Source organism: Rhinatrema bivittatum, chromosome 8 (genome assembly GCF_901001135.1).
Source record: "Rhinatrema bivittatum chromosome 8, aRhiBiv1.1, whole genome shotgun sequence".
Classification (NCBI taxonomy): Eukaryota; Metazoa; Chordata; class Amphibia; order Gymnophiona; family Rhinatrematidae; genus Rhinatrema; species Rhinatrema bivittatum.
The window spans coordinates 27132614-27193561 of NC_042622.1; the positions used below are offsets into that span (position 1 = coordinate 27132614).

A 60948-nucleotide genomic window follows, 5' to 3' on the forward strand; every position below is an offset into this window, starting at 1 on the left:
TGATGTCATCAGGGAGCGTCCTGTGCTTTTCCCGCGCTGGCCCCTTTAAATTCTGGCCTAAGACGCGCGCGCGCGTCTAGGGGGCGGGGCTAAGTGCCGAACGACGCCGGCTGCTCTGGCGAGGCGAAGAGGAGGCAGCAGAGGGCCCTGCAGGCCCGGGAGAGAGCGCCCGACGTCGGGGCCGTGGCAGCGGGGGTCCGCGGAGGCCTGGGGGGCATGAGGCAGCGCCAGAGCCGCGGTCAGGTAGGCGGCGATCCCGGGGCTGACCCGGGATCGCAACAGTACCCCCCCTCCTACGCCCCTGTCCGGGGGGCCGGGGCTTGTCCGGATGTCGGAGGTGGAACTGCCGAAGAAGGTCCTTATCCAGGATGTGGGACGAAGGCTCCCAAGAATTCTCCTCCGGGCCGTATCCCTCCAAAGACAGTAGGTACTCCCAGCGGTGGCGACGGCAGCGGACATCCAAAACCTCTTTAACCGTGTAGATGACGTCCGGATCCGAGGAAACAGTGGAAGGTACTGGCGGGGAAGCCCGAAATCGAGAGAGCACCAACGGTTTGAGGAGGGACACGTGGAAGACATCATGGATCCTAAGCGAGGAGGGCAGCCTCAGTCTGTAGGACACGGCCCCTACGCGTTCGGCCACCGGAAAGGGTCCAATGTAACGAGGCGCTAGTCTCATGGAGGGAGTCCGCAATTGAATGTGCTTAGTACTTAGCCATACCCTCGTCCCGGGTAAAAAGACCGGAGCGGGCCGTCGATACCGATCGGCATATGCCTTGAAGCGAGCTGCAGTGCTGCGGAGCTTCTCCTGAGTGGTAGTTCAGAGGTGGTGAAGCTGGCTTGCTGTTAGCTGTGCTGCCGGAGAGGGTGACGGTCACCGGTAATGGTAGTGGAGGTCTTGGGATCCTCCCATAAACGAGCTGGAAGGGGGACTGTAGCGTAGCGGAGTGCTTGTGGCGGTTGTAAGAAAATTCCGCCCAGGGAAGGAGAGAGACCCAGTTGTCTTGGAGCTCATCCACAAAAGCTCGGAGAAAGGTCTTAAGAGACCGGTTGGTCCGCTCCACTTGGCCGTTACCCTGGGGATGAAATGCCGTGGTGAAATCCAACTGTATCCCAAACTTCTTGCATAATGCCCTCCAGTATTTAGCCGTAAATTGGGGGCCACGATCTGAAGCGATATGCGAGGGCAGTCCATGTAATCGAAAAATATGCTGGACAAATAGGTCCGCCAGCTCAGGAGCCGTAGGCAGCTTGGGTAGAGGGATGAAATGTGCCATCTTTGAAAAGCGGTCAACCGTGACCCAAATTACAGTTTTCCCCTCAGAGGGAGGCAACTCCACCACAAAGTCGGTGGATAGGTGAGACCATGGTTCCGTGGGGATAGGAAGCGGCTGGAGTAAGCCCCACGGGCGCCCCGGTGGAGGTTTTTGCTGAGCGCATGTGGGACATGACTGAACATAGAGCCGGACATCCTCCTTCACTCGTGGCTACCAATAAAACTCGGTGAGCAACTCAAGGGTTCGAGCAATCCCAGGATGGCCAGCCGTCAAGGAGTCGTGTGCCCATGCCAGAACCTTCTTCCGAGAACGGATTGGAACCACCGTTCTCCCCTCGGGTCCTAAGTCAGAGGCTGCCAGTAGGACTTTAGCTGGGTCCAATATGTACTGAGGGGTCTCGGTAGCGTCATCAACTTCTGTGGTGCGGGAGAGAGCATCCGCCCGGACATTCTTGGCTGCGGGTCGGTAGTGAAGCGAGAAGTCGAACCGACTAAAAAAGAGGGACCAGCGGGCTTGTCGGGGATTGAGTCTCTGAGCATGAGACAAGTACTGCAGATTCTTATGGTCGGTATATACTATGATCGGGTGTTGGGCGCCCTCCAACCACTGCCGCCATTCCTCGAACGCTAATTTTATGGCCAGCAGTTCTTTGTCGCCAATCCCGTAATTCTTCTCTGCCGGTGAAAACTTGCGGGAGAAGAATGAGCAAGGCCGGGTTTTGCCGGTCGGGGAGATTTGGAGCAGCACCGCCCCTACCGCGACATCAGAAGCATCCACCTCTACTATAAACTGACGTAGAGGGTCAGGGTGCCGGAGACAGGTATCCTGTAGGAAAGCCTCCTTGAGATCCGGGAAGGCCTGCGTAGCAGCGGGAGACCAGTTCCGTGCATCCGCGCCCTTCCGCGTGAGGGCCGTCAGGGGGGCCACCAGACTGGAGTAATGTGGGATAAATTGACGATAGAAGTTAGCGAATCCTAGGAACCGCTGAAGCGCTTTCACTCCCGATGGTTGCGGCCAACCTTTGATGGCGCTCACCTTGTCCGGGTCCATGCGGAAGCCTGTGGAGGAGATGATGTATCCTAGGAAGGGCAGCGATTCTTGGTCGAACTGGCACTTTTCGAGTTTAGCGTACAGGCGGTTCTCCCTCAGTTTCTGCAGAACTTGCCGCACGTGCTGTCGATGTGTCTCGAGATCCTGGGAATAAATCAAGACATCATCCAGGTATACGATGACGAAGGTGTACAGGAAGTCGCGGAGAACCTCGTTCATCAGATTCTGGAATACCGCTGGGGCGTTACAGAGACCGAACGGCATGACCAGATATTCGTAATGGCCGTCCCTGGTGTTAAAGGCGGTCTTCCACTCGTCCCCTGGGCGAATGCGGACAAGATTATAAGCCCCTCTGAGGTCCAATTTGGTGAACACACGAGCCCCCTGGAGGCGGTCCAGCAGTTCCGGGATCAGAGGCAAGGGGTAACGGTCCCGGCGGGTGATTTGATTCAAGCCCCGATAATCAATACAGGGGCAGAGAGAGCCGTCTTTCTTCCCTACGAAGAAAAACCCGGCCCCGGCCGGGGATTTGGACGGTCTGATGAAACCCCGATCCAGGTTTTCCTTAATATAGGCTGACATAGCTTGGGTTTCCGGCAGAGACAGGGGATAGACCCTCCCACGGGGCGGTGTGGTTCCTGGTAGCAAATTAATTGCGCAATCAAAGGGTCGGTGCTCCGGGAGTAATTCTGCCTTTTCCTTAGAGAAGACATCCTGAAAGGCATGGTAAGGAGGAGGTACCGTTAATGGAGCTGTGCAGAGTGATATGGGTTGCAGCGGACGTGCGGGAAGGCAATGACGATGGCATGCGGAACTCCAGGAGGTAATCTGAAGGGACCTCCAATCGATCACCGGAGAGTGTTCCCTAAGCCAGGGTAGGCCCAGGATGACTGGGTGAATAGATTTTTCAAGGATAAGAAACGAGATTTCCTCCTGGTGGAGGGCTCCCACCTGAAGCTTCAGAGGACTGGTGCGAGTGGATATTAAGCCAGGAAGTGGATTCCCTTGAATAGAAGAAACCCGCACAGGCGGTTCTTGCGGGCGAACCCCGAGCTGTAGCTGTTGTACTAACTCCTGGAGGACGAAATTTCCCCCGGCCCCAGAGTCGAGTAAGGCTAGGGTATCAAAGCCTCCCTCCGGAATACACAGGCGTACCGGAACGGTACATGGGGAGCTGGGTGAAATGTTGCCTAGAGTCAACTCCCCGCTGAACTCTAGGTTCGGGCGTTTCCCGGACGCTCGGTACAACGGGCCAGAAAATGCCCCTGACCCCCGCAATAAAGACACAGTCCTTGGGTACGACGGCGTCTGCGTTCCTCCGTAGATAGGGGGCCACGGCCTAACTGCATGGGTTCCTCGGTGGATGGAGTGGTGGCTGTAGGAGGTGACGCCCGGACTCGAGGCGGAGTGATCCTGCGGGTAGTTTGCCCCTGGGTAGGCCGTCGTTCTCGGAACCGACGCTGGATTCGTCGGTCTATGCGCCCAGCTAGTTCAATGAGCTCTTGAAGGTCGTCGGGCAGGTCACGACCGGCGAGCTCGTCCTGTAGACGAGGAGAGATGCCCTCCATGAAGATGCCATGCAGGCTGTCGGTCCCCCAGGCCAGCTCAGTGGCCAGGGTCTGGAACTCTATGGCGTAGTCCTCTAGGGGCCGATTGCCCTGCCGCAGCTGAAGCAGTTCGGAAGCAGCCGTGGAGGCCCGAGAAGGCTCATCGAAGACTCTGCGGAAGGCTTTGACAAACTGAACCAAGTTGTTCAGTTGGGAATCCTGACGTTCCCAGAGAGCCGAAGCCCAAGACAAAGGTCTCCCATCCAGGAGGGAGATTATAAAGGTCGTCTTGACTCGATCCGTCGGGAATTGTGCGGGTAGTAGATCAAAACGGATGTAGCATTGATTAAGGAACCCCCGGCACGCCTTCGGATCCCCTGAGTACCGGGATGGGGCAGGCATCTGAACCGGAGCGGCGAAGTCAGGGGTGGCCCGAGAAGTAGACGCCCGGGGACTTGCTGCGGAGGCTCCATCAACGCGATCCGCCAGACGTTGTACCGTCGACATCAGCGTGTCGAGGCAACTCTGCTGCTGCTGCAACTTCTGGGCTAAGCCTGGAATAGCCTTGAGGCCGGCAAGGTCCGCCGGGTCCATGGCCTTGCAATCTGTAAGCTTCGTGGACCTTGGGCCGATCGGAACCAGAAGATGGACTGCCTTTGGAGAGGCTGTGATACCGGTTCCAACCGGGAGGCGGCGAAGGCGGGCTTGTGGACTGCTGAGAGGAAGGCACGAAGGGCCCTATGCGACCAAGGGCCAGGAGAAGAGGCTGACCTGGTGGAAGGTGATGTTCGCCCTGGAAGCCGGTACTCCCCCGAGAGGAGCTCGTAAGAGTCCGGCCGCTGGGACTTAGGAGATTCGCCCTGGAAGCCGGTGTCCCCCCCGGGAGGAGCCCGTAGGAACCCGGCCGCTGGGACTTAGGAGATCTCTACCGACGAAGTCGTTGCTCACCAGGCCAGGGTCAGGTGTGGGAGGATCGCCGTCAGCCAGTCCGGGTCCGGAGCCAGGGGGTCGTCGTCAGCCAGTCCGAGTCAAGAGCCAGAGGGATACCGTAAGCCAAACCGAGTCGAAAGCCAGAAACCACCGAAGCCAAGCTGAAGTCAGGAACCGGGAAGAACCACGAGCCAATCCGAAGTCGAAAACCAGAAGATCAAGCGACGAGCAGGAACACAGCAACTGGGAGCAGGACGAACCTGGGAACCTCGTTGCAAGGCAAAATCCAAGTCCAGCTGCAGGGTTTAAATACCCTGCAGCGTCTGATGTCATCAGGGAGCGTCCTGTGCTTTTCCCGCGCTGGCCCCTTTAAATTCTGGCCTAAGACGCGCGCAGCGCGTCTAGGGGGGCGGGGCTAAGTGCCGCATGACGCCGGCTGCTCCGGCGAGGTGAAGAGGAGGCAGCAGAGGGCCCTGCAGGCCCGGGAGAGAGCGCCCGACGTCGGGGCCGCGGCAGCGGGGGTCCGCGGAGGCCTGGGGGGCATGAGGCAGCGCCAGAGCCGCGGTCAGGTAGGCGGCGATCCCGGGGCTGACCCGGGATCGCAACACTTGGTCTGACCCAGTATGGCATTTTCTTATGTTCTTATGTTCTTATTTTATAGTTTACATTTATATTCTGCTCTTGCCATAAAGACTCAAAGTTAGTCCACAGAATGTGTCACACGGCTGGCCTGATGGCTCAGGTTGTGCCACGCATTGCCATGTGGAAAGTTCCTGCTTTGATCCCCAGGTTTGGTCTTCTGCTCCCTGGCTGGGTTGAGGATGCTGCATGGTGGCATTTGAGGCCCTCAGGGATGGAGTTGTGGCCACTGCTTAAGGGTCACACCTGGTGCCTAGATTCAGGGCCCAGGATTTCGGGGTTGCAGAATTAGCTGGGATTTCAAGGACCACAGCTTAGAACTTTCACTGCAATGACTAAACTCGGCATGTTAGCGGACCGAGAAGATATAATACAGAGGGGGGAAAATCCCCAGGCAGTTGCTAAGGAAGGCTCACAGCACCAGATCCCAGCTCTGGGTCGGAATAAGCTGCAAGTCCAAAGCAACAGGAAGAAACCAGTGCATCAAAAAAAGAATGCATCGCAGCCAACGTATTTCTTTTGGATTCAGCCCTTTGTCATCTCGTCTTGCAATTGTCTTGGATGAACTATTCGCATCGTTACGCTAGAAAACAAACTCTCCTGCACCTGGCGGCCTCCCACCTAAAATGTTTACCTGATGAGTTCTGCTTAGGTCCTTATGAAACGTGTGGACATTCTAGAAAGCCAGACAAGCACTTGTCCATTTATCTACCCGGCCCACAAACTCGGCATTTTTCTGGTGACGTCCTTCTACATCTAACGTCTCCAAGAGGATTTGTGGGGAGGGGGTTTCCGTACACCTTTGGAAAGCAGGCTATAAAACGCAATCATATTTGTCACCAATGGGTAGACCCAGCAGCGCTTGATTAATTAGGCAACGGCAGTGCTTTCTATCATACTGTGTACGATTTACATTGGCGGACAGAGAGGTTAAGGGACCTGCTTAAGGGCAGACTGTGACCATCCAGATGCTGGAATTGGGACGGTCACATTCTTTTCACAGATGTTGAAGAGCTATCACAGCCTACTTGAGGCTTAGTGTGCTAAGCTACAGCAGGCCTGGATTTGTCAGTAGGCACGCCTGGCCCGTGTCTATGGCAGAAGATATCTTGGGGGGGGGGGGGGGGCAGGAGGTTGGTTGAAGGTTTGCTGCCTTTTCTGAATCTCACTCAGCAGAGAACAGCCCCCTGTTTCCGGATCCAGCCCCCCGCCTCTCCAGGCAGCGTGCAGGGAACTGAGTAGGCCGGGCTAATCTTCACAAACAGGCCAATGCAATATCAGCGCATAAAAAAAACGTGCGTCCAAACTGGGCGCACATCCACCTGTCCCGGGTGCTCGATGCCCTAGGCAAATGAGTTTCCCTGCTAAAAGGGATGCGCAATGGGTAATTTGGGCATGCTTAGTGCTCTGCCTCGGGCAGCCAAGAGAAGTGACTGTGCGTCTAGTACAGCCTGGCCAGAGCTCCCGCCCCGCCACCAGCAGAGCTGTTCCTGATTGGTCTTTTTCACTGACATGTGACAGAGAATGGACCAATTGGCAGGAAGTGAAGGAGTGAATAAATTAATATCAAGTGCCCAACACTTAATATTAATGTATTCACTCCTTCACTCGCTGCCGGCAGGGGTTCCGATTGGGCCAGACCTTGGGGATGCTGCTTTCTGTGGTTCCCCCATGAGGAACCATAGAAAATACGAATTTTATATTTTGTCAGGCCCTTGAGCGGGACATAATTCTGCTTTCCTTGGTTCCTCCTATTTAGTGTCACTAACATAATAATAGGAAGAATCACAGAAAGCAGGATTTTTTGTTTTTATTCGTCAGCCCTTGAGCACTGCATGCTTTAACCCTTGCTCCCGAGTAGGCATTAAATTTGCAGCGATAAAATAGGCGCCGTGGACACATGGCAATTTTTTGCATCGGGTGGTAATAGCTAATAGCCTCATCAATATGAATTTACGTGTGATGAGCGCCATTAGCTGCGCGCTGGATTGGACGCGCGTTTTGGACGTGCTAATCCCCTTATTGCATGAGTGGTTTTGGACCCGCGTGTAAAACCGTGCGCTCAGCCGTGCGCATTATATTGCATCAGCCTGAAAATGAGTAGAGAGGTCTTTGGAGAGTGGGAAGAGAGGCTGGAGATGAGAGGGGTATTGGGTGAGGGAGTATTTCGGTCTGTGAAAGAGAGGGGAACAAGGGTAGGGGGGCATTGTTCATGTGTGGGAGAGAGGAGGGGTGTGTGTGTGTGAGATAGTGGGTGGGATGTTAGAGAGGGGCTACAAGGAGGGGTAGGACTGGAGCATGGGACGCACCCCTCCCTCCTCTCCTCCCCACCCACTGCAATTCAGATCCTCCCTTCATCTTGGATTCTATCCCCCAATCCTGGAACCTTCCTCCCTTCCTACTTTTCCCTGCTCCCTAGATCCTGTGACCCACTCCCCAACCTTCCTGCTCCCTCCTCTCCTCCCTCAATTCAAGAACCTCCCTCTCTCTTTCCCTCCTCTTCCTCTTCCCCATTCCCTTTCCTTCTCCCCTTTTCTTCTCACCTCATTCCTGATCCTCCTCTCTTCCTCTCCCCATCCCTGAGGTCCTCTCCTTGTACTGATGCTTGAGATCACTTTTCTTCACCCAATAAAAATACAATAAATTAGATCAATAGCTAGCTATAGTGTAAAACTACTAAATTTTTATAATAAAATGTAAAAGATGGAAATGTTTGCCAATTTGCTTCAAAATTGTAAACATTTTGTCACAGGCTTTACCCCTGAGCTGCCACAGGAAACTAGGGGGGTCTGTGCCTTAGACCTTCTGCTCCCTGTTATTCAATCTCGGGGGTGGGGTGGGGGGGGGGGGGGAGGTGGCAGCACCAACAGTGCCTACGGGCACCAAAATCCTAACTCCGTCACTGAGCTACAGTGCTAGAGTCCTTCCAAAGATGAAAACCGTTTTTAAGTCATTGCACATTTTCTTCTCCACAAATGTGGATCTTGCTTCTCCCAGAGTCCACCTAGGAGCTGTGGAGCATTCCCCTCATCGGCGCTGCAGAGTTCGGTGTGCCACAGAGAAGGGAACAGATATTATCTTGGTGCACGCCAAGCTTTCTAACCTGGGGAAAACGAAATGTTGATGTAGCTATTATTTTCTCCTTTGGTGCATGCATGGTGGTATATTTTAGTGGTCTGCACTCCCAGCTAGAATTTCAGGTTGATTATTTCAAAAGGGGGTTTGGAGGAGAAACGGGGCAGAGGTAATACTGTATTATTGAGATGCACTGGAAGAAGGGGTGAGATAGTGGAATAATGACTCCTATTTACCAAAATCAGAGAGACTCTCTCATTCACAGAGAGTTGCCAGTATATTAATCAAATCAAAACTGTATAGGTAGCCCACCTTCCCTAGATTAGCGCAAGGCGAAGAAAAATAACGTACAGTACAAATACCTCACAGAACAATCTCAATGAATCGTCAAAATCCTTAACACATCAACAAAGTATGTATGTATGAATTACAAGAAAAAGACCCACTGGCCCATCCATTCTGCCCAGTTGCTCCTGCCCACACTGTCCTAGCTGCCAGTCACAGAGCTTGACCACCTGTAGGCCAGAGGTGTGCATTCATTTTGAAACCACATGAAAAACGCAACAAAACAACCCATTTCAACATGAAATGAGCCCTCCCATCAAACAACAACAGCAAAATTCATTGGCTTTTCCCTTTCCTTTAAAAAAAACAGCAAGCACCCTGGCTTGGCCCAGTGTCCTGCTGCTGCCATCACAAAAAACGCAGCACCTCCAAAACTTGCAAACTGAAAATCCCTTCCCCTGGGCCTAACCCCTATGCCTCTCACCCTCCCCGGTGGCTCCTGCCCTGCTGGGTCCTGATTTGAAAATGGTGCCGGTCAGCTGGCGGAGCAGGCGTGACTGGGGATTGCTGCTTCCTATTTGGATCTGCAAGGTACATGAGGCATCCAGGGGCAGGGAAACGCCATGGGGAAAGGCTAAGGTGGGGAGCAGGGGGCTTACATTTCTTACTTTGACAGCGCTGAACTTTGTTTCACCGGGTCCCTTATTTTCCTTTTGGGTTTGGTTTTTTTCCCCCTGTTCCTTTCAATGTTTATTTTGTTTCAAATAAATGAAACAAACAGAAATAAAGAAACAAAACTCAAAAACCTGACAAAAAAAAATGCAAAAAAAAAGTGGGTTTTTTGTTTTACAACCCACCCACCCCTATTTTAGGATATCACTGCTTGGCCAAAGCAGTTATTGCCTTCCTTCATTGTACGCCACTCTCCTGAATAGCTGAGCATGCAAGACCCCCTTTTTACCAGCACCTCCTCCCCTCCCATGTTCACCCACAAGGTCCCCGCAATAACCCATCCGGCCCCCAATACCAGCACGACTGCTGTCCAAACATCTTGCCGCCCCTCCCCGGGTGCCCTCTCAGTTGCCTTTATCTTCAGGAGTTCAGCTGGCCTGTTCTCCTGTTCCACTCAAGAAACAAGAGACATTTATACTAGGAAGTCATGTGTGAAACTATTCCGCCGTGTTTCATAAATCTTAAATGACACGCTTTGCATGGCCATGGTTTTACCTGCCGCATATCTAGCGATGGTTTTTTGTTTTTTTTTAGTTTATAATAAAAACACTTTGAATAAACAGATTTCAAATGTTGTGAAGCATGGATGACAGACAGACTAGGGCAAGTTTCTGATCACTGATCCAAGTCTGTAGATTTTAAGTAGAATTTATTTCCACACATCCACGCGAACTGATACGACAACCACCCTACTTTATTCAAGATTACGGATGTGAAATGCCATATTTCTTGTATTTTTTTAAAAGAATCCTTTAGCACCTTTAATCGCATTATAACTTTTACCAAGAGGTTACAAAAAAAATAATTGAAAGTACGCAAAGCATTCAGGGAAGGAGGTGGAGGTCTTCATCAGTCCACGCTGAGAGAGGTCACATTCACAGCATGAAATGTAGCAAGCAGCAGTATTGAACTGACAAAATGTAGGAACTAGTTTGGGTTTTTATCATCCGCCAAGTCTAGCAGAAATTTACATCAGCTTATTTTAACCTTGCATAAATGGCAAAAATCAGAATTAGCATAATGCCAAAAAGTTCACCAGCATGGTAATCGCTGGCACATCCACTTGTAACTGTGGCACTGTTGGTTCAAGAGCCAACTAAAAGAAAAAAAAAATCCAGCAAGGTGGAAAAATAGAATGAAGATATGCTCTAGCCATTATTGATGGAAGGATAAGAAAATTGAACATGATTGATGATTTCTGAGTTATAAGCTATGACTGTCTTGATTTGGAACCAAGAATGTATACCTTGTCTTGGAAGTATTTTTCTGTAATGTTATTTTTACTTTTCTATATTGTTATTTTATTGTTATTATGTTGTGCTGTTTTAAGTGTTGTCATACATCGCTTTGGAAGATTTTATTGTAAAATCTGGAAAGTGATTTATACATTTTACAAATAAATAAAATAAAACTTTTATTTAGAAATAAAAAATTATTTGGGTCATGATGTTACACAGAGGGCCAGTGTTCTGCAGAGCCTAATGACCTGTATAACAGGTTGTTTCACTAAAATCCCATGACAGTCAATATACTTACAGGTGATAGAATATACATAGTGCAGACGGTCATGGCCATCATAAGGGGTAGGCAAGCAGGACAATCACCTGGGGTGCTAGGCCGGGGGAGGCGGCCACGCTGACCTGTTGAATCAGACTGTCTCAAGCACGCAAATCTGAAAAGGAAGATGAGGGTACCCAAAGCAACCTTTGCCTAAACTAGCTAGCTATGATAGATATACACTTGGTGGGCAAAATATCTAGGTCAGAAATTAAAAATCTCCAGTTCACTTATAGTGCAGGATAATTAAGAGAGATCTGAATTGGGTTTTTTTTAATGTGTTGCATTATCATTACGCACAAATAGAGAGACCTAAGACCGACTCAAATTAATATCTGAAAAAAGGAAGAAAAAAGCCAGTTCTAATAAATAAATACTTTTTGTATCAAAACCTGAAAAATCAGTATCATAATCGTCTGTATGTGGTGTGCTCATGCAGGCAGGCAGTTCTCATACTTAACGTTTCAGTGCCAGCAGGTTCAGTCGGCCACTTATAATCATTACCCATCCATAATTTTTCACCTGGTCCTTGTCTGAGGAAAGTACAATTAGTGTAAAACAGGGAATGTTCATAAAATAAAATCTCTCTGTCTGTGAGGGGAGCAGGCCACAGCAATAACGCCCCCTTTCAGGTTGAAAGCAGTGAACCCCATAACCTGTCGTTTTGGACGCTTTAGCGGTCAGCTGCACATTCTGACTGGTTTTAAGGTCCAGGTTTTCCTGGAAGATGTCAAGAGTTTGTTCTCTATCAATTCTTCCTTGTACAACTTATATATAATATTTCATATTTTGAATTCCAGATCTCCTTTTTCTTCTTATGTTTCTCACTTATATGGCATCTGGCCAGCTGGCAGCTGTCCAGTCATCCTCTGCCACGCTACTTAAGTCAAGCACGGTGCTTGTGCTTGAGAAATGGTTTTTGATTCACATCTTTCTCTGGACCCTTTCCAGTACTTTCTGGCTGATGTAGCTCTGTCCACGTGTCCATACCACACCAACCTTCTTGCCCTCTTCTCTTCTGCCATCTCAGCTGCCTTTAACCTTCTCTTAACTTCTCCCAAGCTTCCAGTGTAGCATCCTCATCTCTGTTACGCCCACTGCTTGTTTTTCTCTCCGTCTCATGCTCCGGCTTTCTGCTCCACACACCGGCGCCGATTTCATTACCATCTATCCATTTTTGCAAGCCACTCACTTCTCTGCAGTTCAGCCATTAAGTCAGGGTCTTCTCTCTGATCCTCGCAGCAGGGGATCCGCTGGTGTTTATTGTTGCTTCAAGGTCCCTAAACTCTACAGTATCTTCTCTGCAGTCCTCATGCTTTCCATGTCATCACTTTCATGGATGACGTTTGCCACAATGTACTTGGTCTTTGTTCAGCTGGATCTTCAGCTCTCCATATTTGATTTCCATATTTGGAAATTAATTATTAAGAGAAACAGAAGAAATGTATAATCTGTCTGCAGGCAAATACTGTAGGCCTCTCGTTTCTTTTCCTATTGTGATTCCACAGATCTTCTTGATCTCTGCCTTAGGGTCACTTCCTCATGAGCAAGGATCATATGATTCATGCCATCACTATATGCTATAGAAGGTAGGCAGCCTGGGAGCAATTTAATGCTTCTACTGAAATAATTGGACAAAGAACGCTGAAAAGAGTTTGAATATCTAGCAAACAAGAAAAAGTAATATGGTTGCTGTGTTAGTCCACTAGAATGTGCAAAGTATTAGCTCCTGAAAGCTAGTCAAGAAGTGTATTAAAGTTAATCTAATAGATCCTGATTACATTTGTATTTTTATAACTCTTAACAAACAAATTTAATGCATAATGTTAGTCTAATAAAAAAGGATCACTTTATACATTTTTGTTTATTATACTGGAATCAGTTGTGGGGCCTGAATAAAAGTGCAATAAAACAAGGCAGAGAGTACTTATTTTATTTATATTCTGCTTTTCAAGCACTTTCAAAGCTGATTACATTCAGGTACTTCTCTATCCCCACAGGGTTTTCAATCTAAGACGATAGCTTTCAAACCAGTGCAAGGGCACTCTTTGGTGCATGTGCGTCAGCGCGCACCCAGATAAGTGGCCATTTTATAACTTGCGCGGAGGTTATAAAATAGCCTGACCTTGCGCATATGTGCATAAATCCTGCTTCTACTAAGTAAGTCTGGGAATTTTAAAAGGGGTACATGTTCATGCCATTGCCGGTTTCACCAGTTTGTCCACCAGTTTGCCCATTTAGCAGCTAAGTCCTCCAAACCCTCCTGGTTTGGCAGTCTGCATTCCACCCATTACCCCAGACCCTTTAACCTCTAAGTGGCTCTTTCTTTTTGTTTTTTAACTTACACCTCATCCCTAGCAGAAGTAAACTTATGCAGCAGGGGATCCGGGACCGTGCCCAGGGGCATTAGTATCTATGCCCACGTCTCTTGGCCACGCCCTGAAATGCCCATGTCCTGTCCCACACCGTGCCCCTTTTTGAAAATGTGTGAGATGCAAGCACAGAGGGAGATTTGCGCACATCTGGGCAGCTTTTAAAATTTGGTGGGTGCGCATGTTCCGATTTTGGTGCATGCTGGGCTTTTAAATTTACCTCTGTGTTTGTACTTGAAGCAATGAAGGGTAAAGTAGTTTACCCAAGATCACAAGGAATGACAGTGGGATTTGAACCCTGCCGTTGTAACCACTAGACTCCTCCTCCACTGGATATCATTAAATAAATAAAGCCCAATCTGTGCCTATAATACCATTTCAGGTCATTAACTAAAACGAGTTGTAATGTAATAGACTTAATTAAGAAGTTCTGGCATTGGAAAAAAAAAAGTTTTATTTTGTGATACACTTCTGGTTAATGCGCTAATTGTTTCCCCTGAAAGCAGTCTCCAGGTCTCCATGCTAATATTTCATTTGTTTGTCTAACAATTGCATAATAGGCAGGTTAGAATCTGCCCCACAAAACGACATAACGTTCGTTGTTCACTTCCTGTTTAGAGTTTAGCATTTTTTAAATGAATCCCAGGCTAAATTAAACAACAACAACAAAAAAAAAACCCACCCTAATAATTTATGAAATACTGTAGTGTAAGATTACAGGTACATTTGGATAAAAAAAAAATCGATGGCTGAAACTATTTGGTATTTGCAGAGAAATACCATGTAAAACAGATACTAATGTAGTCGTTTGTAAAAAGCCCTAGCTCAGGGTGCGACTTTTGTTGTACGATTTTGCTCCTTTCAACGAATTAAGAAAGACATATTTTAAACGTGCGCGTGTGTGCCTATTTCTGCCCGAGATCATATGTATATCTGCATTCATAATGGCATTCGGCAATGAAAGTAATAATAAAGCGCAGCTGAAAGCAAAGTGGGATTTCTTTTCACTCCGATCGTGTCCTGTTATTAAGTTCCCCGAGGGGGAGGAGAGTTCAAACAAACAGAGCACAAAATGCTCGCTTATGAGGATGCGCCGGTTACAACAGCCAGGCAGCGCTCCCCCCCCCTCCCCCCCTTTAAGGGAGGGACAAAACTACAACCCCCAGAATCCCGGCGCGCTGCCTGATCAATGGAACCTATTTGAATAATCTGTGAGCTCTTGGACTCAGGCCAATCAGCTGTCAGGGACGCATGATAAATCGCAATGCATTATTGATAATCATAATTACCCTGACATGCGCGTTTCCAGCCAAGGGGGGGCTAATTTCCCAACTCTTGGAATTTGTTGCGAAGGAGGAAATAATTGCGGCGATTTCGCTGCCGATGCCTGCACCATGTCGAGGCGCAAGCAGGCGAACCCCCAGCACATCAACTCCGAGGAGCCGCTCCTGCATGCAAGTGGTAAGCAACCCCGGCTACTGTAGGACAGTGAAATCGCCAAACTTTCACAAGTTTTAGGGGTTTCTTTTTTTTTTGTAGTTGTTGCTGTAAAGTTTGGTTTTTTATTTATTTATTTATTTTTGCGCACACTGGACTTTGCCCGGGATCATGACCTCCGACTGACCATTCGATATTTGAAGGGGTGCGTGTTTGTGTGTGGTTCTTTTTTTTTTTAATTTGCAATCGAAAATTTAGTTTCTGAATGATGCAGGTTTAATTTACGAGAAAAAAAATGTATTGATTAAATCTGGCTAAAAAAAAAAAGTTGACCGGGAACAAGGAGATCAAGACCTTGTGCTGAGGCTGCTGACCATCAGCCATAACTCCATTACAAAAGATCCTCGGACAGTTGGGAGCGATCCGGGCGTCCGATCGTGCCGGGGGGGGGGGGGGGGGGTTACTGCCTCGGGCATCGGGAGTGTGTGTTGTGTGTGGTTTGGTTTTTTTTTTTTTGCAGGGGATGCGCTGATCTATTCCATGGGGGGGAGGGCGGGCGTCCAGCTTTCTCTGGAGCTGGTTACAGTCTTATGAAGAGGTGGACGCTAAGCTACCTCCTGCCCGAGCAATCCTGTACGTAGACCCCATTCTCAGCTTTTCTCTTCCCTGGACACCCCCTCCCTAGGTGGGAGGGGGGTTCGGGGGGGGGGGTGTTTAATTTGGATTTTTTTTTTTGTCATGTACTTTTTTTTTTTTTCCGCCTATTTCTGCCCGAGATCATAATCGCCCTGGACCTCTGCAGCCTGACCTCCAGCCATCTTTGATTTCCGACTTCCTAAAATAAACTCCGGTGAGCTAATGCGGCTAAAATATCCCAAACGGCTCCATGCAACTTTGATATAATATTTAATTAATGACGGGAGCGTAGCGTGTTGCACCTCAGGTGGACCTGGGCTTGATGGCTGCGATTTAGATTACAATAAAAAGTATTACAAACCTGCTGGATGAGCCGGTTGTGATGAGAATCTGTAATGTAAATGGATTTCATAAAACTTTAATATTATCTTTTTTTTTATATGACTGTAGTCCTAAAGTAAACTTTTCCCTGGTGGGGTCGGGGGTGGCAGAGCATTAACCCTCCCCCCTCCTCCCAATGTTGAACAGGTTCTCAGCCTCTTAAAAAGTCCAACCTCCGCCCGTGGATCTTATGTTTGATCGTGGCCAAAATGGGGGGGGGGGGGTGAACCCTCCCTCCCTTTGTCATCCCTGTGGGGTGGGGAGGTATCCCGAGCTGGAAGAGGTCCCTCATCTCTGTAGGGGTTATTACAGTAGCTAGACCTAACCCCCCTTGTTTGCTGGTTCCCTTGGGTCTCCTGTGGCACCTCTTTGCAGTGTAGGGGACCGATCCTGACAGGCCGGAGAAGCCTGTGGCCGAACTTTAATCAGAAATTAGGTTTTGACCCTGCTGCGATTTAGAAAAAGTTCGGGACTCTCCCTATAGTCTCTTAATCTCGGATAAAAGAAGGGGCATTGTCGATATTCAGGTTAGAACTGGTTTCTAGATCAAGATGATTATAATTTTTTTTTTTTTTTTTTTTTTTGTTTAAAAGGCTGCCACGTTTTTAAAGTTGGGAAGCGGGGCGTTCCCTTCCTTCTGGACACCACATACAGAATCAGAAGAGATGACACAAGTTTTTAGGTCTACATGGCTTTGATCATAGACAAACATCTACCCCCCCCCCCTCCCTTTGCATATGTGATCAGTGAAGAGGGTATTGGGGGGGGGGGAGGGAATTGGACCACTATCCCCACCCCCAGCCCTTTAAACTGAAATCTAAGTTTTCTTTTAATGGTCCGGTTAGTGGTGACTCAAGAAACAACTAACTGGCCAGAAGGCAGTAAATCCCATGTTTAATGCATGACTGTTTTCCTTTGTGCATATGGTGAAGTTGGGGGATGGAGGTGATGTTTCCACTTGTAAAATCTCTGTCCGCTGCCTGAGCTGCAGAGCTGGTGCCCTGTATGGCATTAGTCAGGGGTGGGGGCTTAATTTTTTTTTAATTATTTTTGTGACATGCTTTATCAAATTATTATTTTTATTTACATGCTCATATATTTTTTTTGTTTTGTGAACATTTTCTGAAGAAATCGCCTGAAACCCCGATACTTGCACTCACGACCTTGATTTACTAACCTTTCAAGTAAATTTCCAAAATGGAAGTAACTGGGGGCTCCCCGTAGGCTTGCCTCTTTTCTTACTGTGGGCGCATATTTTTTTTGTGTAAGTGCATGTGGCCGGTATCCCATCCTGTCCTGCTGTACTGTAGTTTTGCCTCTGGCAGATCTCGCTTGTTGGGGGAAAGACTTGGTTGCACGTGGGCGCCACCTAGGGGCACGTGGCCTGGATCCGGAGCGAAACTTCGGCCCTTTAAATGCCTTCAGGGAGTGTTTGTGAGCTGCTGGTAGTAGGTAGTGAGAGTCTTATTCATTCTTAATTTTTGGTGTGTTCTGTTAATTAAGCACAGTCCCCTGGATCGTTTGAAGTAGAATATCGTAGATGGGGCACGTTTTTGTTGAAGGGGAGCTGTTGTTGATAGTTCAAACATGTAAGTGAAGTACCGTTTTTCTGCAAAATTAATTTAAAAAAATTTTTTTTTCCTAGCATATCAACAGAAAGACAGGCACCTGGTGGCTTTAAAACTCTCGGGTTTGTCGTAAATTCACTTTTTGTTTGAACGATATATCATATTTTTTAAATTCTGCATTTGTATTCCGTCCCTGATGGGGTTTACAGAAACTGTCCAGTTTGGGCTTTGTCGTAAACTGAATAAGAGGGTCTGAATAACTGAAATAAGGGCATGTTTCTATCCAGAATAATTCAGAAGTTTCCTTTCAGCTATAACACAATTAAAATATTAACACCTTGAGTATGCAAGCTTCTCCTTTGTCTGAAACATCTGAAAATCTAATTTCCAGAGCCATGTGAGACCCACCTCTGAGAACAATGCGGTGTTTTAGTGCAGACCCGGTGACCAATTAACAGATCAAAAAACCAGCAGGTGGTCCGGGGGAGCACAATGCAACATATTGCAAATTAGCATTTCTAGAAAAGGGGTTAAAATGCCCATTACTGTGTGTAGAAGATACAACCATCAAGATCAGTATTTTTTAATCTTTTTTTTTTTTTTTTTTCTGACATCCTTGAGAGGTGGTGAAACGAATGTTTAGCTGTGAGACTGGTTATGATTTGTCTTTCTAAGCTATTTACTTTAGCTGGCAGTAAAGCATACATGATGGCAGCTAAGGGTACGACTATAGATTCCACACAGAGGAATGTCTTATAATAGCAAGCTTCTTGCATTATTTATTTATTTATTTTTTGCTTTTGTACATTTCTCTGTTTAGTGAAGCTTGTGCAATAAAGACTAGATGTAACTGAGCAACTTTTAAAAGTATTACATTTTACTATGTGAAAGTTAAATTTTTACCTTGCAACTCTAGGCTAATTTTAAAGGGTGTTCCCTGCTACAGTGGTTCTCAACAGCGCCTCCTAACACATTTCTCCTGATCTACTCCCTAGCCAATTCTTTTTCCCAGGATATCCACAATATAAACCTGCCTTTCCACCATAGTACTCAAGGGGAGGCACAACATTGAATTCAAACAATAAGCAACGCATTTGCATGCAAAGTGATCTTGTGCATATTCATTGTAGATTATTCTAAAAACCAGACTGGCAAAGCAGGACCAGCTTGAGGAACTCTACCATATGTCATCTGGTTTTAGGATGACCACAATGAATGTGCAGGCTGTTGCCTGCACTGCCTTCATTGTATTCAAATACATCTCCTGCATCCTCAGAATGGATGTGGATATCCTGAATATCAGACTACCTGGATGATGCTGGTTCTACAGTAGTACTGTTTGAACCAGTGCATCTTTACTGCTTTCCCAGCTCCATTACTGCTCCCGGTCCTATTAAAGACACATCCTTGGAATTAGTGGAAAAACAAAATATTAAAAAAAAAAAAAGCAGCTTTCTAATACAATTTGTGATCCTCCTTCCTATACATGTAATTTATTTTTAAATTTATTTTTATCCTTTGAATCTAATTTGTAAGGAATTAAGCAGCCTGAGCCTGGCCATGCTGATTGACATCTTGTTTACATTTTGTTCCATGAGTTTTTGGTAGTGCACTTCAGGATGGGCCTGACCTATTTCACTTATCCATATCCTGTTGCACCATAAAAGTTAGAAACTGCACAAAAGGGAGAGAGCTTGTTTCTGCTTAACTCTCCAAGGTTACTTTCATTTCCCCCTGTGGCACAGCCACAATGAGATGCTAATTCAATTAACAATATTCGCCTGGCCTGCTGAGCCAATTCCAGATTAGCCGAGTGTCCATCTGATTTTTACTTGGCTTCATGGAATAGTTGTAACAACAACTATTCCATGAAGTCCCATATGAATTAGCATTTATTAAAACTTTTATATTCCCTGCTTCACAAGTAGGCTTGAGGCAGATCACAAATAAAAACATTCATCATAAAAACAACCCCTAATAAACAAATATAACAAATACACAAAATGTCGTGCTATCTGCAACCAGTCCAAAGTAATCAATGGCCGTATTTCTAACCAGCTTTCTGATTAACTGGGCTATCAGTCCAAACTATAAGCCTGTTTGAATAAATGTGTTTAACAACTTTTAAAATGTATTATGGTTATCCGTGATTCTAACGGGTTCAGGTAATGTGTTCTACTGAACAGGTCCTACGACTGAGAAAGCCCTGTCCCCGGTGAATTCCAAATGGGCTATTTTGGAAATGTTATATATATTTTTTTGGGTTTATTCTTCTGTCAGAAACCATGTTTAAACTCTTGGCAAGCTCTTGATTTGTACCGTGAATGTGCTACTTCCACTTTTTGGCTGGTTAGGTTTGGCCCAGTCTTTATTACGCAGCTGGAGATTTGTCAGTCTATGACTCCTATCTTTATGATGGGAGAATCTTTCAGCAGTAGGGGTTAGATCTGGGCTTCCCAATCCTGTCCTGCTGACCCCTTAGCCCCTTGGGTTTGTAAGAAATGCCCAAGGACCGTTTTGTTTGTTTGAAAGTATTTATTACGTATATTGGGCCTCCAATGTACGCAGATGTGTCCTGCATGTTCATTGTGGGTATCCTGAAAACTCAACTGGCTGAGGGGTTGGCAGGAGAGGTTTTGGTTGTGTGTTGGGTGTTTTTATTTAATACGGTGTGGGTGACGCTGCTTGCCTGTCACTTTCCTGTACATAATACTAGAGGTGATGGGCTCCTTGCATGTGACTTAACTAAAGTTGCTGTTGTAACCTTCACCACCACCTCCTGCCTGCTGTGGGTGGAAAAGTAAATGTCAGGCTATAGTTGGGGCTTTCGTGCAATTGACCTTGACAGCAGACCTTTTTTTTTTTTTTTTTTCTTCTTTGGTTTTACTCTGTCTTAAAGGCTGTTCTTGGTGCTGTGAGGTCTACATGCGAGTTCCTTGTTCATGAGCCACTGCTCTCTTTATTTACACCTATCCAAAAACCTTTTGAGAAGAGTGGAAGACTGTGGGGGAAAATACTAACAAGTAGTAGATCTCTTCTTTAAAGACGGATGGTAGGTTTGCTGTTTGCTGATCTAGCTTTTATTTCTGACCACTTTTTTTTTTTCTTGCTTGATTCTTAAACCTGATCTTTTGGACAAAAACAGTAACAGTTCATCTAGGTTGTGTTCCAGTCTGGGGAACGGGTACGGGGCTTAGTCAGTTTACGGAGCTCATGTTTTGGAGGGGCATCTGGGCAGATGTGCTCTGAGCTTCAGCAGTGTAACTGTTGGCAATATCTGCAAAGATTTTTCTGTGGTGGTTTAGCAACTTTTGCGTTGACAGTGTCTTAGGGCCACCAAAGAGTTAATGCCAGAACATAGTCCCACCCTCTTTAAAAAAATTATCTGATCAGAGTTAAGTTGAGGGTAAGGTTTTACAAAATGTGTTTTTTATGGTGGTTTTGAATAATTAACCTGCTCCTACATTTTTTTTTTTTTTTTTGTCTCTTAAAACAAATGCATTCTTTTGTTGGTCCACTCCAGCAGAGCTGTGTAATTGGCTCCCTCCCTTCAGAGGTTGCACACACTGCCTGGAATATTACTGCACTCCATTCCAATTGTATGTCGGGTTTCATGGGTGACCCGAAGACTGCTGGGATTCCATTAATTTATTTTTTATCCTTTGGTGGGGGCTTGGTAATTCTTATTTTTAATAGCGCATTCTAGTTGCTAGCTCTGGTAGAGCTGCACCTAGTTTACCTTGCGGCTGTGTCCAACTCCCTAGCATCGTATGATCAGGAAAGTTTTTTGTTTTTTTTTTTGAGGAGTTGTCAGCTACTGCAGGGACTTCAAGAATGAGCTTCCCTTCCTGCAAGCTAGTTGCAAATGTTAAGAGAGCTCAATAAAAACCTGTCAGCTACAATTTATTAGTAGATCTTGCTTTCTATATATCCAAGTGGATTAGCTGAGCAGTTCCTTTTGACTTTATTTAGGAGTGGCTGCTAAAGCTCTCCAAATGTGGTGTGTGTTTGTCATGTCAATCCCTAAAGTTTTTGTTTTGGGTGTTTTTTTTTTTTTTACACAATTTCCCCAATCTTGGACATGTCTTGGAATGACTATGAAGCAAAGAACAGAGTTCAACTTTTGCAGAGTTTAGTGGTATTTTGAAATGGTTCAGATTTGTCAAAATTATACAAACCTTTTTATTGTAAAGCATGTTAACATGATCCACAATAGTTTGTATTTGTTTGTATGTGTCTTTTTTTTTGTGGGTTTTTGTTTTTTTTTATCCATTTGGTAGTGAATGAATCTGAAACCCCTGCTGGGTTGACTGCATTCTTCTAACTTATTGGATAACTGTGATGCTGAGAGATAACATTCCAGAAATTTGGGGGGTGGGGAGATTGTAGATGGCTATCAATCTTTAGTAGGAGAGAGAACAGGGAGGATTCCCCTCACCCCCTGTCCCAGCAGCCAAATGGTAAATGTACTGCTTGGTTTTTTGTTTTTTTTTAAATTTTTATTTTAGTGAAAGCAAGGGGCAGGTTGTTTTTTTTTTTTCACTCAACATAGTTGGTTCTTGGTTTCATCTGCTTATTACACAGCTGAGACTGGAAAGATCACCTGCGTGTGTGTGCTCTAAATTTCAGTAGGTCTTTAGTTTTAAGGATTTTTCTCTTTTTTTTGTTGACTACTTCTTCCTGCTCATGGAGAGAGAGAGAGACTCCTTCAGTCTTTTGAAGAATTATTGGGGTTAACTGAAGTGTATTTGTGAGCCATTGTTCCACAGGACATTCCTGCTTCTTAGCAAATACGGTTACAGTATTTGGACAGCGCTGCCTGAAGATGTGGCCATACAGAAGGGGGTTTGCACAGAGGTAAACTTGCTTGACTGTTTAAACATATATATGTCACTGATAATGGCTTCTATTGAAGGCAGAGCAAGGCATGGGGTGGGGGGAGGGGGCAGGGATTTAGGAGGTGCTCCGGCTGCAGTTTGCATGGGTGCTCCAGATTCTTTCCCAGGGGAAGATGTAATTTTGCACACTGACAGGAGATTTATGGCTGGCTTAAAAAAAAAGTGCATCTTCTGCGATCTTACTAAAAATAAATATCAATCTTTAAATTGTCAAACTGTACAGAAGAGGAGGCAGTTGGCTGTATGTGCTCTCTTTGGCAGGCATGTTTTGTTTTTGTTGAAAATTAGGATTCTGCAATGTCCTGTTGTGTTGGGGGTGAGGAACTGTTTGTAGCTTTTAAAAATCTTGGTTTCAAAATACATCAAGTTTAGAAGGTAGTGCAAGCTGTTTTTATTCATTTTTAAAGGGAAAACACGATTTATATTTTTTTAATCTTTATTTCATGGTTTGGAATTATGAAAAGGGATAGTTGGAGGGGTTGTTTTTTTTTGTTTTATCTTGTTGCAAATCAGCATTTTGATTTTTGTACGGATTGATGCAGTTGTTAAACTCTATTATATATGGCTTTCAGCACTTGGAGACATAATTTAGAAATTCAAACACAAGGAAAAACATTGTAACTCCATGCGTAGGAAATATCATCACAATGGTACACTGTTTTGGTTGTGTGTTTTATTTTCTTGTATGTGATGCAAGAGCACAACAAATACATTCATTTCCTTGTGATCACCTAAATTAATAGACACCATTTTCAGCTGGCCAGTAAAAATTCCAGAAAGTGTTTGCACTCTTTCACACTTTTTTTTTTTTGTGTAACTTAACTTCCATCACTTTATGCAGTTACAATTGGTATAACAGGTATGCCTTCAGCCAACAAAAGCTTCATTTTTAATGCCTCATTTTTCTAGCTGTAGTGATAATGGCCTGGGTAGGAGAAGAAAGTTTTTTTTTTTTGTTTTTTTTAAACATCTTTAATTCTTTCACCTGTTAGAGTAAGTCGTGAAGACAGATTAAGGTGGGCCTAAAGCAATGGAACAGGTTTGCAGTTGGTCAGACGTAATGGGCCTTATGGTCCTTGAGCCTAATGTGCTAGAGGTATGCACAGGGATATCTCCCTTCCTAGGCAAATGAGCCCAGTAGAAAAACAGCATGTGAATTTTTTTTTTTTTTTTGCAAAGAACATAGCCACCGAGTGCAGTTGTTTTGCTTTTTGCACATTAAAAAAAAATTGTGGAGTCACCATGTAGTTTGTGCTAAGTTAATGAACTATTTTGCATAACTTCTGCATGGCAGCGGCTAATTAACTACTGATTTAAATAACCGTTTTGAACTTGTAAAAACATGCCACAGTTTACTATTCGTGATGGAGAAAAATTTCAAAGTCTGCTTCATACGCTAAGGTTTTTTTTTTTAATTTTATTTCCTTCCCCCCCCCCCCCCCTTGTCTGCTGTTATGTTTCTGTCTTACGTTAGTGCAGTGTTTCTCTAAGTGAGAATCCCGTGTACTAGTACTTCATTTTTATAGCGTTCTGGATGTAAATGTGCTCTAAAATTCTCAAAAAAAAACAGTCAGGTAATGCAGTATTATTTTGGTTGGTGTTTGTAAAGCCTTTAAAATATAAACCCAATGTAGGAAAAACTCCCACCTCTCTAAACTTTGCAGTGGGACACTTTGGGGTAGATTTTCAAAAACCGCGAATAGGCGTACTTTTGTTGGCGCTCCAGGCGCAAACAAAAGTACGCTGGATTTCAGTAGATACGCGCGGAACATAAGAACATAAGAAAATGCCATACTGGGTCAGACCAAGGGTCCATCAAGCCCAGCATCCTGTTTCCAACAGTGGCCAATCCAGGCCATGAGAACCTGGCAAGTACCCAAAAACTAAGTCTATTCCATGTAACCATTGCTAATGGCAGTGGCTATTCTCTAAGTGAACTTAATAGCAGGTAATGGACTTCTCCTCCAAGAACTTATCCAATCCTTTTTTAAACACAGCTATACTAACTGCACTAACCACATCCTCTGGCAACAAATTCCAGAGTTTAATTGTGCGTTGAGTAAAAAAGAACTTTCTCCGATTAGTTTTAAATGTGCCCCATGCTAACTTCATGGAGTGTCCCCTAGTCCTTCTACTATCCGAAAGAGTAAATAACCGATTCACATCTACCCGTTCTAGACCTCTCATGATTTTAAACACCTCTATCATATCCCCCCTCAGTCGTCTCTTCTCCAAGCTGAAAAGTCCTAACCTCTTTAGTCTTTCCTCATAGGGGAGTTGTTCCATTCTCCTTATCATTTTGGTAGCCCTTCTCTGTACCTTCTCCATCGCAATTATATCTTTTTTGAGATGCGGCAACCAGAATTGTACACAGTATTCAAGGTGCGGTCTCACCATGGAGTGATACAGAGGCATTATGACATTTTCCGTTTTATTCATCATTCCTTTTCTAATAATTCCCAACATTCTGTTTGCTTTTTTGACTGCCGCAGCACACTGAACTGACGATTTCAATGTGTTATCCACTATGACACCTAGATCTCTTTCTTGGGTTGTAGCACCTAATATGGAACCCAACATCGTGTAATTATAGCATGGGTTATTTTTCCCTATATGCATCACCTTGCACTTATCCACATTAAATTTCATCTGCCATTTGGATGCCCAATTTTCCAGTCTCACAAGGTCTTCCTGCAATTTATCACAATCTGCTTGTGATTTAACTACTCTGCACAATTTTGTGTCATCTGCAAATTTGATTATCTCACTCGTCGTATTTCTTTCCAGATCATTTATAAATATATTGAACAGTAAGGGTCCCAATACAGATCCCTGAGGCACTCCACTGTCCACTCCCTTCCACTGAGAAAATTGCCCATTTAATTCTACTCTCTGTTTCCTGTCTTTTAGCCAGTTTGCAATCCACGAAAGGACATCGCCACCTATCCCATGACTTTTTACTTTTCCTAGAAGCCTCTCATGAGGAACTTTGTCAAACGCCTTCTGAAAATCCAAGTATACTATATCTACCGGTTCACCTTTATCCACATGTTTATTAACTCCTTCAAAAAAGTGAAGCAGATTTGTGAGGCAAGACTTGCCCTGGGTAAAGCCATGCTGACTTTGTTCCATTAAACCATGTCTTTCTATATGATCTGTGATTTTGATATTTAGAACACTTTCCACTATTTTTCCTGGCACTGAAGTCAGGCTAACCGGTCTGTAGTTTCCCGGATCGCCCCTGGAGCCCTTTTTAAATATTGGGGTTACATTTGCTATCCTCCAGTCTTCAGGTACAATGGATGATTTTAATGATAAGTTACAAATTTTTACTAATAGGTCTGAAATTTCATTTTTTAGTTCCTTCAGAACTCTGGGGTGTATACCATCCGGTCCAGGTGATTTACTACTCTTCAGTTTGTCAATCAGGCCTACCACATCTTCTAGGTTCACCGTGATTTGATTCAGTCCATCTGAATCATTACCCATGAAACCTTCTCCATTACGGGTACCTCCCCAACATCCTCTTCAGTAAACACCGAAGCAAAGAAATCATTTAATCTTTCCGTGATGGCCTTATCTTCTCTAAGTGCCCCTTTAACCCCTCGATCATCTAACGGTCCAACTGACTCCCTCACAGGCTTTCTGCTTCGGATATATTTAAAAAAGTTTTTACTGTGAGTTTTTGCCTCTACAGCCAACTTCTTTTCAAATTCTCTCTTAGCCTGTCTTATCAATGTCTTACATTTAACTTGCCAATGTTTATGCTTTATCCTATTTTCTTCAGTTGGATCCTTCTTCCAATTTTTGAATGAAGATCTTTTGGCTAAAATAGCTTCTTTCACCTCCCCTTTTAACCATGCCGGTAATCGTTTTGCCTTCTTTCCACCTTTCTTAATGTGTGGAATACATCTGGACTGTGCTTCTAGAATGGTATTTTTTAACAATGACCACGCCTCTTGGACATTTTTTTACTTTTGTAGCTGCTCCGGGATCGGCGCGCGCAAGGCTATCGATTTCGTATAGCCGGCGTGTGCCGAGCCGCGCAGCCTACCCCCGTTCCCTCCGAGGCCGCTCCGAAATCGGAGCGGCCTCGGAGGGAACTTTCTTTTGCCCTCCCCTCACCTTCCCCTCCCTTGCCCTGTCTAAACCCCCCCCTTACCTTTGTTGGGGGATTTACGCCTCCCGGAGGGAGACGTAAATCCCAGCGAGCCGCTAGTGCGCCGGGACGCGATCTGGGGGCGAGGCCGTAGCCACGCCCTGGGCCCGCCCCCGACACGCCCCCGACACACCCCCTCCGAAAACCCCGGGACTTACGCGAGTCCCGGGGCTCTGCGCGCGCCGGTAGGCCTATGTAAAATAGGCTTACCGGCGTGCAGGGCCCTGCTAGCCTAAATCCGCCCGGTTTTGGGCGGATTTAGGCGAGCAGGGCTCTGAAAATCCGCCCCTTTGTGTAATAAAGATCAAAACAGGGAAACAACTTTATAATTCTCTTCAGTTAAGTGACTGTATGTGTGTGGCAGATAGGAGAGAGCTCTTCTGATTCATGGCTTTTGTTCTAGGATCAGTAAGGATGACCATGTGTGCTTGGGCAAGTAGCCCAACCTCTGGCCTAGCTGGGGAGAAGGAAGGCCTCGAGGTTCAAACTTGTTGTTGACTTGGAGCTGCAGCATTTATGGTTTTGGTTTTCCCAAAGAGAACGACTTGCAGACAATCAGGCCGAGCGCACTGCTAGCCCCCGTTGGGCATGCGTTTTCCACGCGCTGTTATTACCCCTTATACAGTAAAGGGGCAATAGTGCGTGGAAAATGCGTGTCCAACTCCTCCCCCCCCCAGAAACATAGCGCGCTCAAAATGTAAATGTTTTTTTTATCTTTTTATCTTCTATGTAGTTGTTCATTGGTTCTCCCCCAGTTCCATTGTAAACCGGTACGATAAGACCTGGTCTGGAGCATCGGTATATTAAAAGAATTTAAATAATAAATAAATGCATGTTGTTGGGCCTATTAGTTCCGCTCGATACAGAAAGTAAAATGTGTGGCTTGGCTGCATATTTTACTCTCAGAAATTAATGCCTGCTCAAAGGCAGGAGTTAATTTCGGCCGGCACCGGGAAAGTGTACAGAAAAGCAGAAAAAGCTGCTTTTCTGTACACCCTCCGACTTAATATCTATATTAAGTCTGAGGCCCCAAAAATAAAAAAATAATAATTAAAAAAAAATTTGCCCGCAGGTTGGAAAACGGACGCTCAATTTTGCCGGCGTCCGTTTTCCGAACCCGTGGCTGTCAGCGGGTTCCACAACTGACGCCGGTAAAAAATTAAGCGTCGGCTGACAGCTTCCTTATTAGCGCGGGCCCTCATTTACATACTGAATCGCGTGCCCAGGAGAGTGGCCTGGACGAGCGTTGGGAGAGCGGGCGCTCGCCTCGGAGCGCCCGCTCTCCTGCGCATTTTACTGAATCGGCCCGATTTTGTCTCTTAGAAATGTACTGTGGTGTAGATTTTAGTAGATTGTTACCTTAAAGTACCAGATCAAGATGATATGTAGTGCTTATCTTATTGGGGCAAAACTGCTTGAAAGTCAAAAGGGAATGTCCCTATATTCCACATATACTATCAGAATAACTTAAGGACTGGACCCCCCCCCCCTTCCCCCCAAATCAGCTTAATTGGCTTCAGCTGAGGAAATAAGATGCCTTAGCCAGGAGAGACCATTCCAAGGTGCCTGGCACCTGCTCAGGAGGGTCTCTGCCTCTGTAGCCCTCCCAGGTGGAGCTCCCAAAGCCTGCACAGAAGAGGACAGGCTGAAGCCGGGGATAGGGGGAGCAAAGGAGGCTGGGAGCTGGATGAAGCAAAAGAACTTGTCCACCCACCCCAGCCCAAAAAAGGCAATACCCTAAAAAAAAAAAAAATGTGTGGGTGACTTTTTCCTAAATTTTCCACTTCTGCTCTTGGTTTATACTATTTTTACTACTACCCCCCACTCTCACCCATAAACAGTTGTCGTCCAGATAAAACTGAAAAGCAGGCATAAACTCATTCTGCTACATATTAAATCTTGGAAGCTGAATGTCTAGGGGCCATACATTTCGGTAGCTAATATTCTGCCCTGCCCTGCACGGTCATGCGGATGGTCTGAGGGCAGCATGGAGATGGAGAACAGGTTTAACTGTATCTTAAAAACATGCAGATGCATGGAGGAGCTTGAGTGCAACCCAGCATGGGGAGTGTGGGTTATTGGCTTCAAAGGTGGATGGAGAAAAATAGAGAATCCCGGCTGAATTGTGATTAGGTACAGATCGCTTGAAACTTTGGGTTGTGTTTTTTTTTCTTGTTTTTAATATGATGAAGCCAAGCTAATATGACTAGTGTGGATATTAAATGGCTGCTAAGCACACATCTCTTCGCTGATTGTAATCTCTACAGGAAGTATCAAATATTTGTTACCAGGAAGACTCTGCTGCACCACAGGTGGTGGCCGTTGTAATCTTCTGTGGTTTTTAATGCTCTGGTATTGAAATGAGACACCTCAGTACCTCCTTAATGAGCACAGTAAACGATTTCTGTGCAAGAAGACCATATTTAAAAAAAAAAAAAAAATCCCTTTGAACGAGAATAAACAGTGACGCCATGCATGTCCTTTGTCTGGAACATTTTTAGTTGTGGCATTAAGTGAGTGGTGGAAGTGCTCTTTGAGGTACAGGAATTCTTGTGCAATTTTGGTTTTGTGTGTGCATGTAGGGGCAAAACAAAGGTTTTTGGTTAGGGGAAAAAGTGTGTGGGAACATCGTCCATCCGTCCTTCCTTCCTTCTAATGTCATGCTTGGCTTTTATTTAGTGGCTTGCACTTCTGCAATGGAGACTTCATATTTTTATTTATTTTTTTTTACTTCTGCTAAGTAGAACTGGCTGGGTTAGCATCTCTATATATTAAGGACTGCTCAAGCACTTGGCATGCCTCTCACCCTTTTTATTAAGGACGGCTAAAGGATAGCCTGATTCCATTTCTGACCATTTTTATAAGACACACATTGGCCAGATTTTAAAATCTACGTCCTATTTTATAACACATGCACGTGCAGCCGCACGCATGTGTTATAAAATCCGGGGTTGGAGCGCGCAAGGGGGTGCACCTTGTGTGCGCTGAGCCCCACAGACTTCCCCCGCCCCCCCTTACCTTTAACTTAGAAGTTGCGCCTGCCTCTGGGCAGGCGTAGGTTGCCGATGGCCGCTGTGCCTGGAGGCTCCTTTTTTTCAAGCCCCGGAACATGCGCGCGAGTCACCGGGCCTATGCAAAATAGGCTCGGCGCGCGCAGGAGGGGTTTTAAAGGATTACGCGCGTAACCCTTTTAAAATCCGCCCCATTCCGTTTTTTTTTAATCTTTTTCATATTTGACTGCCTTCACATAGGGGGCACTGTTGCCATAACATGTAATATAAGCAATTATCAGTTCAGGAACGTTGCCGTCTTCTCGGAAATCTATATTCTTAACGGGATTAAAATTGACCCAAATACTTTATGAAGTGTGCGTGTCCAATACTGGAAGATGGGACCATATTCGGCAAGCGCAAACTATATCCACATAAACTTAGTGGCACTTAACCTGGGTAAAGTTATCCAGATATCTTTTGGGACAGGCCTTCACCAAGACCAGACTTGACCACCTAACTTTATCCAAGTCGGTGCTGACTTAATAAAAAAATTTCCCTGCACCTCCAGAGACCTCTCCAGCCCTTTTGGGGGGTAGGGGGATTTGAGTAAGTCTCTTGTGCAGACAATGTTTTGCCAGTACAAAAATTACCTGCTGAGCTCGGAGGGGGGGAGGCTAATTCTCCCCCCCCCCCCCTTAAAGATCTGTAAGCTAAATCAGAAACCTCTTTATTTTCAACCTTGTAGTGGATGTGTATGGACAGGGCAATCATTAGGGGTAGGCAAGAAGGGAGACCATTACTGGGCACCCGTTAGCCGGCATTTGGATGCGCGTTTTGAACGCTCTATCTTCACCCCTTATTCAGTAAGGGGTAATAGCGCGTCCAAAACGCTCATCCAACCCCCCCAAAACTAATAGCGCCCGCAACACGCAAATGCATCTCGCTGGCCCTATTAGGTATTCCCGCGCGATTCAGTAAGTAAAATGTGCAGCCAAGCCACACATTTTACTTTCAGAAATGCCCTAATTTCTCCAGGCACCAGAAAAGTGCACAGAAAAACAGTAAAAACTGCTTTTCTGTACACCCTCCGACTTCATATCATGGCAATTATGAAGTCTGAGGTCCCAAAAGTTTAAAAAAGTAAAAAAAAAAATTTTTAAATGGGTTCACGGGTTGAAAACCGGATGCTCAATTTTGCTGGCGTCCAGTTTCCAAACCCGTGGCTGTCAGCGGGCTTGAACCGACGCCGGCAAAATTGAGCGTCAGCTGTCAAACCCGCTGACAGCCGCCGCTCCTGTCAAAAAAGAGGCACTAGGACACGCTAGTGTCCCTAGCACTTCTTTTTACCGCCGGGCCTAATTTAAATAAATGAAAATACTGTATCGCGCGCACAGGAGTGTGGCCTGTGCGCTTGCCTGCTCTCCTGCGATTTTACTGTATCGGCCCGTTGGGGAGGTGTGCTGCCACATCATCCTGCTCTTTTGAGTTGGTCTGTGAGCACACAAGCCAAAATGTGTGTCACTTACCTGGGGAATAATTCTTTGTCTCAGCAACGGCCTTTATGTAGGTGGGTTCTGTTATAGTGCACTGATAATGATCCACATATGTGTTTGAGGATCAGAAAATCAAATTTGTAATTCCTTATAGAGTAGGTTCTTAAACAATTGGCCAAACAGATGCTGAAGAAATACCAGAAAGCTATCAACGGATTTATACAGAGATACATCTAGCAGCTTCTGTTTCTGTCGACTCCTTAAAACCTTTCCAGTAAGGGGCTGTGATAGACCTGACAACAAAACTTGAAGCAAACAGTTGTTGCAGTGCACAAGTGGAAACCAAAGGGGCGATCATAAATCAGGGCTTTGATAACCAGTGCATTGCTGCTTAAACAGAACAAATGCAGCACTGCACCCCCTGCACAAGACACACAAGACATGTTCCAAAAATAACCTCAAACTTATCTAGTAGTAAAAGTATAAACAGTGTGCTGTGGCAGTTAAAAAATCAAACCATGTTAGGCACCTTGAATAGTGTGCAGTTCTGGTTGCTGCATCTCAAAAAAGATATATATATAGTTGCACCAGAGAAAGTACAGAGAAGGTCAACCAAAATGATAAAGGGGATGGAACGATATTGGGAAAGCCTAAAAAGTTAGGGCTGCTTAGCTTGGAAAAGAGATGGGGGTGGAGAAGAGGTCTAGAAAATGATGAAAGGACTTGAACAGGTAAATGTGAAATGGTTATTTAATCTTTTGGATAATACAGGGATTAAGGAGCACTCCATGAAGTTAGCAAATTTTAAAACAAATTGGAGAAAATTCTCTTTCACTCCATTCACAGTTAAGCTCTGGAATTTGTTGCCAGAGGATGTGGTTAAGGCAGTTAGCGTAACTGGGATTAAAAGGTTTGGATAACTTCCTGGTAGACAAGCTCGTAAACTATCAATAGGGAATAGCCAGTGCCTGTTGCCAGCATTAGTAGCTTGGGATCTGTGTTGGAGTACTTGCCAGTCGTGCTGGGTTTTCCTATCCACCAACCCCCAGTAATAGTTTTGTATGCATGGCCGATGGAAGATGGCTGCTTTGCATGCAATGGCTCTGGGGTTGGCAGCGATGTCCTCTCTCACACCACACATTTCCAGAAGAGGAAGTGGTGTCCTGCGGCCTGTACGGGTGGGGAGAAAGACATGCCCCTGCTGTCAAGGGGATTAACAGCATGCCTGGAAAAAGAAGTTCACCATCACAGCAGTGGCATGGAGGATGCTGCAGGAAGGAGCATGAGGGCAAAGTAGGGTCGGTACCTGCCCTCGCAGCCAGAGGAGCAGTGCAGATGGTGTCGCAGGAAGGGGTAAGACCCCCCCACCTGAAGGCATGGTTCTATAAGTGAGGGGGCTGGTACTGCTGTAGCTTGCACTTCCAAGGTTCAGAGGGAGGAAAAATGTGGATGAACATGTCTGTGAGAGAGCAAGCAGGTTTATGTGTGGGGGGTAGGGGTGCACAACCTTTTCCCCCTGCTAATCCACGACACTCTAAGGGCATCTGGAAATCAAGTTTCCATGGAGAATGGGGTTTTAAATAATTACAAACTGGAAGTGTCTGCTGTTTTTGTAATAGTGTTTTGGAAAATTGTTTTGTTTTTTTAATTATTGATGGTATTCATCAGCTGCTTTGAAGTTTTTATTATGCTTTTCCTACTGATTTTTATCTATATATTTTGAGGAATGGTAATGTTTCTGTTTTTCTATTGTTGCACTGCATACAGAGTTTGGCTTATTGCGATTTTTTCAATTTGTATTTAATCAGCTGTCTGTAGTTTGCATAGGAGACTGAGGGGAGGAACTCTGCTATGCTAGTGTGCAATTTCTGTGGAGGGATCTATAGCAGCTTGGCTTGTTCAGATTTCCTAATAGTGTTATGGCTGCCGCTTGCGGCAGTCCGCAACCGGGGCAGACTCATGACTGCCGGTCGCGGCGGTCCACAGCCGGGACCAAATGCTCACCTGCGGCGCCGGGCTCTCTCTCAGAGGCTCCTGCTGGAGCAGGCAGCCTCCCTCACCGTTCTCCCTGCAGCCTTGGCCGCTGTTGAAGGCCGGGAAGACTCCTCCTCCTCCTCCTCCTCCCCCGGGTTTGTTAGATCCACACGCGCTGCTGAAGAAATTATTTAAAGGGGCCATGACAGGAAATTGTCATGGCTCCTTCCTGAAACTCCTCCCTCGGTGTTAGTATTTAAGGCAAGGTCTGCTCCTCAGACTGAGAGGGGTTACGATAGAGGTTTATAAAAACCATGAGTGGGGTGGAACAGATAAATGGGGGATGGCTTTTACCTTTTCAGGACTAGGGGTATGCTCTATGAAACTAGCAGGTAACAAGTTAATCTTTCACTTGACGCACAAATCGAGCTGTGGGATTTGTTACCAGAGGATGTGGTTAAAGCATCTCTCATGGCCAAGTATAAAAGGGGTTTGAACAAGTTTCTGGCAGAAAAGTCCATAAACTATCATTAGTCAGGAGGCCCTGGGAGTGGGTGACAAGGAGTTGGAGTTTCTCTTTGGGATCTGCTGAGTATGACCTGGTGGCGCAGGATGCTGGGCTGGATGGTATATCTTGATGTTCTTAACCTTTAAGAGAAGCTTTCATGCCTATCGAACAAAATAACAAGGTAACTTTTTTTTAAAGTATGCAAATAAAGAAAATGTGCTGAAATCCAGCAGACTTATTACACTGGGGCTAGAATAGGCAAGAAGACTAATGCAGCCACTGTGCTATTTCATCCTCCTTAACGTGAAACAATCTTAAATTTTTTGATTTCTTGCTGCTTGCATGGAATATCTGAGTCTAAATTCGGTGCATGCTATATAATGGCTCTACGAGTGATCTCTTCGCAACAGTAGCATGGTTTGCTTGAGCCAATGTGCACTTGTGTCAGGGGGTGCTGAAACCAGTCCTTCGGGTGGGGGCCCCTTGGCACAGTCAGTTGGGCTTTCAGGATATCCCTACTGAATATGCATATTCATTAGAGATCCTGAAAACCCGACTGACTGGGGGGGGCAAGGACCAGTTTGAGTATCCCTCACTCTTGAGATCTGCAGCTTGCTGGCTATGGGAGTTGAATTGCGTTGTCTTTCATGCTTCTGTGTCCTTGCTTTCAGTAGAATGTACACCACTGGGGGATAAAATAACTTGCTTTTGTACATTTGTGGTGTATGTTTGGTTTGTTAGTTTGTGCATCTTTGTAATTAAAGGCCTTTGAATACATTTTAGGATGAACTTCAAAACAGTTGTGGTTGAGTAGTGGACAAGATGGACACAATTTTGTGGGGGAAAAGCTGATCAGTAAAGCTCTACACTTAAATCGCAATATTGTAGAAAATGTGGGCCATGCATTTAAGTAGGGCCTTATTTATAATTCTAAAGGGGTAAATTTTGACAAGCTTAGTCAGGAATCCTAGTAAAACTGGGCATTGGGCAGATTTAACCTTTCTACTACATAAAGTGTATTAGGGTTTTTATTTTGGGGTTTTTTTCCAGCCAGCTAAAAATACACACCTTCTGTTTTGTTCTGCAAGGCATGTACTTGCAGGATAAAGAGGTATGGAGCAAAGTGCACACTCTTTTAAAGATGCAAAAAAATTCTGCATAGCGGCTGCACCGCTGCCACACCATGTCAGATGGTGCAGGTGTACACAGGCCTTGTATGATTCAAGCCAATATTGAAAGTATTTGGATACATTTTTTTGTTCTTGTGTGAAACAAACATTGGATTTGCGTGGGCTAAAATGTAGGAGTGTAGAGTGCCAGCTAGGTTCCCCACTAAAAATGTAACCCAGAGTCTATGGGACAGAGGTCCATGTCCCCCGAGCTTCTGATAGCATCCAAATGTGCGTGGACCCAACTTGCTAACCTTGGCTGTTCCTCAAACACGAGGATATGTTTCAGAATGGATTCTGTTGCATCTAAGCTGAGACCGTTCAACACACAGCGCTTTGTAAGTACCTTTTCTTGGATGTACACTTCAAGATCCGAACAAAAATTACAACACCCTGGTTAAGGATGACCTGCATTCGGGTAGAAAGAATCACACTGCAGCCTGTTCCCTTCAACTCCACACCACACCACCCCTCAAATTTGCGAGAAAATGGTGTAAAAATCTCTGCGTTAAATCAGGGGAGTTAGGGGTAATGAGTAATGGGCCACATTCTTAAGTCCCATACTACACCTGTAGCAGGCACGACCAGCTCCTTTATGAAATCACTTCACTGGATGCTTTTTGTATGAAGGAGCAATACACTAGGTTGTCTATATTCAAAAGGCGTTCTGGGGTGGGAATGAATTAGCTAAATTATTTGTCTCTTAAGACATCTGCTGAAGGAGAAGCGGTGATCCTGGGTGAGGGGCAGAGCCGTAGATAGCCTATGACCAATATGGGAGCCAACATGTGAGAAGTATCTGTCTCTCCCTGCCCTGGCACTGAGGAGCCATTGCGGCTGCAAGAAACACCGCCCCCCAACCCCCACTACCCTAACAGTGAGGAGCACTGGTTTCCTCTTGGCGTGCTACATTCCCCCCTTCTCCACAGTCAGAAGCAGTAGTAGCACACTTGGAAGCTACAAAGAGGACGAGTGGTGAGCCCTGAGGGCTGAAGGAGGAGGAGGCTGCTGCTCCTGCCACCCCCTCGTGCTTCCAGAAGAGAAAACAGCATGGTTTGCTTGAATTTTATATACTATCGTTGTTCAGCCATGGTTTGTGTGTATAACTGAACATGCAAGAGTTTGTAACAACCCCTTCCCTTCCACTGATGATCCATGGCAATCAAGGCTTCTGGAAATTGAAATTTCCCAGGTATGGTCAGTAGGGGATGTATTGGTTATTTGATGTTTTTGTATTTTATTGGCATTTGGGAAAAGTTTCATATGATATTTTTATTTTATTAGTACGGTTTTTCTATTATGATTTTATATTTCCTTTTTTTTTTTTGTCTTGAGGAACGGTGACATTTCTGTTGCATTACATACATTCTGGCTGGTTGCAGTTTTCACTTCAGTTTTGTCTATATGTTTCTATTTACACTGTTTATTGTCTTTATTCAGTATTCGAGGTCCTGTCTGTGGTCTGCATGTGTGACTGAGGTGAGGAGGTCTGCTAGCATGTAGCTTCTGTGTAGGTATCTATAGCAGCCTTGCTTGTCCTGTTTACCAGTAGGAGGTTTATTGGTGTAATTTTCAGTGTTGTTGTTACTATTTGAGTTTTCATATGGCAGGTTTGTCATATTCAGTTTATTCATGGCCTTCTGAGGGCCAAGCCTACACTCAACCTCTGTTACCACCATATGGGCTCCAAGTGCATTTTTTTTTTTTTTTGGTCTGGTTTATAATCTTTAATTGTATGTGGGGGAGGGTACGACCAGGAAGTGTGGTACCTCTAGTGGCTGGATTGGGGGGCCCATGAGTGTAGGGAGCCCTGGCGCATGGCCCCCAGCCCAGGTCTAATGCTGCAGTGACTGTGAATGTAGACACCCGGTGCCAGGATCTCTGTACTGGTTCTGACTGAGCTGGAAGCCCAAAGGAGTGAGAGAGAACTGCTGGGTCAAAATGATTTTAACAGTTTCTCAGCTCGTGGTGTTATGTTGTGAGGGGGGGGCACTTTTGCATTTGGCCATAGGCTGTGGGTGAGGGGGCTCTCCTGATGGGCCCTTTAGCTGACCTTAGGTATTGATTTGTGGGTAGGGTAGAAAATCCTCCCTCTAGGCCCTCAACAATAACTTGAACCCTAACTAGTGACGTCCAGACCTATCTGGTTAGGTTTCAGTGTTATCTACGTATAGCCGCAGAACGTTTTGTGAGTGTTCGGACGTTTAACCTGCTCGCCATCCCCCTACAACTTATGCAGCTAACTTTGGCTGGATAAGTGTGTGTGTGGGGTTCCCCAATCCTCTGTGTTGGTTGTGTGGGGGTTTTTTTTGATTGTTTTTGTTTTTAATTGGCCTCGTTTAAAAAGTAGGGATACAAAATAAGTTTAAATTTCACTGCAATTTCTACAAACAATAAGTTATGAAAATGCCAAGAAAATCTTAAGGTGTGACTTTCATAGTAAAAAGTTTAGATGACTTGACGTTCAAGAATGTGTAAATGGTCTAATCATGAGGTTAGGGGGCAGTTCATGAGAGGCTGATGACGTCAGCGGAGCGAGTGGCTGCCTAATCCACAGCTCCTGACCGATCCGGCGGGAATCTTCAATGCTTATAGCCATCCAGTGACGATTTTTTGCTACAACAGCCTTACCTTGCATCTGAAAACTGTCCCATGTCTTGTCGGAAGAAAGGGCACGATTTGCAGCAGAATTCTTATCAAAAAGCAGACAGAGCCGACTGCGCCGAAAATTCCAAGATGGCGGACGTGGCCAAATCCCAAACTCCCGAGGAGGCTGATGGCCTAACGACACCTCCAGACACAGAAATCCCCGACTCGGGGTGAGTTTAAGGTCTGGTTCCGGGAATTAAGACACGGATTTGCAAGCTTTTAAAGCTGAGATCTGTGAGGTGGTGGGCGAACTCCGGGAGGAAGTCAGTGACATGGGGCGTCGCATCTTCGAATATGAAACGCTAATGGAGGCCCAAACGGAATCTCTTAGTAAGCTCCAAAAAGAAAATGCTATTATATCGCAAGATTTGCAGCAAATTTCCACGAAACTAGAAGATCTAGAAAATAGATATCGTAGGGTGAACCTTCGATTCAGAGGCATTCCAGATACCCCTGAATATGCAGACTTGCATTCAAGTTATCGTGAAACTTTGCTCAGAAATATTACAAAAGCACAGAGACAGTGATGCTGGGGATGCTACTCCCCTTCCTGCGGTGAAAATAGAGAGAGCTCATCGGGCACTAGGCCCAAAGGTTCCCAATAAGGTTAAGGATGTCAGTGTGCTTCCATGAATACGCAGTTAAGGAACGGATCTACTTGGCCGCACGCAAGCAGGGGAAACATTTTTTGGATGGACACGAGATACAGGTCTACACTGATCTTTCGCCTCTTACTCTTACTCTTAAACGCTCTGAATTGCGACCGGCCACGATGATACTGAACAAAGAAAACATCCGCTACCGATGGTTATTCCCCTTCGGAATAGGGGACAGTTCGTAAAATCTTGGTTAAATCCAAAGTCTTTACTCATTTTTATTTATGTTTTGCATTTTTTTTATAAATATGCACATAAAATCAAACCAAGACCAGGTCCCCACTTCTATGTATAATCTCGTCACAACTCTTGACTACCCGCTCTCCCGGGGGGGGGGGGGAAATGGAGTGCAATTTATAGGTTTTCTTGACATTTTCATAGCTTGCTAGTGGTTTTGTAGGAATGTTGGTGAAATTTGAATTGTATTTTTGGATAATATTTATTTCACTTTGGGGTTCTCACTCGTAAGTTTAACCAATAAGTATGTCTTACCGCGGTAGGGGGCTTTCACCAAGCGAACGCACACAATTGCTGAGCTGGCATGAGAGCCTCCCAAATCCCTTACTGGGGATCGACAGCTCAAACCATGGGACGTTTGACCCCAGAGCGGCAGATTGAAACGAGTAGACTCATTTTAAAATTTATATAGATTGCAAATTTAACGGTTTAATCATTGCTTTAAAAAAGTACCTGTTTAATCTCTAAATCTTTATTTAAAAAAACCTGCTTAACTATGAAAATCATTGCTAGAACAGGACTGAAGCATTCTCGTTTACCAATTCAGTGTAAAAAGCACACTCGGGCCGATTATATTAAAGGCAAGCGGACAGTGGGCGCTCAGTCTTGAGCACGCGCCCAGCCACCTCCCCTGGGCGCACGATTGAATATTTAAATGAGGGGTCGCGCTAAAAAGGAGGCGCTAGGGACAAATGGACGCCCAGCAGACACCCAGGTTGTCAGGTTAGGAAAGCGGATGCTCAATTTTTTCGAGTGTCCCTTTTCCTAACCTGACCATGGCACTTTTTTTTTTTATCTAGGGCTAATAGCACTCAGCACTCATCACATGCAAATGCTTATTGGGGAGGGTTGGACACACTAAACCCCTTTATAGTACAAGGGGTTGTGGGCTCGCATCTAACCATGAGTTAAACAGTGTGCTCAGCCGCGCGTACTGTACTTTATTGGCCAGATTCTGTTTTAAAGGACCGTTAACGAGTTTGTGAACCCTAATAAGGAAGAACTTGCTCCAGGCATAGTTTCTCTGGAGCACACAAGATGTAGCAGTTGAAACAAACTTGCTTTATCCATAGGTTACATTGATTGTTCATGCTGGGGTGGTTTAAAAAATAAATACGCACGCACGTGTCCATGTGCATGCAAATTTTTTTTTATATAATAGTGCGCGCATGTTATAAAATCGGGGGTGGCGCACGCAAGGGGGGGGGCACAGTTTAGCAAAATTTGCGCTGCAACTCATTGTCTGCCTTCCTCTGTTCGCTCCAATTAAGGAGCGGACTGGGAGGGAACTTCCCTACCACCTACCCCCAACCCCTAAATGTTTCTTAACCTTCGGTTGTTTTTGGTTTTGTTTTTGTTTTTGAAGTTGTTCCTCCAGAGCAGAAGCAGCTTGTGCGTGCTTCCCCGGCAAATGGCCGCTGTACCTGCGCCTCTGGGCCCCGGCACTTACTCGCATCCTGTGGTTTATGCGCGGGGCTGGGATTTACATGCGTTGGGTTTTAAAATCCAGCCTTAGATTGTATTTGGCTGAACTCTTGAGCTACCAAGGACTATTTCCTAGCGTGTAGCAGATGGACTCGGGACCAGTGGGTATAGTGTACTCCTGATAGCAGTTGGAGACTGATCAGATTTCAATCTGACGTCAGCCCTAGTACATATACCCCTGCAGGAAGTGCAGCTCTTCAGTATTTTCCGTCTCCATAGCAGTTAGGGACTCTAAGCACACTCGCACAGTGTTAGAGTAATTTTACCAAAGAAGACCAAAATAAGAAATCTTACCTTTACAGACGAGCCCCGCTCTCCTGCGGTGACACCCATTGGGTCCCTCCCCCCAGTTCAGAATTCCCGAGGTGATTTCCACGATCCCTCTGAGGTAAGCCTCGGCCCAGCGGCCGACCCTCGGTGGGGACCTAGCCCCTGACATCGGGTGAGGCTGAGAGGCAGCGGGTGCAACTTCGAGCGCGGTGGTGGTGAAGGTATTTTCCATCTCCCCCTGCAACCGGCGAACGCCCGGGGCAAGGTAAGGTAGAAATCTATTTAAAAGTCTCTGCTCTCCGAAGCTCAAGGAGACGCACAGATCACCAGCCGGGACCAGTGCCACCGGGTTGATCTGGCCTAGCAGGGCCAGCTCCCAGTCAGATCAGAGGGTCCTCTCACGTGGAGACCCTCCGAGATGGTCGCCATATTGTCTGCATGGTTGCCATCACCATTTTGATCCGTGCGCAAAAGTACCGGGCACACAAGCGAAATGCATAGCCACGCGCTCATTGTGCCGAGCGCATAACTTTGACCCATGTGCACAACAGCGCGTGCACCGACCTACGCACACCGGAGCGCACAACTGTATTGTATGCGCACAAGCCATGGCTCCACCTGAAAATAAGCTCAAAGCTCAGGGCCTTTGCCCAGCATGCCACATTAGAGCTGCACAGCATGAAGAGGCCACAGCCCCGTGTATACCGTGTGAAGAGGCCCTAGGGGACCCAACTCATGGCCCTCCCCAGCCGGTGCCGGACCTAGCATCACACAGCGGGGCTCCCCAGGGACACGGTGCCCCCTAGTCTAGACCCAGCTTCTATCTCCTGGATGGAATTCTTCAAAGATCTGCATACCTTTGTCCACGTGCAACCGGGGCCTCCCATAATGCAGCCACATGCTCCACCAGAGGACCTCAACATGCCGGGACCCTCTATGCCTAGGGAAGTGATCCCACTGCCCAGAAGCCCCACCTTCGGGGACATGGACAACTCGGATGAGGATTCAGAACCCCTGGAGGAAGGGGAACTCCCTCCGGGGACAGAGCCCCACCGAACCATGAGACGCTTCTTCACCATGGACGAGCTTCCAGATCTGGTCACACACAGCTTAAAAGAGCTTGCTATCCCGGGCACAAGTGCCTCGGGGAAACCTAAGATGAACCCACTTTTGGAGGGACTTCGTCAGACCTCCCGCCATTTCCCACTATTACAAGCTGTCCAGCAACTAATTGACCTGGAATGGGATGCCCCAGAAACCACGTTCAAAGGGGGCCAGACTCTGGCAGCCATGTACCCTCTGGACCCCGCCGCCAAAGATCTATGGCATGTCCGAAAGTGGATGCCATGGTCTGCATGGTCTCGAAATGCACTACTATCCCGAAGGAGGGAGGAACAGCACTCAAGGATGCTCAAAACAGATGAATCTATCCTCAAACAGTCCTTTGACGTCTCTGCTATGTCTTTACAGATCGCGGCTGCTGTGCCATGGTGACACGCGCCTGCTTAGCACAGACCAGGAACAACACTCCTGGGGAAGCCCTGGAACCAGCTGTATCATTCCTCATGGACGCTGCTTCGGATCTGGTACGCACAACAGCTAGAGGAGTCTCATCCGCCGTGGTGGCCAGAAGACAAATCTGGCTCCAAGACTGGTCAGCCGACACATCCTCCAAAACGAGACTCACAAGGATGCCTTTCAAGGGAACACTCCTGTTCGGAAGCGAACTAGAGAAACTAGCCAACAAGTGGGGCGAGTCCCCACTGCCGCGGCTACCAGAGGACAGGAATAAGAGAAACCAATGATCCTTCCCCCGGACCTCCAGGGGCAGAGAATCACAGCGCTTCAACCCATGTAGAAGCTCATATCAAGCGGCTCGCCCCGCAGGCTGGAGCCAGTCCTTTTGAAACAAGCACAATAAAAGGGGAGCCAACTCTGGCCCAGGCCCCAGCCACACCCCACAATGAAAATCAGCCAACCCATCCAAAGGAAGAAGCCATAGGGGGCAGACTGGCCCTATTCTACCAAAGATGGGTCGAGATAACTTCAGACAAGTGGGTCCTATCCATCATTCGAGAGGGATATTACCTAGATTTCCACCACCTCCCTCCCGACAATTTTGTGGAATCTCCCTGTCACAACCCTTCCAAGAGAAGGGTGGCAGTGGAAGCTACACTGACCAGATTACTAGCCTTAAAGGCTATAACACCGGTGCCTCCACAACAAATAACTGGCCATTATTCTATCTATTTTATCGTTCCCAAGAAGGAAGGAATGTTCAGACCTATCCTGGACCTCAAGGCGGTCAATCGTCACCTGAAGATTCCTTGTTTCCGCATGGAAACCCTACACTCTGTAATAAGGGCGATACAACTGGGAGAATTCCTTACCTCCCTGAATCTGTTGGAAGCCTACCTCCACATTCCGATCCATCAAGAGCATCAGCATTTTTCTACACTTCTCGATCCTGGACCATCACTACCAGTTCCGGGTACTACCTTTCGGGTTAGCCACTGCACCCCGGATGTTCACCAAGATCATAGTGGTGGTGGCAGCAACACTGAGGAAGGAAGGAATCCACGTGCACTCTTATCTAGACGATTGGCTGATCAGAGCAAAATCCCCAGAGGAAAGCCACTAGGCAACCAACAGAGTCTCTACTGGAGAGCCGTGGGTGGTCAACACAAACAAGAGCTGCCTGCAGCCTTCCCAATCTCTAGAATACTTGGGAGTCCAGTTCGACACCAAACAAGACAAGGTCATCCTGACACAGACAAGGAGATCAAAACTGATGACCCTGTTGAGCGAACTTCGCCCCACAGATGGGATTACCTACAAGTAATTACCTACAAGACTTGGCTTTTCGTCCAAGCCTTCCCTGAAACCTAACAGTGCAACAGTTTTCATCATATAGCCCAATAGACTAAATGTCCGACCCAGCCATTGTATATTCATTCGTGTTCATTCTCCAGTTTTTTCTGTCCTTTGTTTCCTGGCTACTCTAGCCCCCAAGTCAATTCTCCATGTTATTTGTATCTGCACCTCGGCCTTCTTGTTATATGGTTTTGTTAAGTTAACCCCTAAGTTTGATGTAAACCGGCCTGATATGAAGCTTGTCATGAAGTTCGGTATAGAAAAATGTTAAATAAAAATAAAATAAGTTCTTGGCCTCATGGCATCCACCATGGAAGTAGTCCCATGGGCACGAGCTCAAGCTCACATGAGACCCCTACAATGCTCACTACTATCACGATGGAATCTGCTGTCCCAGAACTACACTGTACGGCTTCAGCTCCCGGACAGAGTTTGTGCCCAACTACGATGTTGGCTACAAGAAGCCCACCTGAGCCAGGGAACGAGACTGTCCTCCCGAATCTGGATCCTACTCACCACGGATGCCAGCCTATGAGGATGGGGAGCACACTGCCAGGAGCTAACCGCCCAAGGGCAATGGAACAAAGAGTTGGGATGGAATATCAATTGCCTAGAAGCCCGGGCAGTCAGACTAGCCTGCCTAAGGTGCGGTCAGAGTAATGTCAGACAACGCCACAACAGTGGCCTACATAAACCGTCGGGGAGGAACCAGAAGCCAACAGATGTCTCTGGAAATAGACCCCCTTCAAGAAATCTCGGCCGTCCACATTGCTGGCAAAGACAATGTCACAGCGGACTACCTCAGCAGAGAAAGTCTAGATCCAGGAGAATGGAAACTGTCAACCACAGCATTCCAATTGATAGTAAACCATTGGGAAACACCAACCATGGACCTCCTGGCAAACCAGTCCAATGCCCAGGTATCCAGTTTCTTCAGCTGCAGGCGGGAACCCCAGTCCCAGGGAATCGATGCCCTGGTACAGACCTGGCCACAGGAGACTGTTATACGCCTTCCTGCCGTGGCCCCTATTGGGCACGATCATCCACAAGATAGAACACCACAGGGGGCCAGTACTTCTAGTGGCCCCGGACTGACCAAGAAGACCGTGGTATGCAGACATGCGAAGACTGCTGGCAGGGAACCCGCTGTCGCTACCTCCACACAGAGACCTGCTCCAACAGGTACCGATCCTCCACGAGGATCCAGCTCTATTCTCTCTTATGGTCTGGCCATTGAGAGGGCTCGCCTAAGGAGGAGAGGATACTCGAGGGGGCAGTAATTGACACCCTACTCCGAGCACGCATGTTCTCCACATCCCTAACATACATAAGGATTTGGAGAGTATTCGAATTCTGGTGCGAGGACCACGACATACCACGCTTGGTCAAAATTCCTGCGATTTTTGGAATTGCTACAGAAGGGATTGTCCCTCAACTCCATCAAAGTACAGGTGGCTGCCTTGTCATGCTACGGAACCAAGAGTGAGAGCAGCAGCATAGCCTCTCACCTGGATGTCTCCCGCTTCCTGAAAGCAGTCAAGCACATCAGACCACACCTAAAGTGGCCGGTGCCTCTCTGGAACCTTAACCTGGTCCTAGATTTCTTAGCAGGAACCACCTTCAGACCTCTCCACGGCCTGTCTCTCCGACTATTAACATGGAAGACAGCCTTCCTGCTGGCAGTCTGTTCAGCCCGTCGTATATCTGAGCTACAAGCACTGTCCTGCCGAGAGCCATTCCTCAGACTCGCCCCAGGAGCCATCCAGTTATGCACAGTTCCATCGTTCCTCCCCAAAGTAGTATCTCGCTACCAGCGCCAGATGAGCATAAGAATTAGGAAGAGGCTCGGTCTACGCTATCTCAACGTTGGCAGACTGGAAAGGTCTGAATCCGTACGAAAGATGGACCATCTATTCGTCCTTCACAGCGGGAAGAAGCAGGGGGAAGCGGCCTCGCGAGCAACCATAGCCCGCTGGATCAAAGAAGTCATCAAGATGGCCTACATGGAAGCAGGCAAGCCACCGCCTTTACAAGTCAAGGCCCAATCTACTAGAGCCCAGGCAGTGTCCTGGGCGGAAACCAAGATGCTGTCACCCGCTGAGGTCTGCAGGGCGGCAACATGGTCCTCCATCCACACCTTCTCCAGGTTTTACCGCCTGGATGTTCAGGCTTGGGAGGACACAGCATTTGCAAATGCAGTACTAAATGGGTCACAGGCAGCCTCCCACCCGGTTCGGGAGTAGCTTTTATACATCCCATTGGTCCTGAGTCCACCTGTCTTCATGCTAGGAAATGGAGAAATTAATTACCTGATAATTTTGTTTTCCTTAGTGTGGACAGATGAACTCAGCATCCCACCCACGCTGCTGTTACTCATGTGATTCAAGGGTAAGCCATGCTTTCCTTCATCTAGGACACCCATCCTACCGGGTGTCGACATTTCTCGTTTGAGGGCACTGGCGGTCTCCAGCTATAGCCAATTCAACCAGTTCAAATTAATCAAGTTAACCAAGTTATAAACTTAATCAAGTTATGCAAATTATTCAGTCATACATATATCCACAATGCTTTTTCGAGGAGAATACTGAAGAGCTGCACTTTCTGCAGGGGTATATGTGCTAGGGCTTACGTCAGATTGAAATCTGATCCGTCTCCAACTGCTATCAGGAGTACACTATACCTATTGGTCCTGAGTCCATCTGTCTACCCTAGGGAAAACGAAATTATCAGGTAAGTAATTTCTCCAATCAGAATTCAGATCTAAACTTAAAGCATAGAAAACTATTGTATAGAAGTCTTTATAGCTCTGGGGGGTGGTGCTCTCTGTTTCTTGGTGTAAATCAGCATGAAGGACTCCTGCAACATGACGCATGAGTTGTAGTCTTGTGTGTGTGTTTTGCATATCTGAATAATTCATATTTCTATAACCTTTTTTTAAAAAGGCAAACCCCCACTGTTCTTACTAATTTTTTTTGTACTTCCATTTTCATTCTATGCTACAACTTAACCAAGTCCTGTGCCTTCAATTCACTTCTCTTAGCTGCTGCTGCAATGAGAGACAGGAAAGTCAAACGAGCTCTGAACATGTGCCCGTCTCTTCCTGTGGGCTGCCCGCTGAGTTGGAACTAGGAGCGTGCAGGCCAAAGATCTCCATATTCCTTGTTGTCTGGGACCAAATTTTCCTGTAGTTTTAAAATAAAATTTGGAAGAAACCTATGGGGTAGACTTTAAAAGGCCCACATGTGCGCAGTTCCCAGGGCGCACACATGGACACGGCTATTTTATGACATGCGTGCGTCGGCACACGCATGTTATGAAATACAATTCCCGCACGCACATGCGCGCTGGATTTTAATGTTCGCGCATGATGGGCAGGTGGGTGGCCGCCTCTCTATGCGGGGGGAGGGGGGCAATGCAATTGGGCTTTTTCCCAGTTCCCTCCCAGTCTGCTACAATTAAGGAGCGGGACTGGGAGGGAACTTCCCTAACCTTATTCTTCCTGTCTCTTTCCCTTCTCCTCCCCTACCCCTAAATCTACCCCAGCTAGCTCCAAACTTTTTGATTTTTGTACTTACTGGTCCTCCGGAGCAGAAGTAAACTCTGTGTGCCGGCTGGCTGCCAGCACGCACTGCCCCTTTCTTCAGGCCTGGCATTTCTGCGCGTATCATGGGTTACGCGTGAATGTGCACAGCGCGTAACCCCCGAATTTTTATGCCAGAGGGCTTTTTAAAGTTTGGGCTAACTTTTTTTTTTTTGTTTGTTTTAAGGTGTTTAGAAATAGTGCATAGTAAAAATGAGAGAAGGAAATACACAAAATTTTGAGGTCTCTCTTTCCCGCTATTGTTTCATTTTGGTAATGATATGAGATGATATAGCGAATGTTGTCTGTCTGAAACACATGCACCTCTCTAGTTGGAACCAGTCTCTCCTTGGGCTATGTTGCTATGAGTCTTCATTTACAAATACCCAGATTTTATTTTTCTGCCCTCCTTTTTTTTTTTTTTTTTTAATCCCCCCCCCCCCCCCCCTCAGCTCAGTCCAGTTATTGCAACAGTGGTTGTCTGACAGTGTGCCACAGTCCCCCGAGCTCAGTTAACGTGGAACCTAAGTCTCGTGTCTAGTCGTTATTATTGAACACTGGTTAAGAGTGAGCTCTTAGGCTAGCCCCTGCTTAATATCTGTTTAGATATGACATTACATGATGGACGAGACCCTTGGGGGTCATTGCCCATCTAGGATAAAATAACCTTAACATGAAGGCTCTGAACAGCAGAATTATTGGCTTGGGGGGGGGGGGGGGGGGGGAAGGGAGTCATTGTGTTGACTCAGACTAGCTGAATGTTCTGTCTGTATTGGAACTGACCGGGAATTAGCTATGCAAGTCATATTCGATGATCCTAGCTAAAGGTGCTTATTTATAGCACTCAAACCATTTTGGTCCAGTCCAAACCAAAAATAACACTAAACAAAACCACTGCACAACCTCTTTTTCTGTTAAGCGTACAATGATCTGGTTGAAAAAATATGTATTGGGTTAACAAAGGAGATCATGCAACACTAATCTAGGTCACAGACCTGTGGTTAGCTTTCAGTGTAAAAAGAATTCCCACAACTTCCTTTACATGAATACTGAAAATTCAGTGTTAGATGTGTAATGCAGACAGCATATTACTAATACTTTACTTATTGGTATAATGACGTAGGTGATGGCAGAGACCAATTAACCCATACATCTTGCTCAGTGGGCTTCCTCTCTGGTTCTCTATTATGCATATATGAACAGATGAATTCTTATGGCAGGACTATAATTTTGTTTTACTCATTGTGACTTAAAGGTTTTGGTTTTGTTTTGGTTTGTGTTTTGCAAGTCAAAATTCTCTCTGCTTTTGTATTAGATTCTTTTTTTTTTTTTATGTTTTAGGTGGCCCTCCAGATTGCCCTGGTAATAGACACTGCGGTATGAGTTCAAAGAGATGCCGGACAGAAGACACCAATGTCTGTGAAAAATGCTGTGCGGAGTTTTTTGATCCCTCTGAACTTCTTGCACATAAGAAGAATTGCACTAAAGTTCCACCTGTCCTAATCATGAACGACTGTGAAGCAGGCATGCCCCCTGATGGCTACTCGCACATTTCTCCTGAAAGTCTTCCAAACAACCAAATAGATGGGCAGAGTGGCAAAAACGTTCAGTCCAAGAGTTGCACCAATTCGGAAGAGAAAATGGAAGAGACAAAAGCGCGGGCAAACTCTGAGGCAATGTGCCAGAAAACAGCCACCCCACCAACTCCTGCAGCCCCTGGTGTAAGCTATGCACCAAAACCTAAAGTGCCAGACACTAACGTGACTTTACAGACTATACAAAGCACAAAAGTGGCTGTGAACCAACATCTCGCGGACGGTATTGCAACATCTGCAACTGGTCTTAATACCATTCCCATGATCCTCGAACAGCTGGTCTGCTTGCAGCAGCAGCAACTTCAGCAAATTCAGCTCACAGAGCAAATTCGAATCCAGATTGCCATGATGGCACCTCACATCTTGCACCCGACCATCGCAGCTGCTGCTGATCCATTAAAAGCTTTGGGTACTCACTTATCTCAGCAGCTCTCTGCGGCTGTTGCTTTAATTGGACAGAAAGCTGGAAGCCAAAGTCTATCACGGGAGGCCTTAAAACAAGGAAAGCTACCTCATCCTACCATTGGTATCCCAACTGTTGGCGCAGTGCCTGTTGGACTCTCTTCCTCTTTGTTAAAGCCCGAAGTAACCAGAGGTCTCCCAACCCCTGTCTCCAGATTTCCAAACCCCCTGCTACCTCAATCACCAGGCTCTGTCATCTTCCAAAACCCAGTCTCCGCAATTTCCCTGTCGCCGGCAATGGACCCCTCTAAGAAAGGGAAAGGAAAACCTCCCAACATTAGTATACCTGACAGCAAACCTAATGCAGAGGAACCATTTTTCAAACATAAATGCAAATTTTGTGGTAAAGTATTTGGCAACGATAGTGCTCTACAAATACATCTCCGTTCCCATACTGGTGAGAGGCCGTACAAGTGTAACATTTGTGGTAACCGGTTTACAACCAAGGGAAACCTCAAGGTGCATTTTCAGCGTCATAAAGACAAGTATCCTCACATTAGAATGAATCCTTATCCCGTTCCAGAGCATCTAGACAATATTCCCACTACCAGTGGTATCCCCTATGGCATGTCTGTACCATTAGATGAGTCAAATGTAATTGTGGACACCAAACCTGTTGTGACACCACTGCCTACTTCAGTGGGTTCGCATTTGTCTACCATAGCAAGCTTCAAGGATTCCCTCTGTGGCACAGCGTCAAATAATGGTCCGTCAAGACCACATCCAGGAGGTGAAGGTGCTTCACGGAGTATGGTCAGTTATGAATCTGCAACCAAGCAAATCTCCTCCAATTTGCCACATGCTAGTGGTGGTGTTGGTATAAGTGGAACAAGTGGGCAGGGATCAGAGACTTCTAAGCTCCAGCAACTTGTGGAAAATATTGACAAGTCTGCTGCAGATCCCAATGAATGTGTGGTCTGTCACAGGGTGCTCAGCTGCCAGAGTTCACTAAAAATGCATTACCGTACTCATACGGGAGAAAGGCCCTTCAAGTGTAAAATCTGTGGCCGTGCATTCTCGACGAAAGGTAACCTTAAAACTCACTATGGTGTTCACCAGGCAAATACCCCATTAAAAATGCAGCATTCCTGCCCCATTTGCCAGAAGAAGTTCACCAATGCAGTAGTATTGCAGCAGCATATTCGTATGCACATGGGTGGACAGATCCCCAACACACCTCTACCAGAGAGTACTTGTGATAAGGCTGATGCTGATCCTTCAGTGGTTGATGAGAGGAAAGGTTTGAACAATAGCTTTGCAGATGAGAACACGGAGGATATGGAAGTGGATTCGGAATCTCCGGAAGCTCCAAGTGGCTCCTCCAAGCCGCCTACCCCTCACAGTGAGGTTCAGGCAGAATCTCCAGCCGTGCTTCTTCCCAGCATTGCGACACTAGAAAATCAAATGAAATTGCCAGATTCTTTGAGCTTGCAAAGACAGAGCAGTGTGAAGTCCAGTGAGACCGCATCTACGGAGAGTGATGGCATGACCAACGATTCCTCTTCCGTGGCGGGAGATCAAGAATATCAAAATGGCAGGAGTCCAGCAGCCTCGGAGTCTACCTCTTTTCAGGCATTATCTCCAACTAATAGTCAAGATGAAAGTGTTCAGTCCAAGTCCCCAGGGTTCAGTGGTCAAGATGACGTTGGCTTGTCAATCAAAACTGAGGGTTCTGAAAACAACTCCCTAGATCCCGATAGTGATGGAGCTCTGGATCTAACTTCAGGAAATTTTGGTAGAAAGGTCATCAAAGAAGAACCTGGCTTGTATTTCACAAATGGAGATTATGGTAAGCCTCAAAAGAACGCATGTAGATTACCCAAAGATGGGTCTTAACTCTTCTTCTGATCCCCCTTCCTTCCCCCACCACCATAATATACACACATTCCCCCTTTGAACTATAAAAAAAAATAATTGGATCCTTGTGGACTAGATGGACTAGGATTTGAAAGTGTAACAACAGATATTAGTTTCTTAATATTTTAACACTTTAAGAAGCACTAAACAGCATAGACCTGCTAACCTAGTACATGATGGCAGAAAGACTAAATGATCCAGCCAGACTACCCAGGATTCTGTCCACACTACCAAGGATAAATCCTAGATGCCACCCATAGTGTGATCATTTCTCATCCAAGACAGCTTATGTCCCTTTTTTTTTTTTTTTTTTCCTTCCACACCTCACCCAATTTCAATATGTTATGTATCAATGACTGTTCCCATGCAGAAATTGAACTCCAGTTCAGATGCACTTTCTTCCTGGAACACAGACATTAACCCTTTTTTTTTATTTATCGAGTTCATTCCAAAGCAGTGCAGAAGGCCTTGCTTATCCGCCTAAGTTTGCATAGTACTGGGGAGTGAAACCTTTATAGTGCACTACCGCCTAATGCAGGGATTCCCAAACTCTGTCCTTAAAGGCTCCAACCCAGTTAAATTTTGGGAGTTTCCACAATGAATATGCATGACATCTACTTGCATAGAATGGGAGCAGTGCATGTAGATATCTCATACATGTTCATTGTGAAAATCCTGAAACCCTCGGTGGATTGCGGCTCTCCAAAGACAAGAGTTTGGGGATCCATGCCCTAAAGTACAGAGGTGCTTTCCTTAATCTTGTGTCCCCTAAGGGTGCACTGAACAGTGCTTCTTGGCCACCTGTTTGAGTTGACTCATGTGCGCCTTCACTGTAGGATAAGAGTCTATGGCGGAAGGCTGCAATCTTTGTAAGACATCTCTAGATCCTTTAGAAAGGAAAAACTCCTTTAAATTAGACGGCTTTCATACAGATTTAATATTAGTACACAAAAAGATTGAACTGAAAAAATATTAGTACTCAAATAATTTGTGGAATCTTGCTTGTAAGCTTTACTAATCAAGGAAATGTCCTCCAAAGGACTCGTGTGATAGGGAGACCCACGTAAAAACTCAGACTTGTGAAATCTTTTATATAGACAGCGGATTAATATGGAGTACTCTGGCCACTAGATACCAAAGTCTAAGATCATTAGACACGTACAGCGCCTTGTGTTTATCTGCTTCTTTTCAGGTAGGAGTAGCATTCCAGCCTCCTTTGTCAGAGCTCCGCCAACACTCATAAAAGTGGAAGTGTCTGCAGAGCGTCCCATGGGCTCGGCACAGTTCATTGGCCCGTCTGCTGCATCACCTGGGATGACATCCCTGTTGGTGCCTCCCCGGCGCACTGCCAAGCAGCACATCTGCCCCACATGTGGGAAGAATTTTTCCTCTGCAAGTGCCCTTCAGATCCATGAAAGAACACATACTGGTGAAAAGCCATTTGCTTGCACAATATGTGGGAGAGCATTTACAACTAAAGGAAACCTCAAGGTAATGTTATTCCTAAATAGTAAACGTAACCCAGCAATGAAATGAGAATGTTCTGTGCACTAGGAGGATGTGCAGCACTGTTTTTTTTTTTTTTTATTTTTGTTTCCTTTTAATTAGTGTGCACGAAAAATTTTAAAATAACATCATAATGTAATGAGAATTGAGCTGCACTGCCATGCAAAATGTCCCTGGGTTTGGTCTTCTGCACCCCAGGTTGGCTGGAGATGCTGGGGAGGGGGCTGGAAGGAGATTTGGTCATTGCCAAAGGGATGACACCTAGTGCAGAGGTGGGCAACTGTGGTCCTTGAGGTCCACAAACGGATCCGGTTTTCAGGATAACTCTAATGGAACATGCATGTGAGAGATTTGCATGCACACTGCCTCCGTTGTATGCAGATCTATTTTGTGCACATTCATTAGGGTTACCCTAAAATAAACTGGTTTGTGGCCCTTGAGGACTCTGCACCTGTGACCCAGCAAGCTGAATTCCCGGTGTATGACTGCAGGATTCCGGAAGGTGCCCTGGGGCATGGCCTTTGGCCTAGAACAGTCATTGCAATGGCCAAATGTGAGCTGAGGGGACGTAAAAGGAGGGGAAAAAATCCACAGTAGTAAGAGATTCCAGTCCCGGTTCCATGCATATTTTTGAGGCATTTCTCTTAAGATATTACCAATCTGTGGACTCGCCTCAACAGATGTAGAATAACTTCGGGTTGAAACAGGACATGAAGGGCAGTAAAAGGCTTGAGTAGAATGAATGAATGTAGACCTATTCAGAAATCTCTCAACCTGCAGGCAGAAGGGGAAATCCTGGAAGAGTGACTGTGTGTAAGACGAAGCGACCCACTGTTGCTCTATTTTGGAAAGGACTCTGCAAATGTCTACGTGCAGAAAGCTCTGTGTTGAAAGGATGGGGTTTGAGAGTCTCAAGTGAAATATCTTTTGAGGGCTGTGTGCCTGACCAAGATTTGGCTGCTTATGCTCATGTTTGTGTGGCTAGAATTTAAAAAAGTATGAAAAGAAAGTGATCAGATAAAAAAAAAAAAAGTCACAAAGGGAAGATACAAAAGAATAGTCATTGCTTTTAAATGGAAATACATTATTGCACTAAGTGGTGCTATTTGTTTATAACTGGAAGTAGTTTTGCATTTTTGTAAAGCTTTAAGCAGCATTTTTTTTATTTTACCTAAATATTCACTGAAAATTTGTTATAAAACCCTAAAAGGTGAATTTTAAGACCTGCGCGCACAAGCACATGTGCGCGTTTCCCGGCTCGCGCACAATGGATGCGGTGACTTTACAATGTGTGCCTGTCAGGAAAGCAGCTAAATGCATGTGCGCACGACTCTGACTAGTGCATGCGCGTGCAAATTCCTCCTTGATTGTGTAAGTGGGTTGGGGGGGATTTTAGTAGACGCGGGCCGATGCAATTGTCCGTTTGCCCTAGTAAAGGAGAGGATTTCATAAACCCCCTAGTTAACTTGCCTCCTTTTTACCCCCCGACTCTTAAACTCTAGGCTACTCAGCGGGGTTTCTGTTTTATTGCTTGCATGCCGTCCATAGCAGAAGTAGAATTATGTGGTAGGGGATCCCTGCGCGCGCTTGTGTGCCTAAATACTTAGGGCCAGATTTTCAAAGGGTTACGCGAGTCGCCAGGCCTATTTTGCATAGGCCTGGCGACTCGCGCAAGCCCTGGGAAGCGCGTATGTCCTGGGGCTTTGTGAAAGGGGCGGGACTGAGGCCTCCGGCACAGCGGCCACGCCGGGGGATCGCACGCCAGCACTCGGCGCGCGCAACCTACGTCTGCCCAGAGGCAGGCGCAACTTATTAAACAAATGTGAGGGGGGGTGGGGTTTAGGTAGGGCTGGGGGACAGGGAAGGAAGGGAACAGGGAAAGCCATCGGGGCTCCCCTAAGGCTTGGAACGCGCAAGGTGCACAAGTGTGCACCCCCTTGCACGCGCCGACCCCGGATTTTATAACATTGCGCACGCAGGTTATAAAATCGCCCCCTCGTAGGTCTCAAAATCCGGCCCTATATGCGCGGACTTCACGTTACAGACTTGGCTCGCCCATGCTCCTCCCGCTTTTTGAACGTTTTGATTTGGGTGAGAACCAGGAGACGTGCGCGTTCTCACCCGGTTTTTATAAACTGTGCCGCGCGCACCGGGCCAAATCACGAGCAGTGGGACCCTATCGAGTCCCAGGGCTGTGGCATGACCATCTGCTTAAAGTGAAAGCTAGTCAGCATCGAGGAATTCAGCCACAGGCATGTGACGATCATGGGGGATGTACAGTTGTCTGAAAGATCCTAAAACTTTAGGGCTAGATTTTAAAAACCTGCGTGCAACCTGTCGCGCACAAATCTATGCCTGGTTTTTATAACATGCGTGCGCATGTTATAAAATCCAGGGTCGGCGCACGCAAGGAGCCCCGATGGCTTTCCCCGTTCCACCCCCACCCCCCCCCTTATCTTTTTAATTTTTAAGTTGCATAGGTTGCGCACGCCGGCAACAGCCGGCCCGCGATCCTGGGCACAGCGGCAAATGGCCGCCGTGCCTGGAGGCTCCGGCCCTGTGACATATGCGTGTCCCGGGGCTTGCTCACGTCGCCGAGCCTATGCAAAATAGTCTCGGCGCGCGCAGGAGGCTTTTAAAAGGGTTATTACGCGCGTAACCCTCTTAAAATCCGCCTCTAATTTTCTTATGCTTGTGCAGTGCCTTTTTTTTTTTTTTTTTAAGCACATTCTCTACAGGTAGTTTTCAAAAGATTTTTATATAAATGAACTCTTGAATATTACTACAATGCATGCTACTCTTACGAGGGTAATTCTCTTGAAAATTCACTCATTTGTAAATGTCATGAACTAAATTGACACGTGTTGTTTCAAAAAAACAGAAAATAAAATAAAATTGAAAAGAGCATGTATCCCCCCCCCCAAACTGTCATGTAATTTCTGGTTTACAAAAATGCTAAAGTGATTTAAGTTATGGCTTCTTGCATGTCGTCCTGCTTACTAAAATCCCGATAAAGAGAAGTGTGTTAACTGTAAATAGAGATTTTGTTTTTTTTCTGAGCTTTTTATCTCTTCTTAAAAGGTGCACGTTGGAACCCATATGTGGAATAATTCTGCCAGACGTGGAAGGAGACTGTCAATTGATAATCCCATAGCACTTTTGGGAAACGATTCTAAGAAAGCATCGGAGATGTTTCCAAAGGATATGGTGCCTCCCCCTGTGACCATGGACCCCACGGTATGGAATCAGTACGCGACTGTGCTTAGCAACGGATTGGCCATGAAGACAAACGAAATCTCTGTGATCCAGAGTGGCGGCCTTCCGCCATTGCTGACTGGCAAAGGAGGTGGCTCCATCGTGAGTACAGGTGCAGTCGCCAAGATCGATGGCTCCCAGTCTGGAATAAGTCAAGCAATAGCCAAAATGGAAAACCCGGGTACAGAAAATGCACCGAAGCACCAGTTTCCTCATTTTATGGAAGAAAAAAACATTGCTGTCAATTAAGAATACACTGTTCTTGTGAAGGAGAAATGGCAGACAGAGCAATTGTGTACATAGATGACTTTTTTTTTTTTTTTCCCTGTCTCTCTGCCACATTTTCCCTATTGGATGTGCAAATTTTATGGGTGTTTGTTGGTTTGTTTTTTGTTTTTTTTGTTTTGTTTTTTGTTAGATTGCCCAGAGTACAATCATGATCTTGTTTTGCAAAATGAAATGGATTTGTTTCTATTTAGAAAGATGCGGGTCTTTGCAAAGCAATTTTGACTTGAAATGTGGCGCCTTCTAGAATTTTTGTTTTTCAAGTATAAGTTTCCAAAGGTTAACATGTTTACCTCTTGCATTAAGTTCTTGTGGATTTAGTGTCCCTCTTCTTCTTTTTTTTTTTTTTGTTTGAACTGAGTGGGAAAACTCTGATTATGCGGGTAAATGTTCTCATGTCTGCCATCCATTTAGCATTAGATCCTGTTTGTTTTTTCCATGAATGTATTTTGCAATTTTTTTTATCTTTGTATTTGCAAAATTAACTTTTTTTTTTTTTTTTTTTTGAATGACCTGTCTTCACAACAACTCATGGAAGCGATCAACTGCTGTTTACATATTTTAATAGTATCTCTTTGACATTCCTTGAAAATGGTGCCAAAAGCTCTGCTCCATGAGTAATGCTCTCTAGAGATGTGAGTCTCCAGAGCCTTTTTTCCATCTCTGCATTTAAGTATTAAGCTTCAGAATGGGTGATCTGCACATCCATTTTTTTTTTTTCCTGAGACACTGAAGAAGCTACTTTTTTTTTTTTTTTTTTCTTTTGGGATGTCATTTTAATGGGCATTGCATTGAACTGAACTGGGCTGCCTCCAAGTCTTGGGAAACTGCTTCTCTGTAGTTGAGGGAAGTTGCTAGAGATTAATATTTAAGTATTCATACTTGCAATGATATCATTTCCATGTTATACACATCGTTCCAATGTTTCTGGGTGGGTTTTTATGTGCCTGCTTTCTGCCACAAAACTGTGACATTCCCTTGTCTTCTTGCATGAAAATCATGGAGGGGGAACGGAGGAAGTGTTGGATTCTGCTCTATTTAAAGCTATCTACCTCATTGTTTAATTGTAGATGTAGTGTCTATATTTTTTATAAAAATATGACCAGTGTCTATGATTTGATTCAGGTTAAGAGACCACGCACTGATACAAAGATGCCACACTGGTGGGCTCACCAGATGTTTCTAAGGACTGCTGATTTGCTGTTCTGCCTCTTAGATTTGTTGGTTCTGTATGATGAATTGAAAGCTAGACTGAAAACGATAAGGACTCATGTTGCAAGGACGGAATGTTGAGAAGTCTACTGGGACGGGTTTTTTATTTTATTTTTTTTTTAGACTTTATTCTTGAATCCAGAAATCAATTTTGTTTTCTTTTTGGAAGGCCAAAAACAAAAAAGCAAATTACCAAAAAAATTGTAAAAAAATGTGCTTGCACCTCATTCCTCCTTCTGGTCTCCTCTTGCCAAGTTGTGCCTTTCCTCCTGGATTTGCCACTGTACCTGTTTACATCCTAAAATGGATATTGTTACAGAAAATATGCCAAAGGCATTATTAGTGTCAGCTTCTCAGCATTGTGAATGTATGTCTCTCTAGGAATGGTTTTCAACATGTATTGAATGTATTACTGATGTTCTAGAAAATAAATCTTTGGGATGGCTTTTTTTATATTGGTTTAGATTTTTTTTTCTGATTTTTGCAGTTGATTGAAGGAAAGTATCTTGCACCCTAGAGCATGTCAAAATAATGCAGTTAGGATGAAAATGGCAAAGGTACAGTCTTTCATCTCATGAATTTGTCATCCAAAAATGAGAACAGGTTTCTGTATTTTATGTAAACTAGTGACACAGTACTGGGTTTTTTTTTTTGTAAATGCTTTGTTCTGAAAATCTGAAGTTAAGGGTAGACTAATATCCCTTACAACTATTGTATTCTGACTCATGCTGGATAGCTCAGGAGGAGAAAGGAAGATGTTAAGTCACTTGTAGTCGTAACAGTTGAGCTGTTGCAATTAATACTTTTTTTTTTTCCCTCAAGTGTGGTGGTGGTTGCCTGGTAGCTCTTCCTTTCTCACTTCAGGTCAGTCAGAGCAGGTGTTGGGAGCCTGTTGTCATGAACCACCATTTCTAGCCTGGTCATTGCAGCAACTGGCCTGAGACTGGGAGTCGTGCACCAGATCTTCATCCAGAACCCTGTATCGTGGGTTCTCGAGCAAGGTGCCACCCTTCTCCAGCTGAGCCCAGATGAAGAAGACTCAGTCTGGGAACTGAATAGAGGACCTTCCACATTGAGCCACTAACAGCTTAATTTCCTCTTGTGAATTAATGAGTTTGGAGGAGACACCAGACTTGTCCCAGCAATCCAAAAAAAATAAGCAGGGCATGGCTGCAACAAATCACTAAGACCATGCTATCATAATCAGCCACCTTTATTGTTAGATCTGAATCGTAACCTTAAGAGGTGAATCTTAAGACCTGCGTGCGGGCAAATGTGCGCCCATTTTGCTGGCGCGTGCACATGAATGTGGCTATTTCACAAGGTGCACGTTATAAAAATCTCTGTTATACGTGCATACATGTGCGCATATTTTTATATTGACGCGCACAAATGCCGACTCGAGCATGTAAGTGGGGGGAATTTTAGTAACTACGCGTGCCAATGCAATAGCCCTTTTTCCCAGTTCGCCCCAGTAAAGGGGAGGACTTGCTAATCCCGGCGCACGCTCGTGCATGTAAATAGTTACATGCTAACATTTTAGACTCTGCCTGCCCAGACCCCGTCCCTCCCCTTTTAATATTTTTATGGTGTGTGTGTGTGTACCTGCGCGGGTTTTTAAACTTGCTTTGGCACATGTAGGGGTTTGAAAATCTACAAGTTAGGGTCTGATTTTTCATCTTTGCACATCTGCCAACTGCCACAAAATATCTTGAAACATTTAGCAAGTGGGCACTATGTTTGAATATTAAAAAGTGGCTTGTGGTCAGGATTTGGTGAGAAATATAGAGTTTTAAGTGGCTTTTATGTAAAACCCTAAAGCACACATCCAGCTGAATTGCTACCTAGGAGATGAGGTTCTCCTTGAAAGGGGCATGCGATGGGGTTGTCCAGCGTCCTCCTCTGTTTCAGCTAGCAGTGGAACAGTTGGAATTGACTGCAAAAGTATCAGCTGATTTGAGGAATTCACCCTAAACTGCCCAAACATTTTTTTTTTTTAATGCAGATGACTTAGATCATTAACCGTTTAGACAAATCCATGCCAAAGTAACTGGCGATTATATATTCCTTCTCTTCTGTATTGGGATACAAGAACCAAACCTTTATGGTTCTGCCTCTGAATTGATAGTGTACAAAGGACACGTGGAAATATGTTCATTACAGTGGAATATAAAAAAAATTAAATATCTGAAGTTTTATACGACTCTGATCTTGAGCAGACATTTTGAAAAAGTTGCAGGAAGTAACATCTACATGGTCCCCTCTTCCTGTGGTGAGCTCTGCACACAAGTCTGTTACTTATTTCCTTTCCTGTCTCATTGTACAAGGGACTGCACTTTATCAAGCTTTCTCTGCTTGAATAAAATGCTTTGCAGAGCCCTGAAGACTTTTAAAGTTACTAAAAAAAAAAAGGTGGGGTGAACTCTCAAATTTTCTCCTCTTGCCATGATGCAGGCTAAGGGGTGGGTACAATCTATAAAGCTACATTTTATGCGCTGTGTTGGTTAAACATTGACCCAAGTCTGTTTAGCTCTGTTGGTGTAACTCCTCCTCAAAGTGAATATGAAGGCTTAACCTCTCTTGAATTGAGGCAAGTTAATGTAGGGGAAAAAAAACTGGATTTAACTTGGTCATTGCATTAAATTGCAGAAATTAAAATTGGAAGGAGATTGTATCAAACTGCTGTCCTCACCCAAAACAAATTCCAAAGTTGATGAGATTTAAGTAATAGGCCTTCAATTTTTCCCAAGGGGTACTGACATTTTAAGAAAAATTCAATAAAAGCATCTCTGTCTGCTTCATTCAGCCAATTGCTGTATCTTGTAGCTCACTGCCAAATGCTCTGGTCATGAAAGGTGAATTTTAAAAGCCCTACATGTGGCAAATCCAGGTGATATGCATGGATTTTAAGAGGCCCGCAGCCGCTCGTGTATCTTGCCATGGGCACATTGGAATGGCGCTTGCAAAAAGGGGCAGCTGCCCGCACATGGCTCTTAAAATCTGCCTTTATGTGTGTTAACAAAAGGGCTGCAATAAATGTTGGTTTAGTGACACGGAAGTGGGAACACTTTTACACGTGCTGTTTTACTATCAACTGTTACAGCTTTTGGAAATCTAGATCAATGTAAAAAGTATATTGCATGTGAGTGGTGATGAACTGAATGGCAATGGACTTCCTTAATCTATCAAAACCCAAAGGAAAAAATTATTGGACAGCCTATCCTTAGGGAGGGAAGAGAATTCCTAGTGACTGGAAACAAGTTGCTCTTAATTAGACATTTTATATACCATCATTCCAAATGCAGGTCACAACAGTTTACAAAAGTGACATTCACACGATACATAAGCATACAAGGGGTTGGGACAGCAAGCTAATAGTCTAGGATTGAATAAACCTGGAGCCATTGATTATGTGTAATCAGTGAAGACTGAGATTTGTATCAATGCATGCAGCTCAGTCAATGAGTTCAAGGGTCATAGTTTGAAATCTAGGGGTGTGTGTATATGTATAGGTTCAAAATTTAACTTTTGTTCATCTTAATGCTGTGACAATCATTTGTGTACACTTTTTTTAAAGTAAAGTTTGCAATAAACAGATTTGGTTTGTTTGACATGAACCAAACCACAGATATGGACGTTTCCCTTTGGATTCCTTCCTTGGTTCACAAATGCACATCTCTAGTACAAGTGAGCAGTGTTTGTTTGTTTCATACCTCATCCCAATTTTTATTTTTTGAAACATAGGCAACCTTTTCTGGCAGAGAAAGAGACCCCACCATATTTCTAGAAGCGATGAAATGGTGTTGATCCAACTACAAAAAGGATGACCTGTTCCCAGTGGTGCTTGTATATAAGCTTTGTGTAGTATCATCCCCAGGCCAGGCTGTGTTGGGCTTGGCTAGAGTGGTGCTTTCAACGTAAAGCAGAAGAAAGGAGTGGACAGTATCCACTGCTCTGTGTAATTCAATTGTATTTATTTCAGGTTTACTTTGTGTAATACATATGAAAGTTGAGATTCTATGCATAAATATTTATGCTAAATCTGGTCCTATGGAGTCTGGGTTCAGAAGCCCACCCTTGCCCATTTCTCTAAGGGCTAGAAAAGGATGTGGCAGACCTCAAAAGTGGCCTTCTGCCACCATACTGGACAGATGATACTCCTGGGGCAATTCTGTACACAAAGCCTTAATTCTGCATACTTTATATTGGTCAAAATAACACAGTATACATGAGTCTTTAAATTAACTTTTTTTTTCTGTATTACACTTATTACTTAAAGATGCAAACTTTTAATTATTTTGAACAGAATTTCCCTAGAAGTTCATTGTAAGAGGCTCTCTTCCAC

The 60948-nt window shown here is 45.4% G+C and overlaps 1 protein-coding gene across 1 annotated transcript; it reads left to right on the top strand.

Annotated features, from left to right (window-relative positions):
• The first annotated feature begins 14799 nt into the window (after window positions 1-14799).
• SALL4 (spalt like transcription factor 4) lies at window positions 14800-57058 on the top strand. Its single transcript, XM_029614059.1, has 4 exons — window positions 14800-14925; window positions 47773-50277; window positions 51538-51836; window positions 54933-57058. The coding sequence occupies exons 1-4, from the start codon at window positions 14859-14861 to the stop codon at window positions 55353-55355; spliced, it is 3294 nt and encodes a 1097-aa protein (XP_029469919.1). The 5' UTR covers window positions 14800-14858; the 3' UTR covers window positions 55356-57058.
• The last annotated feature ends 3890 nt before the right edge of the window (window positions 57059-60948 follow it).

Bases quoted from the DNA above. Each gene is read 5' to 3' on its own strand.
- SALL4 (XM_029614059.1), top strand. From the start codon at position 14,859: ATGTCGAGGCGCAAGCAGGCGAACCCCCAGCACATCAACTCCGAGGAG. The intron at 50,278-51,537 runs GTAAGCCTCAAA...GCTTCTTTTCAG, and splicing joins TTTCACAAATGGAGATTATG to GTAGGAGTAGCATTCCAGCC. The intron at 51,837-54,932 runs GTAATGTTATTC...TCTTCTTAAAAG, and splicing joins CAACTAAAGGAAACCTCAAG to GTGCACGTTGGAACCCATAT.